The following is a 72089-nucleotide window of genomic DNA, read 5'->3' on the forward strand; positions in this document are numbered from 1 at the left end:
ATATCCAGGGAACCCCCTCCGCTCCCATGTGCCTTTGTTTTGGGCGGTGAGTGTGCCTGTGTTTGGGGCAGAGGCTGCAATTGTTTCAGCTAGCTGGTTCCATAAAGGAATTTAAATTGTTTCCGACGTGAAGGTTTCCACAAGGTTTAACCAAACTCACAGCGCTATATTGACCCCTTCCCCATAGTCTCTGAGCATCATCTATCCTCTTGTCTTGACCCATTCACTCCTACACTGTTGTGCCATGATAAAAATGTCCTCCCTGGCCTTAGAGCTGGGTGTCAAGTTAGACAGTCCCTCTAAGGGAGCGAGCCCCCTGGGCGTGAGGGTCCTGTTCACACTGTATTGTGGTAGCACCTGGAGACCAGGCCACTGTACAAACATAACGAAGATGGCCGCTGCCTTGAGACTCGTATGCTCTACGTCTACGGAGCACAGAGTAACAGTGAGCGAGATTGGTGTGGTAGGGAGCACGTATACAGAGCACGACAGCTGCCTTCTCCCGCCCCGGCGTCAGAGCAAGTCCTGTCTTACCGAAGCGGAGTTCCCATCGCTCATGTAAGTGGAGGGGACGATCTGATTTCTCTTAATGTGAAAACACTTGTATCATTTTCATTGAATAATTTAACAATTCCCAAGAAATGTCTGTCGCCTGTAAGTCATTCTGAGCAGACACCAGTAAATAGCAGCCATTCATCGTTGTGTTAGGCATCGGTAATTAAAAATTATGAGGTAATTTCAACCAAAAATGGAAAAATTCTAAGCAAAATTAAATAATTCTCTGGGATCACTAGTAAATGACACCATTGTTTTATTTATCAGTGGCTACAAATTACCAAGCAATCTGTGACTGCTCTCCCTCCCACTTTGTATCTGTATAGCTCCCTGTAATTTGTTTAATTGCTAATTTTAATGAGTAGGGTTTTTATAACATTTTAGTGTGTTGTTTTTTAGCAGTGGGTTTTATTGCATTGTGCAGAGCCTAAAGCACCTCAGTGCAGGAGCAATTTGGCAGTTAAAATTATTATTATTTATTTAAATCCAACCCTCCAGCCTCTTTAACCATTTGGCTGAATCTGTAATCACGTGAACTGTGTGGTGGAAATGCTCTGTGCTAGAATCTCAGGGCCACTGGGCTGGCACGAAGGAGACCTGGTTCTATTAGTGACTCTGTGATCTCGGGTACGTCTCTTTCCTCTCCCACCCGTCTGCCTATCTCGCCACATAAACTGTCAGCTCTTCCAAACAAGGATTGGCTCTAGCTAGCACAATGGGCCCTGATCTTGGCTGGGCCCTCAAGGTGCCACCATGATAGCAGTATCTTGCAGCCTAAATAGGGCACCACTTTGAAAGGCGAAGAGTCAGCGCTGCAAAGCGCCACAAAGCCAGCATTTGGCGCTGGTTTTGCAGCACTGCAAGGAACACGTGCAGTAGTACCGTGCTGCTAGCATTGATCATTATAGTTGCCTTCTAACCAGTCCTGCGGCCCATCTTCAAGTTCTCCAGCTTAATGGTGCCTTCCAGGTACCGAGTTCTTATTTTAGAGCACCCACAGGTGTGCTTGGAGCTCCACAGGAACACGGAGAAGTTAGGCCCCTGCCCACCTACACCCGGAGGGCAGGAGCGAGGACAGACATGGGTCACAGACATGATTTATGCAGCTGCTCAGCTTAAGCAGGTGGCCATCTTGATGGTTTAAAGGCGTTGTCCGTACTGTTCTTAAAAAGGACGTGTATTGTTTTGTGTTTGTGTGTGAGAGAGAGGTGCCAAGCGGGTGTATTTAGAAAAGCGACTGGGACAGATCCTGTGCTGTATTTCTCAGGAGGTGGAGCCCAGCAGCGGGTAGCTCTATTCCACCTTTACAGCTCTGGGGTTCTCTGCTCTCCCTGGGGCACTGAAAGTTACAACAGTCCCAGGAGCTGCTCTCACTTACACTGGCTTCCCCACAGCTTCAGTCCAGGCTGGCCAGAGCACTCTGCCCTTCCGAGTCCCTCTCCTGGCATGCTGGGGCTGCACAGAGGGGAGTTTCCCAGGGGGCCACCTTAGTCCCTCTGTGATGCCTCGATGGGGGTACCGAGGAGACAAGCTAGGTAGATACAAGATAGCATAGTGGGAGGAGGCAGGGGAATAGGGACAGTTAGCTCTGTGCTGCTGCATTCTTTTTATTTTCAGCTCTGGAGGTTTTAGGGTTGTTGTGAATCAGATAAGGGTTCTGGAAAAAGTGCCCAGACCGGAGTGTCTCCCCACATCTACACAGAGAGGGTCTCTCACCTCCCTGCTCTGTGATGTGATGATGCATTTTGTGCATTCAGCCAAAAATCGCGCTGGCTTTTTTTCCTGCCGCGTTGCATCACAAGCGCCAGTCTGTGCTAATTTGCTATGCACCATCACTCCAGGGGCACGGCTGCTTTCTACATTTCTCCCTGTAAGTGACACACGAGCCTCTGCCCACTGGCCCAGGGTGAGGGAATCTCCGTGCAGAAACTCTCTTCGCCACCCACCTCCTCTGCTCCTCGGAGATGTAATGAGTCTGAGCTCTTCTTATGAATAACAAAGAGGGGAGGGAAATGGGCTCTTCTGGTCATTGCTGCTGTCCTTCCACTGAAAGATCTGCAAATGCAAGCACCACCTTGCTTGTGCCTGATTATTTCCCAGGGTTGACCGTGCCGTAAAGAGCAGATCCTTTTATTGTCTCCATTTAGCGGTTTCTCTGTGGGATGCAGGAATTGAGCTGTGGGATGAAGTTGTTGCCACTTGTCCTGGGCTTAGGGTGACCAGATGTCCCAATTTTATAGGGACAGTCCTGATATTTGGGGCTTTTTCTTATATAGGCACCTATTATCCCCCACTCCCTGTCCCAATTTTTCACACTTGCTATCTGGTCAGCCTACCTGGGCTTTGCAAAAAGCCCATCTCAGGCTGTTCTGCACTTTATGGGCTATTTAACACTCACTCCCTCCCCTCCCCAAATGCAAATCTCCTTATAAAGTCCATTTACCAGGCAATTGGCCTCAGACTGTGATAGCCCCCACTTTATGATCTGACCAAATCAGACACCAGATGGAACAAGGAAATCATTTGTTTTTATGAAGAGGTTTTAACGAGAACGTCTCCCTTCCCTCAAGTCCTAGGAAATAACTGGTTGACAAGTTTAATCCTCTCCTGGCATCAGGCCTGTCTACTTCCAGTGAAACTGCTGTTTCTCAGGTACCTTTCCAGGCTGGGAAGCACCCGGCTGCAAACGGCTCACCTCCTGTGCACAGGAAACTCCATGTGCACCGTCCTGCTCTGGCAGCGCTGCTAATGGACGAGAAAGGACAGGAGCCCCCAGAGGCCCTGATGCATGTAGGTGGATGTGTCCCCAGTTAGCTGGGGAAACGTCAGAAAGGGAAACTGCCTGGATTTGTTTATGGGAAAATGTTTTTTTAAAAAGCAGCAAAGGAATGAGGGTGGCCGTAGTATTGTCAGTCCCTGAGCGTTCCAAAATCATGAATCTGGCCTCCCAGTGTCCGGGAATTTTAAAAAATAATAATTTCTGGCTCTTTATTTGCCTTCATTGCTTCAAACTTTTCTCTGCAACCAGGCTGGCTAGAAACGTCCTCTTTCTTTCAATCAAAACAGAGATGCTCACTCGCAGCCGTGAGTGGGGCCTTATGAAAAATGCCCGATATCTCAGGAGCGGCAAGAGAATTGGCAATGCTGCCTGGGACCCCATCCCTGGGTTAGGGAGAGCTCCGAATGACCTCATCACCTCAGGAAGCCAGTCCCTGCCCTGGGCTACAGAGAGAGCAGAGGAACCTCATTACCTGAGCCAGCCTTCCTTCAGCCCACGGCCAGACCCCACTGCCCCCGGGAGTCCATGCTTTGGAACTGGAGGAAGGGGGCAGTTGCTCCCCAGACCTTGGTTTGTCCCCCACCCTCCTGACTTCTTGCCTCCCAAGCCCCCGACTCTGCAGGATATGACATAATCCCATATAACGTTCTATAGGCTGATGCAACTTTACCCTCCCCACCCCCGAAGCTTTCTGCAATGTCGCCCCTGCATGCAGGGTTATTCAGAGTTCATGACAGCAGTTAAAAGCAGCAGATGCTTGTTTAGCAGGGGCAGGGACCACAACTCCTTACTCAGACAGCCTAAGCGCTCAGTTCCAATGGGAGTTTATATGGCCAGCATCTGCCCTCTGCTGGTGAGATCCTGAAGAGCATGGCTTATTCCCAAATTTCTGGCACAGAGTAACAGAGAGAAACCATATTTGATCCCCCGGTGGCCCCTCCCTGGTGGCCAGAACCGGATTGTTCCCTATAGACTGTTCCTTGAGGCCTTAGCCAGCCTAGTTTTAAATGTCCTAGCAATCGGGCCCCCCTCAGCTTCCTGTCAGAGAGACTATTCCTCAGCCTAATACATCCTGCTCACAGGCATGTGTTTGTAATGCTTGGCATTAATTTTCCTTTGCTTAATTTCATCCCATTTAGAGCTGGTAAAACTATTCACTGTGAACAATTTATCCAGCAGGCATAGCTGGTACTTTCTGTTATTGAGCTGTCAGGGAAGAGGCCCCGCCCTTTTGAATTAATCTTTTTCCATTGTTCAGTGAATACAATTTATGACCATATTTGAGCTCTGGGTTGTTTGTGAATGGTTTGTAGCAAGTGACTGGTCAACTATTTGATGTTCAGAATGGTCGAGTAAAGCTTTGGGATGGGTCACGTGGCAATGTTTCTGTTTCCTGATTGGATAGCCTCATCTCCGTAAACTTCTTCCACTTCACCCCCAAACAAATGTAAATTAATCCTCACACAAAATTTGGCTTCTCGATTAAATGAATCTGTGTCACGAGCTGCAAGTTCTCTCTTCTCGAACAAGATTTCACTCGAATAAAGAATAAACCAATGCAAGCAGGTGGAATGCAAACCCGCTTTCTAATTCTGTCTGTTCTCCTTGGTGTTGACACAGTGTGAAGCCAGCCTTGGAATGCCTTCCCTCTCCCCAGGTACCACACTAAATAATCTCCCATCCCTCTGAGGTGCATAAACACCTCAGATATTTGCAGACTGTTATCATGGCTTTCACCCAACACACACTTAGTTGTTGCCTAGTCAAGCTTGACAGATTCAGCTCTTTTAATCTTTCCTTAGAAATCAGTCCCTCAGGCCCTTTAATCTGTTGTCTCCCCCTCCCCTGCCTTCAGTTGCCTCCAATTTGTTGACATATTCTCGATGCTGGGTTGCCCAATTGAACACGATGTTACAGGTGCAATCTCACTAGTGTCACGTAGGGGCTTCTGGGAGGGATGATCACCTTTCAGCTCTATGATCTGATGCTTCTTCAGTTGCAGCCCAAAAATTACATCGGTGTCTCTTTTTGCATATTTGTTCTGTGTGGATTCCAGGGCTCACAAATTGCACTGAAGCCTTTTGTACGCTTTGCCTAATGATGACAAACATACTGGAATACTCACAATCACTCACTTGAGGACGGCTTTGCCAAAACCTTCCGATTCCAAGGAGTTTTTGTAGGAAGTGTGCAAAGGGGGGAGGAGTTAGACATGGCGGGTTCTCACCGTTTTTAATTAGAATTGTTCCTGTCTTGCAAGCGAGATTGGAGGTTATTATTTATGGATACGAGTCGGCTCAAAAAAATTCCAAGCACCATCTGTTTGAGAGAGAACAGGAAGAATTTCAATATGCTTTAGACCTTGAAGAGTAATGTTTGTATAACAGGCTCATAAAATCAATTTCTAATAGTTACAGGTACCCCCTTAGGAATTTAAATAGTCTGTTAACAAAGTTAGTCCATCTGCCAAGCAAGTACATTAAGTGTACACATAGTATTGTGTATATATACACACGTGCATGAGCTTGTGTGCCCCCCCACACACTGTACAGCACACACGTGTGCGTGCACTGTGTAGACACATGCACAGTGCATGCACTCACTCAGGTTATGTATATAAAATAATCCCTCAGCCAGAGGTGTCTATTCAGATCCAGACAGGAGCATCACGTGTCAAACCCGAGGACCCTGAGTGCCCCTCACTAACCTGCCCTGAAATACTGAGTGGTGTGGCCAGTGTACTCGTCCCAACACACGGCCCATGTCCCTTTCCAGTTCTCCTCCTGCCGGGCCTCCCCTCTTCTAAATGGCCTCCCACCCAAGCTGCCTAGCTGTCCATCCTGCGGCCACTTAAAGACGGATGGGGCCATGACCACGGCGGATGGTTTCACTCTCCACACTCCACTGCGAGCTCCTTCCCTTTAGGCTCAATGCTGAGAAGTCCATGCCCCCTCCCTTCACCCCCAGCCTCTGCTGCAGGCCCAGCTGTGTAGAAGGCGGGTCAGCACCTGGTACCCGGGCAAGGTGGGTGCTGCTGAGGGGGCAGGCACAGGATAAAGGGGGTTTACTTGGTGGGTGGGAAGTAGACCCACGTAGAACTCACTACAGGCCAGAGTCGTTAACCAGCCTCTCTGTCAGCGGCTACAGACTTTCCCTCGTCCCCAGCACAACTGTCCACTACACAGACCCCGAAAACTTAGCCAGTCCCCAGGAAGCATCCATGGGCTGTAACTAGGAAGAAAGGAAAAATCTAGGCAGAGTATCAGTCTTCCAACTATGTTCCCCAGTGAGGGGCGGCAACAAACTGCCGCCTCTGCAGTATGTGCTTGTTTCCCTGGGGCAGGGCGGAGTCCGGTCCTCTGCCCGCGCATGAATTTGTGTCTCCACAGAAGAGGATTCTCCCCAGTGCCTGAAAGGGGTTGATTTTCCACCGGATGTTGGGGGAATAATCTTGGCCCAAGAAGGTGGCAAGTACCGAGGTGGAAATTGACGTTCAGGTGTGGGAGGTTGGGATAGTCTGACCCACAGCTGGACTTGGCCTTTTCGTCCAGGGGGCTGTATTTTGCTAGTTCTTCGCGGAGCCTCACTAAGAGATCGTGGGAGCGTCTGTCGCCATTCTGGGGGTTGAGGTCATGTGTTTGCAGCTCGTAGTGCCTGGCGCGGCAGAGGGTCGGGCCCCCTTTCCGGAACTCATGGAATGTGATCGTGTCATGGTGGAAAAGAGACTGGTTGGAGTCAGAGATTTTGGGGTTTGTCTCAAAGGATCGAGGAGGAGAAGCCATGTGAGATCCAGCTACTGAAGGTTTGTCTACGCTGCAATCAGAGCTGTGACTGCCGCATGTGTCGGCATACCCGCGCAAGCTTTGAGCTAGCTAGCTCCAACAACAATAGCAGGCAGCGTGGCCACCTGCCATTCAATTAAGGTCGCCAGATGGGCCTTGAAAAGTCGCTAGATGGTACAAAAAATTGCTAACCTCCTGAGAGCCACTATTACGGCTGCTCTCGGTGCTAGCTCGGCATGGCCTGCCCCACTTCCAGCTCCTCCCCTGCTGGCCAGGGCCTGGCAGCAGCGGCTGTGGGACGAAACTTCTTCCTCAACTACTTTGCAGTGGGCTGGTGGCTGCGGATGGTGGCGTGTGTCCCTATCAGAGTGGGCCTTTGATCACAGCACGATTGGGGTGGAGTCTGGGACTGAGGCTCCGGTGCTCTCCACATGGTGTCTTCATGGGGCTAATGGGTCTTCAAAGCCACTCTATGTTTCCGTGGTTTGTAAGAGCCCCCAAGGGGCACTCCAGTCATACACCCCTTACCTCCCCTACACCGGGGGTCAGGCAGGGGAGGGCGTACTGTAGAATCAGCTAGGCAGGATTCCCCTATGCCAGGGAACTCTCCAGCTGCCTGCTGAGGGCAGCTTGAAGTGTCCCTTGTGCTGTTTGAGCAGGGCTGAGCCTGTGGCCCCATGGTTCATGGTGTCGTTAACAATCCCTTTGTGCTAAAGTTTGTCCTTGTAGAAAATCTGAAGTCCCAGCTCCTCCACGTAGCTCCTTCGCTCCGGCGTGTGTGATCTGGTGCCAGGCTTTCCACACTTCCGCCCTGGCAGAGAGTATATTCTGCATAAGCTATAGAGGGACATTGGATTTCTGACCCCGTCTCCCCCCCGGGAACAGGTGGTTTCCATGTAAGTATCTTCCATGAGAGTCTGTCAGGGTAGCTACGTCTGTCAGTTGAGCGCCGCAGGTTTGTGACTTTTGGCAGAGAGAGGCCCTGGGAAGTGAGCCATTTGTGTTTTCTTGGGCCCTTTTATCCTGTTCGTTCTCGAGCCGCGTCCTGTTTTCACTGGTTGTAAGGCAGGTGCTGCTACCTGGCTGAGGGCTACTTCTACATGTGCAGACTTATGGATGCCTGTTGCAGATGCTGTTTCCTCTTCCCTTCCTCCCATTCTGGTTTGTTCCTTTCCAGGTGCTTCTGCCTTTAGCCCTGGTCTACACTGGGGGAAGGGGAGGGGGGGAGATCGATCTAAGTTACGCAACTTCAGCTATGTGAATAACGTAGCTGAAGTCGACGTACTTAGATCAACTTACTGTGGTGTCTTCACTGCGGTGAGTCGACTGGTGCCGCTCCCCTGTCAACTCTGCTTGCGTCTCTCGCGGCGCTGGAGTACAGAAGTCGATGGGAGAGGGCTCAGGGGTCGATTTATCGCTTCTAGACTAGACGCGATAAATCAATCCCCGCTGGATCGATCGCTGTCCGCCGATCCGGCGGGTAGTGTAGACATACCCTTAGTTGCCGGAGTCCTGATTTTAGCGGTTCATTTCAGCTAAACACGAGAGTATTGATCTCCGATTTCTGTTCTGATATTAGAAACTTCTGCTCATTATTTTGTAATTCTTATCCTGCCACCCAGGAGATGGCTACTGAGTCAAGGGAGGAGAAGTGCTGTGTTTCTAGAAGACGTTAATTTCCCTGAATCACGGCTGTGTTGTTGCATGAAGAGAGAGAGATACCGAGGGGTTTGCTTTCCATTCCTCCTCGTTCCTCTATAATTATTTGTGGTGTTTTCCTTTCTGACTGTGTTATTCCAGTAATTGCAGACGGTCTCGTTCCAGACATTTATTCTTTCTGCGAACATCAACATGTTGGTTTTTGTTCTAGTGCCCCAGTCTGTGGCTAAAATCTGGGAATGATACTTCAGGGTCTCTGAGAATATTTCCCTTTTGGGCTCCCTGTGTCCCGAGGGCACTGCCTTTGCGAGCTGTGATTTGGCGTTCTTGGCCATGTGTTACTGCTGCCGGGGATGGCGATTGGTGGGTTTCATATTTGTATTTATTGCTGTGTTTTGCGCTTTATTTTATTGTTCTCCATGTCCGGCGAAAGGGCGAGAGGCTGGCGATTTACGTGACGGAGGGACTGTTTGGGTTGTGGACAAACCCACAACACCCTTTGCGCAGAAGCTGTGGTATGTGTTGGAGAGCGTCTCGGCGGGGTTGTTGGGAACAAAGTCAGAAGTCAACAGCTAGCTGGCTGCCCTTACACCCAGGGATTGGAGCAGGGACCTGGCTAAGGTGTGCAGGGGTCTGAGACAGCTCTGGCAAGGAATGATACTAAGGCTCTTCCAGGTCTGTTTGCAGCTGCTGGAGTTTGCTGAAGGCTGGAGCCGGTGGGGGCAGGCTGTGCAGCCAGGGCTCCATTGTGCTAGGTTCGAACGTACAACAGAGCCAGGGTAGTGGACATACAGAGAGGAGGAGCCCCTCCTTACCCCAGAGAGCTCTGGTCTAGGACAGGAGAAAGGAAGTGTGCAAACACATCCATGGCTCCGACATAGCCCGCATGTACGGCATGCAGCCGCACCCTGAAGGGGGATGCTTTTAGTCTCTTCCTCTTGGAAGGCATTGCTTGGTTTATTATCAGTGAGTTTTACAGCCTCCCCCGAAGCGTGCTAGGCGCTGTACGGCACAAAGAACGAGACGAGGGCCGCGCTGTGAGGCGCAGACAGTCGAACTCACCTGGCTTTAAATCCTGACTCGATGACGAGTAAAGTGAGCAAGTGGCACAGCTCCTCTTGGCCCTTTTCTCTGCCCCCCCTCCCCAACTGTCCTGGTATTAGCTCAGAGCTGCTTCTCCTCCCACCCCCCTTGCCATTGCTGAAGTGAAGGACTGTAACCTCCCCTCCCAGGCGTGCACCCTTTAGCCCCCTCACCAATCCCCCATAAACAGCCTCTCCTGCACCCCAGCTCCACCCCTGGCTTCTGGTGATGTGAAAGGCTGAACAACTCCCTGCCCCTCCTGACTAACACAAAGCAAAGGGCTGCTGGCCTCAGCCCCCGTAAAGCTGTCAGACGCTGGCATGGAGACGCAGAGCAAACGCATGCAGTGTCGCTTGGGGATTTCTGGCCCCTTCTTTTGACACCGGCCCAGCGCTGCGTCTCCGTGCAAGAACATCTGTTTCTTTTTCTTGCCGTGTCCGAAGGCAGCAGGCTGTGAGGAGAGGAGACGGCCGTCTCTGAGGCAGCGCGGCCGGCCCTGCGGATCACAGGGCCCTGCTCTCGTTGCTCTCTAGGCAGACGGCCCCCCCCGGGATCCATTTCGAGGGAGGCAGCAGAGCTGGCGGGAAGCCTGCCCTCCCCCCCCCAGCTGAGCTCATCTCCTTGGGTTTCATTTCAAAGCACTCTTGCAGCTGCCCGGCCCTTGGAAACATGATGGCGACGGTGCCACAGGGGGAGTGGTGGGGACTGTGATGCAGGGGCCTGGAATGCTTTGACTTTTTCCTTTTACTCCCCTTCAATGTGGATCGCAGCCCATCCCCTCCTCCCCTGCCCAGGCTGCCTTACCCTACAGACTCACCTGAGGCCTGGCTCTTGGCTAGGTAAGCAGAGCTGTGCATGGGCCCATCTCTCTGGATTTGAACATGCTCCGTTATTCAGCGACAACTACGAAGTAATATTTGCACTACGGACAATTCTTAAGGAGCTAAACAATGGGAAATGCCTCCCAAGCCCCAGCCTCTGCCTGGGGACAGGAAAAATGGGGAACCCTGCATGGACCGGGTTATAGATCTCTGGGGACTGTGAGAAAGACCCCGGGGCAGGGTGGTCCCCCCTGGGAAGACAGAGAGCAAGCAGAGGAGATCTGGGTTTTATGGGTCCTCCTACAATGCACCAAGGGGCTGTTGGGGGTAGTGTGCAAAACTGGCACAGACTCTCCACTTGCCCTGCCCCGATCGTGGTGCCACATGGTGCACGTCTTCTGCCATGCCCTGTGTTACAGCAGCTCGAGGGCTGCTTAGTAGTGCCCACCAGGCATCAAAGGCACAGCCTGGGATCAGCATAGCAGACTTGCAGCCTGACCGTGCCTCCTCTTCGGTAACTACATGCACGTTCCTCTTATGTCAACGGCAAGGAGGGTATGTGATGTCCAATCCCTTGAACCACGGCGGTTGCAGGCTACTGAAGGATCCTCCTCACTCAGGAGTGATCCTTGGTGGGCCATTAACTCAGCTTTTGTACCCAAAGTGCCTGGGTGGTGAGGCACAAAGAGGGGACAAGACACCAGAGGATCATTAGTAACTAAGGGCTGCTATGTTCACCTAGATGTTCATCCCCAGCTAAACGTCCCTTGATGGTTTGGGGGCAAGAAAAGCTAGAACATAAGAATGGCCATACTGGGTCAGACCAATGGTCCATCTAGCCCAGTATCCTGTCTTCCGACAGTGGCCAATGCCAGGTGCCTCAGAGGGAATGAACAGAACAGGGAATCATCAAGTGATCCTTCCCCTGTCGCCCATTCCCAGCTTCTGGCAAACAGAGGCTAGGGACACCATCCCTGCCCATCCTGGCTAATAGCCATTGAAAACAGACAAGACGTGTTTGCGTGTCCTCGGACTCTTCTGCCCAGTATTTTAATTGGGTCCAGTGAAACAGGCAAGTCATGTGGGGCCACCAATAGCTTCCGTCCGTTCTTTCCAGCTGTTCTCAATTGCGCTATTTCCTCGTTCTCTTTCACCGCCCCGATCACAGGCGTTGTTTTCCTTAGCTGCTTCCAAGAATGAGGCGCCCACTGTTTGTGCATGTAGAATCTTACTTTTAAATCCACGATCCTGGAGAGTTGCCAAGACGTGCTTGGTGTTGTCAAATATTTTGGCAACTCATGTCTCTAATTTAGTCTCAAACATCTTCACTAGGGAAACGGCATCAGCTGAGCTGCGAGTCGACTCCCTGCATGGCTGCTGAGTGAGCTGCTTCCCAGACATTCGCAGGGGAGGCACAGCCAGAACGACTTGGCTCTAGCGGGCTGAGTTAGCGCGAATATCAGGTGCGCTCTGCGGAAAAAGGAGCAAACATGTTCACGAGGGCGTCGGTCCAGTCCTGAGGGAGGCGTGACCTCCCTTTGTCCCTGCCTGTCCCCTTAACCCCAGCCCTTGGGTGTCTTTGAAAAGAAAAGACGTCACGTAACTTTTATTACATCCGAAAGAAAATATCCCCTGCGGGAAATCTCAAGAACTGTCTTCTTGGCAATATGTCTTTACAGGATCCGTCTTCCTCTTCTACTCTAGTCAATGTCCCTTTCAGCTATTTGTCACTCTGTGGTCCTGGCACATGGGATATGCACAGCCATGGCCCCATTGACAGTCTCAAGAGCCTGAGAACTCGCCTGAAAGCCTGATCTCGGGCCAAGAGCCCAAGGTTAGGCAAATATGTATATAGCTTGCAAACAGCCCACATATGTTGGCTTGAGTGCAGCTTTAAGAATCAGGTGTGCGATCCTTTTAAAGAATCCGTTTTTGCCGACATTCAGCCAACGCACCGTCCTAGATCAATGCCAGGCTGGGAGAATGTTTGTTTGCTAACTGGTCAGTCGGAGCCTGCTAGAAAAAGGAGAGTCTGTGGGTTGGTAAAAGACTGAAGGGAGCTAATTAATGGCCACCTAAGCAAGAGTGCCAAAAGTAAGTATCAAACTAGAGAGCAGATGTTTTCACTAGAAAATCTTTTCTCGTCTTGGATGCTGTAATGATTAATCAAACAGTGCCTCCAACAGTAGGTGGTGCTGTACCTTTAAGTTAGTACCAAACTAGAGCCCTTTTGGCATGAATGACTGCTGGTCCTGTATGGGGGTTCTGGAGCTATTTCATAGCTTGGATGACCTCTTAATAGAGTGTATGTATCTCAGGGACGCCAGCCTTCTCATTCATAATTGCCCAGCCCCATCATCACTCCCATGGGCTAGCTCCTAACCCATACAGCACCTACAGCAATTGCTCTCATGGAAAAATCATCTCAGGACAGTGTTTTATATATATTAGCTTCTTTTAATGCATCTAGAAACCAGGAGGGGCAGCCAGCTCTTCGGAGACCACTGCTGGCTCACACGCCACAGTGTGGTGTAGTAAGATGAAGTTCTTGGTGGGGGTTTCCCAGCCGCCTGCATGTGTTGCGGTGACCTGTAGTGTCATCAATATATTTTATCGCAGACAGTATTTATAATAGCTGACAGTGGCTTCAGGGTGGCTGCAGCACCTTGCTCTTAGAGAAGATTGTTGGTCATGCATCTATGACAGGAACTTGGGAAGACTTACCAAACCCTGAACTCTGACTCTCTCTGAATAAGGAGGCAGAGTACCTGGCAGTGTTTGTGCATGGCAATGCTGGGACACAATAAGGGTCTGTCCCACAGGAGTGCTGGCAAGAAACTGATTTGAGACCTGGTCCCAGTCGTATGATCTAGGCCAGGCTTCCAAAGCCAAATACCCTTATCACATGACTGGAATCTGTTTCCACTGATTCTGTTTACTGTTGCAAGACATTCTATATTAGGTGATAGGTGAAGATTTCAACCAGGAAAATGATGAGTCTGAATCTCTCATCTACTACAGCAGATATAACCTTCCCTTTGAAAATGAATTAGAGGAAACTTCTTATGTGGCATGCACAGACAAGGCACCATTAAATGTCCAGAGGGCCTGCAAAATTTCCTGAAAGCCTGATCTCTAGCAGGAAGAAATGGTGTTGGGTTTTTAAAATCTGTTTAAGATGTGGTCTACTCTGAAAAGGGCTCTGTCATAATGCTGTGGTGGGGTTCTATTGATTAAGTCTTAATGATTCCAGCTCAGAAGTGCTCATTTTACAAGTCTAAATGCTCTTTTCTAATTGTCAGCTGTGCAAATTCAACCTGGGATCTGAAAGTCAAGCTGGGTTATTTCCTTCTCAAACAGCTAATGGAAGTAAAACGTAGAATAACTGACTTTGTCACTAAAATCCACAAATATGGTCTGATGGGGGATCTATTAAGTAAAAAGGTACCATATGTGTACACTCACTTTTCAGAGTAGAGCTGCACTTTAAGAGAGAAAGGGAACTGATTTTAAGCCAAGTCTCACACACCTGCTTAGCAGCAATTGCGGGTTCACTTTCTTTATAAGAAAACATCCCAGCAGTAGGGAGGACTGGGTCTTGGAATTCATTCTGAATCCAGGTTGGGAAGGCGAGGATCTTCTATTGGTGAAGAAAAGCACCATCACATTCAAACGTGTATTGAGAAAACACTTTCAGAGGATCGTAGATTTTTAAGGACAGAAGCTCCCCATCTAGTCTGACCTCCCACATAACACAGTCTGGAGAACTTCACTCAGCAATTCCTGTATCACGTCCACAGCTTCTAGCTGAGCTAGAGCAGATCTCTTAGAAAGACATCCAGGCTTGATTTAAAGACTTTAGGTGATGAATCTACCACATCCCTTAGCAAGTTGTTGCAATGGCTCATTACTTTTGCTGTTAAGAATCTGCACTTTATTGTGACTAAGGTGTAGACGGAGGAGGACAGAGCAGCAGGAAACTGGGGATCAGATGTGACTGTAGCTCAGTGACAAAAGGCAGCGCGGTCTGGGAGCTAAGGGGTTCGCCTGTGAGTTGGGAGATCCAGGTTCTGCTCCCACACCTGTCACTGACTTACTGTGTGAGCTTGGGAAAGTCTGCTTCCCCCTCCCGTCATTTTTCTGTCTTGCCTATTGTAAGTTCTTCAGGGCAGGAACCATCTCTCCCTCTGTGGCTAATACAGCATCTAGTATAATACATTATTTTGGGGCCTTCTGGTGCTACTATCACACCTATAATTAATAATAATAATGAATAAACAGAAGGGAGAACCAAAGGTGCTAGTCAGTCACACCCAGCTGCTTGCATGATTTCTCAAAGGTTATGAAGGAGATTAAAATAGCAAATGTTTTGCTTTCTGGCAGTGCTGCCCTGGCTTTAGTGCTATTGGTACATGAGATAGCTTGATCAAAGCAAGCCGGAGATGTCTCCACATGCTACAGTCACACCTCTGGTTGCAATTTAGACATACCGTTAGATGCTGAGTACTGCCAACCCTGAGCATTCAAAAATCATGTGGTTAAAAAAAAAATCTTACATTTTTAAAGCCAAATAATAAATGTTGGGTCCTTTTTTATTTGCCTTCTGGTTTCCAGGCTTTTAGGGCTCACGCTTTCCTTTGCCAGCACAAGGGCGAGAAACTAATTTCTTAAAAACAAAACAAAACACAAACTGAGATTCTCCCATAGGCACATGACTCCAGGAGTTGGGGCTTCTAGAAGGACACCTAATGTCATGCGAGTTGGCAACACTGCTTTCTGGTTTCCTGGACACACACACAGCCACTCAGCCTTCTCCGCCGGGGTGACGTCTTTCAGCCCAAACCCACAAAAGAACAAATGCAAAGTCTGCGTGTGAGAGAGAGCACAATGACTCACTGCCGCATTCTGCATATGAGCGGAGCACAACATGAGAGCTGCTCTGCACGCAGCAGGCAGGTGCAGCTCCGTTTGCAGGGGCTGCACAGAAGAGCAGGAGGCCAGCTCCTTTCAGCGACAAAATTGCACACACCACACGGTTCTGCAGAATTGCCTAAAGAAATCACAGACTGCTTTACTATCAATGTTATTTTTACTTTATGTTTGCACATGTGCAGCTCCGTGCAAATATTTTAGTCATCTACTAATTCTGTGCCCTTCTGCCTTCCTTTTGATGAGCTCATTGCACGTCGCGGTACTCCTCACTTCCTCGCTGTGCATTAGACGTTCCCCTCCCCCCCCCAGGTGGGGAACTGCCAGAGGTCGCCCAAGTGGGCAGCAGAGCTGGGAACAGAATTCAGGATTTCCTGACCTTTAGTGCTGTGTCTTTGCCACAAATCCATCTCCCCACCGCCACTACTGCCGGTAACTTTGAGTGTGAGGGATAGGCATCGGGGAGAAATGCCGGAAGTTTGTTGTTGGGGTTTTTAAGTGGGTCACGTGGGAATTGTTAGCAGAGTTGACGACATTTGAAAAAACACTTCCGGAGACAATCTTCCCAATGAATCGGGTGTCTGGCGGGCGGCCCCCACTGGTGAGAGACTGGCCCTTCAGTTTCAGTCTCGGGCACCGGAGGGCATTATCTGGGACCTCAGTGCCTGGACCTTGGTTGTTAAGCCTGGGTCAGGCCCAAGGCTCAGCTGGAGTGAGCCCTCCTGATTGCTCAGGGTTAATGGTGTGTTGATCATCAGCCTGTTTGTTTGTTTAATGTACTTTCTGGTGGGATTAGCACCAGGTGCAATTCAGTTGAAATCCGCCAAGAGCAGAAGCCTCGAGGATTTTCCCCGGACACCTGAAGTGAGAACTGAACGGTAAAACCACGTTGGCTGGTTCTTATTGGAAGTGTATGTGGAAAAACTGGAGGGGAATAGTGTGGAGAATGATGGGAGAACGTATCATTTGTTTAGGTAGCGCACGTAGGCACCAGCAGGGGAAGGCTTTCTCTGAAAGGGGGCTCAGGAAATAACATTGAAGCAAAGAATGATGGTCTTTCTCTGGGACACTGAGAGCCTTAAATCCTCCATTAATAACTCACATAGTTATTACCTTGTCTGGAAAGGGCCTTGCACACATGCATGGCTGTATGAAGGATTATCAATAGTTTGTGGTTAAATGAAATATTATCATCCGATGATGTGGAGGGCAGATGGGGGATTGTTTGTTCAGGGGGATTGACTTTCTGTTCACTTTTGGGAAGAGCACATTTGCGTCTATGTCTTCTAGCACCTGGGCCTTAAGGAAGGGCTCTGGTAAACTGAAGCAATAAATAGGATAAGCATCGGAGTGGGGTCTGATCTCTCCGAGGCCCGTGGCAGAGCAGCAAAGTGAGGAAGAAACAGTAGAATAACTGGCATAGGCATAAGCCAGGGGTGGCCAACCTGTGGCTCCGGAGCCACATGCGGCTCTTCAGAAGTTAATATGTGGCTCCTTGTATAGACACTGACTCTGGGGCTGGAGCTACAGGCGACAACTTTCCAATGTGCTGGGGGGTGCTCACTGCTCAAACCCCTGGCTCTGCCACAGGCCCTACCCCCACTACACCCCTTCCTGCCCCCTCCCTGAGCCTGCCATGACCTTGCTCTCCCCCCTAGCCCCCCACCCCCCCGCAGAGCCTCCTGCACACCACGAAACAGCTGATTGGGAGGTGCGGGGAGGGAGCGGGGAGCTGTTGGTGGGCAGGAGGCGCTGGGAGCGGGGTGGGGAGGAGCTGATGGGGAGGGCTGCTGACGTATATACTGTGGCTCTTTGGAAAAGTACATTGGTAAATACTGGCTCCTTCTCAGACTCAGGTTGGCCACCCCTGGCATAAGCATTTGCAATAGGAGGAGCAGCAATTATAGTAGCAATAGTATTATCCCCATATATACACCAGCGTGCTGCTTGGACACGCGTGCATGAAATAGTCTTGGTTAAAATATCCCTCCTGACGCTAATTGCAGCTCTCCTGGCATGTTCCGTAGGGTCCGTATCTCCCCTCTCCTACACATTGGGAGTGACAGCATGGGCAATTGTGGTCGGCTGATGGAATGTTCTATTAGGGCTGCAAATGTTCCATCATCAGCCCTGTGGTCTCAGCCATGCCAAAAGTCTGCAGATCTAACACTTATCTCTGCCGTCAGCGGAATGGTAGGACTTGTGGTTGGGTAGGACTTGGGGCAACTCTGCAAGGATTCTGCGATAGCAACTGTTGACTTGTTCCCTGCAAGGATTGTAACTATGACAGAAGAAGACGCTGCGGTTACAGCAGATTTTCCTGTGCAGCTGGAGCAGAGCTTTTGGAGCTGTTTTGTGGTATGCCTGACAGGCTGCTCTGACAGCACTGATGTATGGGGTCTTTGAAAGTGGGTCCAAAGCCAAGTTATAGGCATGTTGTTAAGATGCTTGCCACAACTTAGCCTAGCCTTGCTTTTAGTGCGCACAACTTTTCTGTCAGCATTCTTGTCGAGTCTGCGTCTTGCTAGGCTCACTTTTGGGAAGAGGCACGTTTGTATCTATGTCTTCTAGCACCTGGGCCTTAAGGAAGGGCTCTGGTAAACTGAAACAATAAATAAGATAAGCATCGGAGTGGGGTCTGATTTGTCCGAGGCCCATGACAAAGTGAGGAAGAAACAGTAGAATAACTGGCATAGGCATAAACCAGGGGTGGCCAACCTGTGTCTTGCTAGGCTCTCTGTGAAAGAGAGCGCTGCTATTCGTGCATGGAATCGCGTGTGTTAGGATGCGTGTACCGGGAACCAGCACAGACTCTGGATTTGGGAGGAATAACTTTCCCTTGCCCCTGCAAGAGATGGACTCGTCTTGCTAATAATCCTGGGCCATGCTGTTACTGCAAGAATGCAAGGCTTGTTGCCTTCACCCTGGAGCTCTTGGGTTCCAGGGGATCAAGACCGTTGCAAAGAGAGGTAAAAATCAGGGCCATACCATGGGCTTGCTGCTAGGGTGACCAGATGTCCTGATTTTATAGGGACATTCCCGATTTTTGGGTCTCTCTCTTATATAGGCTCCTATTACCCCCCACCCCTGTCCCGATTTTTCACACTTGCTGTCTGGTCACCCTACTTGCTGCTGAGAGTCAGCAGAGGTTTGAGGGGTGGGGGGAGGGCGGTAAGCACAGATGTGGTGATGATGCAGGGCCTGGCAATGGCATTGGTGGTATTCTAAATGTGTTACTGTAGCTGGAGCCCAGAGAGGTCGCCTAATGGGTTCGAAAAGGTTTTATAGCTTTCAGCTTTCGGGGGCTAAGGGGGCGAGGTGATATCTTCTACCGAACCAGCTTCTTCTGTTGCGAGAGACCCGCGATCGAGTGACACAGAGCTCTTCTTTGGGTCCGTGTAAGCTTGAAAGCTGGTCTCTCTCACCAACGGAAGTTAGTCCAATAAAAGAGATGACCTCACCCACCTTGTCTCTCTAATATCCTGGGACTGACACGGCTACAACAACACTGCATACAACCTCTGGGGGCTGCAATTTTCAAGGCCTGGTCCCTGCTGGAGGCTGAATTGGAGAAATTGAGTAAAATCCGTTCAGGTGGGGTTTTTAGTGAAAAGGTGGGGGTGGAGGAATCACTTTTGCCATTCTATTTTTCCCCCCCAAACAGCTCTAGTGGTTCACCTGTTTGAGGCAAAAGCTGAAAATAGTCTTTAGATCAGACACGTATCTTTTGCCGGCCTAGTGAAAATCCATTTTGTATTAGTTAGAAAGATTTAAGATTTTAAAAAACATACTTTGGTCATGGGCACTTTAATTTTTTCCTACACCGTAATGGCAGGGTTAACCCCTCCCCCCGGGCCATTAACAATTTCCCAGCATTCTGTTCTGTTTATGTAAGAAAGTGGAGTGGATTTTCTCACTTAATGTACAAGAGCATGTGGAATGCATTCAGTGAGGGTAGGGATGGAATGAGGCAAACGAGGGAAGGAACCCTGCTTCATTCTATATATGATTACATCCACACGCAAAAGAAAAACACATTAAAAGAACATTAAGGTTGCAAAGTCAACTCTAAAAAGTTAGGACATGCCAGAAATAAGGTTGCCTGGGCAACCTTAATTTGGCCTCCTGATGCACATGGGCTATGATACAGACTTGAGTTACATCATCACATACTATTTTTTTTTCCACATGACCCATTCAGTGATTGGAAAGTTATTCAATGTTCCTTTTTATCCTCCACATCCAAGATCTGGTTCCAGGCTTCCTTTACTGCATGCCATCCAAACCCTGCTCTGAATACAAAATTATTAATTTCCTCCTAGGGGTTTCTATGGTGCTCTCATCATTGTGTCTGAGGGCCTCACAAACATCAGTGTTTGTGAGCTTCACAACAACCCTGTGAGAAGAGGTGTCATAACTATAAAGGGAAGGGTAACAGCCCTCCTGTGTACAATACTATAAAATCCCTCCTGGCCAGAGACACCAAAATCCTTTTACCTGTAAAGGGTTAAGAAGCTCAGGTAACCTGGCTGACACCTGACCCAAAGGACCAATAAGGGGACAAGATACTTCCATATCTTGGTGGGGGGAAGGCTTTTGTTTGTGCTCTTTGTTTTGGGGGTTGTTCGCTCTTGGGACTAAGAGGGACCAGACATCAATCCATGCTCTCCAAATCTTCTGAACAAGTCTCTCATATTTCAAACTTGTAAGTAACAGCCAGGCAAGGCGTGTTAGTTTTATCTTTGTTTTCTCAACTTGTAAATGTTCCTTTTGCTAGAGAGTTTACCTCTGTTTGCTGTAACTTTGAACCTAAGGCTAGAGGGGATTCCTCTGGGCTCTTTGAATCTGATTACCCTGTAAAGTTATTTTCCATCCTGATTTTACAGAGATGATTTTTACCTTTCTTTCTTTAATTAAAAGCCTTCTTTTTAAGAATCTGATTGATTTTTCCTTGTTTTAAGATCCAAGGGGATTGGATCTGGACTCACCAGGAATTGGTGGGGGGAAAGGGGTGGGGGGAATGATTAATTCCTCCTTGTTTTAAGATCCAAGGGGTTTGGATCAGTGTTCACCAGGGAATTGGTGGAGGAGTCTCTCAAGGCTACCCAGGGAGGGAAAGGTTTTGGGGGGGAAGACAGTTTCCCAAATAACTCATAAATCATTTGGGTGGTGGCAGCAAAAGCAAATCTAAGCTGGTAGTTAAGCTTAGAGGTTTTCATGCAGGTCCCCTCCTCTGTACCCTAAGGTTCAGAGTGGGGAAGGAACCTTGACAAGAGGTGCTGTTGTTTTCATCCCCATTTTAAACCTGGGGAGCTGAGTCACAGAGAGATGAAGGCCAACATTGTCCAGCAGTTTTGGATGCCCAGACTGACACTTGACTTTTGTTGTCAGACTACTTAGTGTTTTTGTAGCACTTTATATGTTCCAAGCAGAGCTCCAACTACTTCAGTTGCAGTTGTGAGCACTCTGCACTGCTGCAAACCTGGCCCCAGGTGTCTCATGTTGGGCACCCGAAAAATGAGGAACGTGCAATTAGTGGCCACCTGTGCAAAGTCTGATGCAGGTGAGTCACACAGGAGCTCTGGGGCAGAGGCAGGGGCAGCATCCAGTCTCAAGGGACACTTTAAACTGCCTTAGCAGGCCCTCTTTTGTCTTCCTGCAATCCCTTGCCTCATTCACTATACACCTTTCAGCTTCCGCAGCAAATGAGGCAGTGGTCCTGCAGATAACAGCCTCTTTTCCAACACAACCTTGATGCACTCCTAGAACACTGTTTATCCTGTGCCTTGAAATGAGGTGGGGTCCTGTGGAAAACATAGCATATGCCCACACAATTAAAAACTGTATCATAATGCTTATGCATAGGCAAACTTGGCCAAATTTGGATGCATTTTCATTGGGACTGCAAAAGGCACATCCCTGATTGTTTAGTCTGCAGAAGAGAAGAGTGAGGGGGGATTTGATAGCTGCTTTCAACTACCTGAAAGGGGGTTCCAAAGAGGATGGATCTAGACAGTTTTCAGTGGTGGCAGATGACAGAACAAGAAGTAATGGTCTCAAGTTGCAGTGAGGGAGGTTTAGGTTGGATATTAGGAAACACTATTTCACTAGGAGGGTGGTGAAGCACTGGAATGGGTTACCTAGGGAGGTGGTGGAATCTCCTTCCTTAGAGATTTTTAAGGTCAGGCTTGACAAAGCCGTGGCTGGGATGATTTAGTTGGGGATTGGTCCTGCTTTGAGCAGGGGGTTGGACTAGATGAACTCCTGAGGTACCTCCCAACCCTGATATTCTATGATTCTATGATACCAGGGAAACCCACTGTTACATTTCAAAGCACTGAGGTCGTACAACAAAACAGTTGTAAGAATATTGTTAACACGGACAAAACAATGTCTTTTCCTGACCCCCTTCTGAGAAAAGGCTGACTTGTTTTAGCTGAAACCTCCCAAAGAAATTCAGCGTGGCACGAACCATTTCAGTACAAAGGGATAAAGTCTGGCAAAGTTAGGAGACCCTGGAAAAAATGCTTCTTATAATGGGCAGTGCCAAGCAACCTTAACTATAAGTGGTGCTACCAGCCTCGCCTATATACAATTGCAAAATTCCCTCTTATTCTGACTGTGCAATGCCCAGCACAATGGAGCCCCAATCTCAGTGGTGGCCTCTGGACCCTGCCATAATACAAATAATAAATGGAAGGTGTATCTGGAAAGAGGCAAGGCTCCTTCAATTTCCTGCTGGCAGGGACAAGAAGCTATGCCTTGGTCAGGCCGTGTGAGGCCAGAGCTACGCTGTGAGTGTAGGCCAGTGAATGAACCTGCTGTGGGCTAACCTTATTTCTCTGAACTGGGGCTCTTCGTACCATCTGCCGTGCATCCCATTCTGCATGCCTGGGCTGTTCATACTACAGCCAGCTGCACACGGCGAAACCACCTCTGCAGCCCTCTACCTTATCAAAAGGGCACGGCTAATAATTTCCAAGCATTTTTGCATCCCCTCTTTCTCCCCCCCTCCTCTTTTTGAAATTAAAGGGCACCCCAGCAAACCCGCAATTCCTGGTTCCAGTGGATGAGTGCACTTGCAGATTTGCCCTTTACAAAATGGAGCCTTTATTGTGTGGTGAAAGTTTGCAAAGAGGCTTGTGGTAGATGGGCAAGGCGGCTGTCAAGCGGATAGAAAACCCTCTGCCCCATACAATTGTCACTGCTCACATAATATTTCACTCTATACCTTTTCTCGCCTAGCTGTGTTCCTGACTTCTCTTTAAATTGTCTGCCTCATTTACAGCTGCAACATGTGGAGTTGGCCCCCAGTGGAAAGAATGCGGCTGTCATGAGACCTGTGGGAGACAAGAGTCACTCGATTGCTCTCACTCAGTCTGAGATGGGTGGCATTGCTAGTCTAGCGGCAGGTGTTGTCAGGGAACCTCTGTCAGTAGGCGCGGCCAACAAGGAATCCTCCGAGGCGCAGAGAATGTAGCTCAGCAGCACTTTCAAAGACTGGGTTGCAAATAATCAATGTCTTAGTTGCTACAAGAAATAATGACTCCCTTGCCTCCCCAAGTCAGAGTGGCAACTAGGACTGTCCCTCTGACATACTGGATAGCCACACTTGGCTGCTGGAAAGACTCACCACACTTCCGTATAAGACTTCCCAGCAGCTGAATAACTCTGCGTGACCAGTGGCCTCTAGTGTCATTATTTGTGTTTTGCTGACTTGCTATTTGCCTCTCCCCGTTCACCTCCTTCATTGTAGCCACGCAGAAGACTAACAGAGCTGCCATGTGTGCCATGATCACCCTCACTAAATGGAGCCTCTACTTACAGTCACCAACGTGTGTCACGTCCACCATGCCTAGACCCCCCAGCTCTGCATTACTCAGTCCGCAGAAGATGTGGTCACACCATTTTCCTGACCCCATGCTAGAATCCATAGCTATGTTTCTCTTACAAAGGATGAAATAACCTGGACGCTGTTGCTCTCTGGAAACCATTTAGCACAGGACATGGCTATTCATTTAAATAGATGACAGAAATTTGAACTAAGCTGCATATAAATCTTCTGGCCAGCTCTTTGGGTTTCACTCTCTGTTGTTTACACGTTACAAAAATAATCACAATTTATTGATTTCTGAAGCCCTGAATATTTTGGTTGGAACCTGCTTCTCTCTTACCGCGTGTCGATGGCAGATGGTTCTACTGTTCCACGAGTATCACCTTTCAGAGCTACTGCAAGTGAGACACAGATGTTGTTAGGTCTCAGGTAAAGCCATCAAAGGTGGAGGTTCAATCAAGTTTGACATCATCTTCCACTGAAATCAACCTGAAGGCAAATGGCTTGGTTTTGATTAGCAGCCTGCGGGGCTGCGCCTAACCTATATTGGGGCTGCTGCTGTTACTTTACCTGAATTGCAGAAATCACAGATGGTAATTATAACGATAAGTGCTTACAGATTTCCTAACAACAAAGATAATTTGTTTGCTCCATGCCTTGTTAGAAGGGGAATTTTGTTCTGGTAACTGGGTGGCTTGTGAATCAGCCATTGGCCTTTCACCTCTCTGTCCCCAGCTTGACTGCAGCCCCAAACACACAGTGATTAGACACTGATCCGACAAGAAGGGTCTTGTGAAGGCTTTAGGTAGGAGTCTACTGTTCTCCGCTCCCCCCTACAGTCTTTCTTTGGCCAAAAGTGACATGGAGCCGAAGACAATTATGGAAATGCTGCAGAAGTCCTGGCCTCTTTGGAAGAGAGGAGCCCCCCCATAGAAGAAGACTCCGGGTAGGCCACCTAGACCTTGTACACTGCAGACTTTTGCTGGAATAGCTATGTCGGTCATGGATGTGAAGAGGTGTGATCCCTGACAGCATGGATGTGCTGGAAAAGTCACGGATTTGCAAAAACAGATTTGTTGATCGGCAAAACCATGGTTTGTTTTGCTTGGGGTGGAGAGAGAGCCTGGAATGGCTCTACCCATGAAAGTCCAGCTATGCCAGTGTGCCGCTAGAAGCACGTTGGCTGGGAGCACGTATACTGGTACAGCTAAACCAGCAAAGCATTCCTAGTGTAGACCTGGCCTTAGATTATAAACCCCTTGAAAGTAGCAGACCATCCTGTCTCTTCTTTGTTTCCATGCAGTGCTAAGCCCATGGCCCGCTCTTAATAAATAATATGTGTTAATCATGTTTATGGCGGTTGGAAAGCATCCTGCATGGAGGAACCCATTGTTCAACTGACTCGTTCAGAGATCATTTCTGGTTTTGAACTAGTGGTCTTCCAGGTGCCATTCAGACACAGCGCCTGTCACGACTGCCTTTCTTGCTAGGGAAGCAGGGCATCTCTGGTCTTTGGGGACACGTGCACCGCAGCCGGGGCTGTGACTTGCAGCTCGTGTAGACGTACCTGCACTAGCTGCAATCTAGCTAAGTCACTAAAAATAGCAGTGAGGGTCAGAGGTGCTGGAACGACCTTTATAGTGGGGGTGCTGAAAGCCATCGAACAAAACTGCAAACCCTGTATCTGATGGAAGCCAGGCATCCGTTTGCTATTATTACTTCAAGCCAGGGGGTGCTGCTGTAACCCCAGCACTCCTAAATCCAGCACCCAGGGAATGGCAGTGAGGTCGCCCAAGCGAGTACGTACCCAGGAGGTTCAGGTGAGCTTGGGCAGCCCAGGCTGAAGCCTGTGAGCTAGTTAGCTAGAATGCAGCTAGCGTGGCTCTGTCTACCTGAGCTGCCAGCGTAGCTGTACCCTGTGGCCGCACGTGAGCCCAGCAGTGGCTGGGGGCTGTAGCCTCAAGTGAAAAGTGCTTTGTGACATCCCAGAGGCTGGATATGTAGCCCCAGGAAGGCAGGGGAATTTTCAGCACACTGTCCCCAAGCAGCCGGAGCTTTGAAAATTCCAACGCTTTTCAGAGCAACCAATCCCGAGTGCTCATCGTCCTAACTGCGTCCCGAGTGCAAATCCCACGGAGTGGCTTGCTCATGGTCGCACGGGAAAGCCGTGGCAGAGCCCAGCTGAGTGACTTAATGGCTTCTTCTGCATTAGCATTTCTTCAGTGGAAAAAATTTGGCCCCCGTGTGGGGAGGGGCTAATAAGTGCTAATGTCTGTTAGATGCTTACCTGGACTATTGCTCAGTCTCTTGCCTTAAGAAATGCTTGGCAAATGCATCGTGTTTTGCTTCCAGTTAGAGGGGGAAAGCAAGGGGAACTGAGCTCAGAGGCGGAGGACAGCTGACTTGTCAAAGCCCTGGAGATTAGTCTGCAGGGAGCGCTGCACCTCTGGGAAGATGGACTAAATTACCAGTCAGGCCTTTTCCATGCCTGATTTCTGTGGGCAAAACCCAGCTTTTACTCAGTCCTTACTCAAGCCCAAACTAATGAAGTCAGTGAGAGTATGGGCATGAAGGCGGGGCCCTGTGTTCTGGAGATTCCTGTCGCAGATTAATGGCTTGTAAAATGCAGTGGTAGCAAACCTAGGCTCCTTCCTGCTCCACTGCTAAACCACCCACCCAACTTTCTTCCGGTCTGCTGTCTCCTGGAGCACAAGTGAGTGAGCTGGCAGGATGGCTCAGTGTCTGTCACTGCTGAAATCTGGGCATCTTCTCCCTTTGCTCAGGCGGTGAATGCTGGGAAGGCAGCTTCTCTTCCTGACTGACGGCGACCCAGTGCTCGAATTGTTAGCAGAAGGAGAAAAGGCCTGTCATAAACAGGCTGCTATTGATCTCAGACAACTGGACACTTTCCCTGTCAGCTGTGCCTGCTCTCCTACATTGGATATAGGTAAATTAGAACAGCTGGAGGCAGGAGTTTGGAGTCCCCAGCTGCTTGTGGAATATATCCTGCCATACCTTCTCAGGCTAGAAATCCTGCCGTATCTGCACTGGCCATGGCTTGGCTTAGGCTCGAAGGGCAGCATTTCACCCATTGTATGGGCCCAGAGATAACGGCCATGATGTTCTGGGCCTTGTTTTAATCACAAGGACACAGTTTGTTGGGGGCCCGCTTTCGTTTCCAGCTGCTCCTTCTGACTGCCAAGTGAGTTTGACTAACAAAGGAATTGCCTCTCTCCAGCAGGGATTGGTGCACAAGGGCTTATGGTAAATGAGCTAATGAGATTAATGCACATAACAGCTCATTCTGTTACCCTCTCCTGCCCAGTATACGAGAATCCTCCCAATTTACAGTTTCCTGTTACAGCATTACCATTAATAGAAGAATCGGTCGGATCGAGGGGTGCGTGCACACACATGCGTTAGATAATTATATAGCACGTAAGTCTGAAATTCATCCATATTTCCCTGCTAAGCCAGTTTTGGTCATAAGAATTCACGGGCCCGTAACATCTTGAGATGTTCCAGTAGGCGACTTTGCTCTTGCTGGTATTAGTTGCTTTAGCGATTCACAAGTTGTGACTGTAACTAGAGATCATAGAGTATCAGGGTTGGAAGGGACCTCAGGAGGTCATCTAGTCCAACCCCCTGCTCAAAGCAGGACCAATCCCCAACTAAATCCCCAAATGGCCCCCCTCAAGGATTGAACTCACAACCCTGGGTTTAGCAGGCCAATGCTCAAACCACTGAGCTATCCCTCCCCCCGATACCAGGATGTAGAAGTACCAGCATGCAGGGTGAGTCTTTATTGGCTTTTGGTAGCCTATGTTTCTGGAAGAGTAGGAATATCATCAGCAGGTTTGGAGACCTGGTGATTTTCAGTCTGACAACTGTAACAACACTCATGTCCATCCAAGGAGTGGCCGTGATATGATCTTTCAGTATTTGCCTGTTCCATGTTCCTATACCTATTGTCCTGTTTCTCTGTACTGAAGAACCACTGGTCAGCTATGGTTTATTTCCCATGGCAATATTTTTGTTATTAGTTTGCCTCTCAGTTTCTGCCTGGGATTCACTGCTGCATCTTCCGGCTGTTTATAGGGAACAGTACTGAGCAAAGATGTTGGCTCATCCGTAGTTGGGCAGGTGACGTACACTTGTCCAATCTCCGGCAGATGCTGGGATCTCACCCATCAGCACTGACTTTTTCTAGTGGGTGCATCGTGTTTTGGACTGTTTTGCTTTTTCTATTTCTGCCCCATGACTGTTGGCTTTGATACCTGAAGACACAGCTGTGCAGGTGTGTCCATTGTCACCGTGCACTGGTAAAACCAAGGGAATGTTAGTGTTACACGTGCTCCAAATGGCATTTTTAAAGACAGCTGTAATTCCATCATTTCAAATCCAATTTTTATCCACATTTGCCAAGGCCTTGCTTCTCGAAGGGCACCCTGGAGAGGCCAGATTTGGAAGTTGACAGTTCAGACGTTTTCAAATGATCAATAAGAGTGCAAAGTGTCGTCACTTTTTTTTAGATCCAAAACTACTCAACAGTATCAGGCCAAACGGAGAAATTTTCAGAAAGGCCTGAGCGAGTGAGACCAGGGTTACAGTAGAAATAGTCTTGCAGCCTTAATTATGGGGTATAGTGGAAATAGTTTTGCAACCTTAATTGAGGGTTTCCCAGTGTACAAATAGAATTGAGCCAAGAGCCAGGGGAGGGTGGGGATGGAGGATACAGTAGCTGGCAGGCCCTTGCTAATAGGCAAAGAGAAGCCTTTAAAGACCATGGGCTAGATCCTCAGCTGCTGTAAATGGGCACACCTCCACTGACCTCAGTGCAGCTACACCCATTTCACCAGCTAATGATCTGGCTCCATATGTGTGAATCTGAGGCTTTTACTTCATTTCTGCTTCAGAGACAAACCTCGGGGGCCTTCATAGAGCCCTCAAGTCTGTCATCACTGCCTACAGCAGAAGCTCCTCTTTCAAACCGTGAGAGTGCCCTGTTTGTGGTAGCTGTAGAAGTGTACGGCCAGGCGTCTGAGATTTCGTATGCATGCAACTGAGATACAGGGACTGGGCGAGCTTGTAATTTCCTGCTCTGATAAGCCTGGCAAACACCAGCACAAAGGGTCATTTTCTTGGTGTAGACATGCTGTTTGCCCTACTTTATCTTTGATTGAAAATTATTATTCTTTGTGTTCAGATTGGCTTCCCCCTCTGGGACTGAGTCACTCTGGTTAGATCCAGAGATCAGTGACTCAGAGCTGGGTCTGGCAAGCTGCCCCTCCTCTGCTCCAAGAAAACGATTCTCCGTTATGAATGGTAATACGATAAACTCGAGCACTGCTCTCAGGGGATAAACGGCACAGATGAAAACTGCCGACCTACAGAGAGACCAGTTTAAAGAATACAGATTGTGAAAAAATGACACAGCATTAGCCATGGACAGTAATGGGATGGATTAATTATTGAACAGGAATTGGATTGGAGAGAACAAACCTACCTCCTCTGAAAATCTTCTATCCTTCCTCTTTCAATCCAGTGAAAAAGGTGAATTTCTTTCTACAGTTAGACCTGGGGATGGAGCAGTGAATACTGCACGGAGTTAGTGTGACTTAAAAGCCTCCCTTTGGGGCTATAATCGAGTTCTGAACCATCTCAAAGGAGTTCCCACTCAAATCTCTCTCCTCTGCACAACAGTCCAGTGTCCAAAATGCAAAGCCCTGAGTATGAAGGCCAGGCTGCATTGTACAACACAGATCTTAGACCGGGGCATCTGCCTGCTGGAGTTCCTTTCTCACTGGATGAGTGTCCACCAAAAAGTCACATCCAGGGGCTCAAGGTGGGGCTCAGATGCCTGGGTGAACAATGCTTGTAAAAGAGTTGCTTTTGCACTTCTATATCTGGATGGTACAGATAACAGCCATACACATGGGGGCATGCAAGATTCTGAGGAAGAGCTCCAGATGTCACCGGGGCATGCTGAGACGTTTTGAGATCCAGAAGGACTCTGGGGAGGGGTTCATCATCTTCTCATGACAGAGAGCTACTGTTCCCAGTCCAGGAATGACCACAGAAAGTGACTGTAACATCTCTCTGAGCCCACGGATCAGTCCTGGGATCCACAGTGACATTGGGAAAGTGTTAAATGTTGCAGTGACCTGGAAAAGGCTTCCCTTTCTCTCTCTTGTGTTGCAGTAAGCCCTTGGGATGTGTGTTACTAGAAAATTCTGTGTCAAGATAGTTTTAATTTAAGCCTTCCCCAAAGAGAGCAGAATTGTACAGGAGCTCTGGATTTACCCCAAGGTGCCCTTCCCAGAGTCATTACAGAATAAAACACAAGAGAAATGGGTTGCTTCTCTGGCTTGGAAGGAGTTGGGCTGCTTGGACAGGCTGAGTCCTTCCAGGATCCTGCTTTGGCCCATTGGAAAGGTGGTGTTTATACACATCTCTATTTCCATCAAGCCTTGGCAGAAGCTCGGACTACAAATCTGAATATCCAAGATGGACTACATTCCCAGTCTGCCCTGCACCCCTGGTTCTTGAAGACAGCCTGGCTCCGACCCATTTAAACCCCGTCCCTGGGTGGCCTTATTCATTCTCATGGCTTCAGTTCCCATCCCTGTACTAAATATATCCCAAATCCACCTCTCCCCATCCATTCCATCACTGGATCTGACATCTCCAATGGGATGTTGTGTTGCCAAATGGAAGATGGTGAAAATGGAATTCCTTTTCTCTCCCCCCCCTTCTCTTTCATTATTGGTAATTCCACCAGCCTTCCTTGTCCCAGGCTTGCAAAATTGGCATCATTGACTTCCTTCTCTCCCTTCCCTCCCACATATGAAAGCCATTACTAAACCCTGTCACTTCTTTTCCTACCGCCAGAATTCATCCATCCCTGTTGTTAAAATCCTGGCCTGTCCCCTAGTCCTCTCTCTCCTCTACTGCAACCTCCTTCTGCCTGGACTCCCTGGTTCTTAGATTAGACCTCTGAAGTCCAGCATGGTGCAGACCATCTTCTTTGCCCATCACTGAAGCCACGTTACCCTTCCCAGTTTGAGTCTCTGATTTCAATCGGCTCTGAATCAGGCCTTTGGGGAACAGCCCAGATGTAGTGTGCAGGGCCACAGATCACCGACAGAAGACTCAAACTGTCAGTGAGACTGAAGTTCACCACCTACATGCACAAACTGAGGTACAATACAACACAGAAGTACTCTGTGACCAGTGTATGGTGACTGATGGACTTAAAATAGGACCTGGTGCAGAATTTCGAAGTTCTGTTTTGCCATTCTTTCCAAGGTTGATGCAACGCTTGGTTCTTTACCTGAGTGGACCATACTCCTTTGCCTTCCTGGTGGTGGTAACTTTTTGGTATCCTTCCTACTGTCAAGCCAAGTGATAATCATAGGGTTTAAGGCCAGAAGGGACCCCACCAGATCATCTAGTCTGACTTACTGTATATCACAGGCCACCAACACCACCCTGCACCTGCACACTAACCCAATCACTGAAATTAGACCGAAACTCTACAGCATCCAAGAGACTAAACTATTATGTGCCATAGACACAGAATAGGAGAGACCGAGGCACACCAAGGCCACTGCAATGGCAGGAAATTAAGTCAGATGTTCCCAGATGAACCTGGCAAGAGACCTGGACCCCACACTGCAGAGGCAGATGAAAAAACCCCAAGACTGCTGTCAATTTGACCTGGGGGAAAATTCCTTCCTGACCCCACATATGGCGATCAATTAGATCCTGAACATGTGAGCAAGAACCAGCCAGCCAAGCACCCGAGAGAGAATGCTCGGTCAGAGCCCTGGCTCACCCTGTCCAGTGTCTCATCTCCAGCTGTGGCCATCCCTGAAGCTTCGGAGAAAGGAGAGAAGACCAAAACCAAAAAACTCCGCAACAATGCCAGAATATATTGGGGAGTGTGACAGGGTGCTGGGCCAGAACTGCTGCCTCAACTCTCTGTCACACCAGCTCCAATAAAGGGAAGTAAATTGGAGCTGGCTAGAAAAAATGTGCGCCTAATTGGTGAATGGAAGACAGCTGCCTGCCCAGTTAGCCCGGGGCTAGATAAAAGGTTGGGAGGGAGGGAGGAAGCCAGGGGAGCAAGGGAGCGGAAGCAGAGCGATAGCTCATCCCTCCTGGGTGCAGATACTAGAACCCACGCTGTGTATGGTGAAAAGGTGGTGGGAGCAGAACCTGTAAATAAATGACACCAGTGGTTACTGAACTCGAGGGTCTCCGAGTGACTTTGTCAGCACAGCAGGGGCAGGAGCCAAGAAGGCCCTGCAGCGCCCTGCTAGAGGGAGGAAACATCCCTTCCTGGCCCCTGAAGGTGACTGGCTGAAGCCCTGAAGCATGAGATTTTAGGAACATGAGCCAGAAGGGATCCTCAGCACTGACCGTCATCCCTCCCCCCCATCACAAGCAATACTGTCATACAATTGTCCTGCTTTCTCTTCAAACAAATTAAGTCATTTCCCCCCTCACAATACCTACTGGGAGACTGCTCCAAAACCTCACTCCTCCGACGGTTCGAAACCTTCTTCTAATTTCCAACCTGAATTGGTTCATAGACCATTTATCCCCGTTTGTTCTTGGGCCAACACTGTCCTTTAGCTTAAATAGCTCTTCACCCTCCCAGGTGTTTATCCCCTGATGTATTTATGGAGAGCAATCCTAGCCCCTCTCAGCCTTCATTCAATAGATGGAGAGAGGAACAGATACTATAGGGATGGGCACATTAGAGAGATGGTAGATTGGGGTTTGTTCTCACTCTGCTCAGCTCTGAGCAATGCGTATGAAAGGTGGCTGTCTATCTTAGCAGCGAGGGTGAGATTATCAGGGGCTCAGCATCCATGGGGCAGGACCAGACTTTTGTGAAGCTCAGACCTCATTTAGGCACCAAAATAGGGGCAAGTGTTGTATTTTCCCCCCAAAGTGCTCTGGACCCAGCAGCCACGATTGTGCCACGGACGGCCAGATTTTTAAAAGGGCTCAGCTCTCAAGGGTCCGATTGCTTTTGAAAATGTGGCCACTTATTTTGGTCCCCAAATAGGAGTTGCAGCCTCTAGACAAATCTGACCCCAATGATGGGTGCTGAACTCTTCTGGAAGTTTTGGCCTTGGTTCCAGAAGATGCACCCCTGTCCATTCCCCTTTACTGCCTGTCTCTCTGGGTAGGAAGCAGAAATGAAATGACAATTTAATATACAGCCAGTTAACCCTTGATAGTGTTGCATTTGTGTAGCGCTAAAGAAATATAAAGAATCGTTCAATGCATCTTGACAGTTACTGTTTTAATGTTCTTATCAGGTTTATTTCTTCTTTTATCAAGGTTTTTGCATTGTGCAGGAAAGATTCCTCTCCCTCTTTTCCTAGTTTATCTATAATTCAGTACGTTCTTACACTTAGGTTATAATTGACTTTTCCATGCTGCAGTAACTCAAACAATAACTATTAATATTCAGCAGTCTATAGTGATAAAGATTTCCATTTACTTTTTTACCTAACTCTGTGAATATACTGCACACCATCTCGCACAGTTAATATTAAATTCATTTATATTTATTCTCTATTTTCCAATATAATAATCTTACTCTTTTAAGTGTTGTATTTTTTTTATTTTTTTTGGATATGTGACTAATCTTAGCTGGCCAATCATGTGAATACAAGCCAGCAGCATTTTCAAGTACAAACACACTTGGATTTCTGCCTCGTGCTCCATCTCTTGGGCTAGGTGGGGTCAGCGGTGCCATTTTGTTGGCTGGCCTTGTGATACGTTTGATTTTTGTGAGGCTCTCAGAGGGCTCTGCGTTTGGAGCACAATAAATATGTATTGTATCTGATCATGTTTTGGTCTGATCCAATAGGATCTTTGCACCAACCCATTGCCCGGTGCCTCCCATTGAAGAGGCTGCTGGATTTGTTTCCTGTAGTGTTGCCAACATCTCTTGTTGGAAACAGCATCCGTAGGAATCTGAAGAAATTTCATCCAATGATGGATAGAGGTTCACGTTCCAGCAGGTAGGGCTGAGCATGTGGAATGTTCATTCTCCATGGCTTGGGATTTTGGTAGCCCAGTTTGGGAAACCATCCCTTCCTATCATGCCATTGGGGGAGGTTTGTGGTGACTGCCCCTGGGTGCAGAGGACACTGCAGGAAGGTGGAAAGCCCAGCATTTGATTGGCGAGCCAAGGGGCCTCCAGTGAAAGGACAGAGAAGAGGCAGCCGAAGGGGAACGGGCAGCGGTGGCTCAGTGTTGATTGGGAATAAATAGTGAAACTAGAAAACAAATGCAGGGACCCTATCCCTGTTCCCCAAAGCCTGCCATCTAAATGTTAGACACGACAAAATTGAGTAGAGCAGACAGTAGGGAGGGTATAGGATGAGTGTTACGGCAATCGGAACCAGGAAACGGGTTCCTTCCCCTATTTCAAATGGACCAAGAACTGGGGCAGGTTCAGATGGGACTATTTGGAGACTTGGGATTCAAAATTCAACGGGATTCAGATCGATGTTCTGTGTTTGCCCCGTCTCCTAGGAGTTTAATAATGGGCAATGAACAGATTCTCAGAGAATCGCTCCGTCTGAAGGACTTTTTGTACCAGAATAAAGAATATAATGCAAGGCACAGACATTGTTCCTGTACTGCCAGTATAACAACCGGTAATGGAAACTTCAGAAATCACATGACCTCACTAGCTCTGACACTAGGGGCAGAATATAATCAGGGGTTGAGTGGGGGAGATGGGAAAACTGGCTCTCATCAGTTGGCTCACAAAGAGAAACTGGGACTGGTTTCCCTTCTGTCGCTCCAATAGACTCTGGAAACCCACCTTCCAGCTGCAGTTACTGTGAACTGAAATGGAGCCCCGAGTGGGAACACCTGGCTCTGAGCACCAGCAGCTCGGAGATGGCAAAGGGCCATTTATTTGCGAGAGCTCAAAGTAAATAGCTGATGACACGAGCATGGGACTGCTGCTCTGAGCCTATCAGGAGAGACTGTCTGGCCTCCATTTATCTCCCTAATGGAAGCTGAAACCGGCGATGCATCGGAGCTGGGATCAGTTGTGAAAGCGTGGTATTAACTGCAGTTGTGTTGAGCTGTTGTGACTGAACTCTTCCCTGTAATTATGAAAAATGTCCCGCACATGAGGAAAGCGGCAGGTTCGCTCTCTGCTGCTGCTGCTCCGAAACAATGACTTTCCCAGACAGCTCTTCTCAAGAGCGGTGGGGGAGCCTTCGTGATTTCATAGCCAGCCACCCACAAAGCTGGCTTGCTCCCACTGGTGCCTTTGCTGCGGCATTCCTCCACTTCACGGCTAGTTAAGGGCTAGCTGGGTTAAACGAGCAGCCCATTAATCTTGGCCCTGCTGAGGTCAGAGTCGTGGGACACACACACTGCACTGCAGATGATTTATCGCCGTCCTGGGCGTGTGCCCCTTTTCTTCAGAGCCGCAGCCAGAGTTACCCGGAGCTGGCTAGTCACTTGCCAAAGGCTGGGTGGATGGATGAGCAAAGAAGCTGCCAAGCAATCCAGCATCCATTTTACAAAGGAGACACCTTCTGCTGCTGCCTCCCCTGTAAATTACTCGTCTGGATGCATTGTAGGGTGACCAGATGTCCCGATTTTATAGGGACAGTCCTGATTTTTGGGTCTTTTTCTTATATAGGCTCTTATTACCCCCCACCCTCATCCCGATTTTTCACATTTGCTGTCTGGTCACCCTAGCACATTGATGACAAGTGCAGAACTTCTTGGAGACACAGAATTACCATAGGATGAACATGTAATAGACTACATAGGCACCAGGCTTCAGGGAGAAAGGACAGGCATGGCACAGGCCTGGGAGTCAGGACTCCTGGGTTCTCTTCCCAGCTCCTCCACCCAGTCGCTGTGTGACCGTGACCAAGTTGCTGCTGCTGCTCTGTGCCTCAGTTTCCCCATTTGTAATATGGGGATAATTCCCTTCCTCACAGGGGTGTTTGTGCGACTAAATTCATTGAACTTTGTGCAGCACATTGAGGGCCTGGCATGGAATTACGATGCAAAGAATTATGGTGATTATAATTAATGATAATTCAGAAAGATCAGACTGGAAGCTGCAGCCATTCTGGGCCCTTCTAAGGGCACGTCTTCACTACCCGCCGAATCGGCGGGTAGCAATCGATCTATTGGGGATCGACTTATCGCGTCTAGTGAAGACGCGATAAAATCGATCCCCGATGGCTCTGCTGTCCACTCCGGAAATCCACCGCGGCAAGAGGCGGAAGCGGAGTCGACGGCGGCACAGCGGCGGTCGACTCGCCGCCGTCCTCAGAGCCAGGTACGTTGACCTAAAATACGCCACTTCAGCTACGCTATTCACGTAGCTGAAGTTGCGTATCTTAGGTCAACCCCCTCCTGTAGTGTAGACCTAGCCTGAGAAGCAAGGATTCCTGTGAAGATCTCTGCAGACTGCCTTGGTGTGAAGCACACAGACTATGGCTGGACGGAGCGCCAGTCTTGCTGCAGCCGGTGGCCTTTGCTTATCAGCCACAGGAACTCAGTCCTGTTTCTCTGGTTTGTGTAACGATGTGTTTCCCTCCTTTTAATGTTCATTTTGGCCTCTGATCAGAAGTGCGCACTATCTGCGTCTTATTAGGCTGCCTGCTGCTATCTGCCCCGGGAGCAATCTCGGGGTGAATGAATAAACACAACAGCATTTAGCAGATCTGAAAGGAGATTTAATGATAATTTCTTCCTTGTAAATTGTACATGTTCGTGTTTTCAGCACGCTGGAGGCAATTAACGTGGAGCAGAGCTGGCAGAATGAGAGGGGAGATGCTCAAGGAGCCATCACTATGGAACGGTAATAACAATTTAGATTCTATTTAGATACAAGTGGCTACACGTCGGATTTCTATATTGAATCAGTCGACACAGACAAACGCTTTAATGTGGAAGCATTTGTATGAGCCGGGGCCTGGGAGGCGGGAGACCGTCTTTTAGAGCCAGGTGGGACAAATGATGTTGAGTTCAGCATGAATTCAAGACACCCAGTGCCAGCCAATGCGGGGACACCGGGAGACTTGCCTGGAACGAGTGGCTATCACTGCAGCCTGTGCACTCTGGGATGGCTTAGGCACAGCATCGGTTGGGAAGGTATTTTTAGAGCCCGGCTGGTATTCAGATCCTTCTTTTACAGAGTGGTGCTTTCCTCTGTAACGTGCATGTGGGAGATCCCGTCAAAGATAAAGCTGCAAGTAGCCGGCCCCAGCCAAGCTCCTCCCGCAGCTGTATAAATACGTGAACGTTCCCTCCCCGCTCCCAGTTGGCAAGAGGGATCGGTGACACTGGAGAATGCTTTGCTGTCATTAGTTAATTGAGCCGCTGATGTTAAGAAAAGGTTATGTAGTTCTCCTGATAGTTTTTCTTTTAAGACTCTGACACAGATTTGTTGCAAGAGTGGTAATAAAGCCCCAGCTGGGGAGTTTGAGCAAATCTTCCCTGACGGCGGTTTTTTTCCCCAAGCTGCTGTGGTGTGGCTCCAGCGCCGAGCTCGGAGCTGCTCTTTGTGTCTGCTTCCCTGTAACTGATATCTCGCTCGGGAGTGCTGGGGGACCACCAGCCACGCCGGCCCTCCGTGGCCTCAAACTTGCGAGGAGAAAGCAGTGGCAGGGGACCTGAAAGAAACGTGAGGGCTGGCCCTTCTGCGCAGGTCACCAGTCAAAGTTCACGGCATCCCTGGCCAGTCCATCTACATGGACTATTCTCTTGCACCACACCCATCGACAGAGCCTGAGTCCAAGAGGGCTAGACGAAAACAACAGTTCTACCCTCTGAGCTAGGGGAATGGACTTTAGCTTAATCAGAACCAGCACCTCACTGCTTCTCTGTTCCCAATGCTGCCTGGCATGCATGCCAAATCACACCAGATTGGAGGGTGGTTATTCATGTGGTCTCTGAACACTGACAACTAAGCTGAGACCAGGACACTTCCTTTACTTGTGACCTAAATGTGCTTTTAACCCAGATCTCTAGAGGTTAAAGCTTAATGAACCATTCCACTGAGCTCCAATGACCACATAGGTCTTCCTTTGCACCTCTGCTTCCTTCCAAACAGCGAGTCACAGACAGGTCACATTCACGTAACTGCCCCGGCTCTAAAGACGAAGTTATTCCACTCCAGAGGGCACAGAAATGCAGTTCCAATTCCCCTCCTGGGGGGGAGCTGCACTTGGAGCAAAAGACACAAGAGTCCAGTTTAGTGTCATTTTCCACGGGCTGCGTGACAATCTAGAGCAGGTTCTCATGGTATGGGTTCTCTGGAGTAGCACAGCAACGTTGCTTTGTTATTCATCTATCGTTCTAGATAATCCAGTGGGTTTCAGTCCCAAAGTAGGACCCCTGGCAGGCCCCAGCGAGGAGGCTGTCAGCGGAGCGGTCAATGGTTTAGGTAGGTTTTCTAGAAGGAGATTTTGGGCACATGGAATGACCTGGGCAGCACTCTGCAGATTAGGAGGGTTATTGCCAGATCTGAAGGTCTCAAATTCCTTGGCTTGCTGGTATGAGTTTCCTATTCAGAGCATCCAGGATGTTAGCTGGGCTGCCCACTCTCTCGCTTTGGATTGTTAGCGCATCAAGGCGTGTTCATGCAGGATTTTTAGAGCAGGTCTGAGATTGTTGGCACAAGGAGGAGACACTCACCTGCAGTTTGGAGAAAGATGGCAGGACACAGCGGCCGTTAACAATTAACTCTCCCTTGAACCATCTGTGCAGTTTCTGATCTTTAGTGAGGAAGCAGGGTCCAGTGGAAAAAGCACAACTGGGCATCGGGAGATTGATTACTCCTGTATCCTCTATGACTGTAATATCTGAGCATCTCCCAAGTGTTTATGGATGTATGCTCACACTCCACTTGTGAAACAGCAGGGAGTATTATTAACCTCCCGTGACGGGGTGTATAAACCCACTAACTGGACAGGAGGGAGGCAAGGAGCAAGTCTGGGCTAAGGAGGCCCTGCCCCTCCGCCCATGCCGAGAATGCTCGGATTGGCGGCAGGGTTTAAAAGGCAGACAGCTCAGTCGGGGGCTGGCAGGCGAGGGAGAAGGCCGTGCTCCAGGAGTTCCAGGGAAGGACGTGAGCCGAGGCTGCACCAAGCCAGGGATAGCTGGTGGCCAACTGGGATGCAGAATGGGTTAGGAAGTGACCCTGGGAAGCTGACTGGAGGCTGGTGCAAGACACCACTGGGTGAGCGAAGCCGAACCAGCCTACCAGGGTGCTGGGTCAGAACCTGGTGGAGTGGAAAGGCCCTGGTTCCCCTACCGTGCCCCAGGACTGTACCCACTGGACAGGGCTGTCGCTGGGGACGGACCATTGGGTGCGACTGTCGCTGTGGGCTCTAATTGCTAGCTGGGAGAACCTGCGCCAGCTGACACCTGGGTCAGGTCGGGCATGTAAAGCCTGCTACGGTAACCCAGTACAACCGGCCATGGGTTGGGTGCTCAGTGACTAAACTGGGAACCATTCACAGAGTGGGAGGCGAGGGGTATGCCACATACCCACTGGAATGAAAAACAATATCCGCAAAGGAAGAACTCCGTCTGGCGCTGCAGCTGGTTCTTGGCTGATCAAAGGCAAGGGGAGAAAACGGAACCAAATCCACGGTGGAGAAAATGTCAAGGCACTTGGCATAGCAACTCAGCCCTGCCCTCTGGCATCTCCTGCCTCTGTACTGGCTTCTAAACGTCTTGGTCTCCAAGTCTTTGGGCTTAGTCGGTACCGCTCAGAAGGGGCCTTGGTCCTAAGGCACACCTCTGCCTCATTTTTCCTGCCTGGGCGTATGTGCCGAAGGTTTGGGTCTGATTGTCACCCCCTTCAAACTTGTAAGGACAATGTGCACCGGGATGTTAAACCAATGACCCTAGACAGTCCACCATCACCGACAGAGGGCTGGAGAAGTTTGACATTGACATAGTCGCGCTCTCTGGAACCAGACTAGCTGACGCAGGTTCTCTGTGCAAGAGTCATCTCACCTTTTTCTGGGATGGAAAAAGCAAACAAGACTGCCGGGAACACAGGGTAGGCTTTGCCGTCAAAAACTCATTAACACCCATGGTCGAATGTCCCATTGCAACATCAATAAGGATCATATCTCTCAGACTATCTACCACTGCTAGCTTTGCCAACATCATTAGTACATATGCCCCAACAATTTATTCTGTCTCTGAGGAGAAGGGCTTGTTTCATCAGCATCATCAATAAGCTGTCAGCTCGTGAGCATCTCTATCTGCTTGGAGACTTCAACACTAGAGTCAGCTCCAATCAGAAAATGTGGCTGCTATGCATTGGCCATCATGGAGTGGGGGGAAATGAATGACAATGGGCAAAGACTACTGGAGCTCTGCACCCACTGAGGGCTGTGCATTACCAACACCTACTTCAAAGGGGTGACCTCCGGAAGGTCTCGTGGACACACCCCAAATCTGGACACTGTCACCAACTGGATTTCATTGTCACCTGTAGAAAACACCTCCTACGGGATGATCTCCACACTCAAGTATCAGAGGGGTAGCCGTGTTAGTCTGAATCTGTAAAAAGCAACAGAGGGTCCTGTGGCACCTTTAAGACTAACAGAAGTATTGGGAGCATAAGCTTTCGTGGGTAAGAACCTCACTTCTTGACTTGCATCTGAAGAAGTGAGGTTCTTACTCACGAAAGCTTATGCTCCCAATACTTCTGTTAGTCTTAAAGGTGCCACAGGACTCTCTGTTGCTCCACACTCAGTTCACAGTGCAGACTGTGACATGGACCCTGTGCTTGTATGCTGTGAAATAAGGCTTTCACTGTGGAAATTCCTTCACACCAACCAAAGCTGTTGCTTGAGCATTAATATCAACAACACAAGAGACTAAGGAAGGTGTCTCCAATTCACGCTGACTCTCAGGGAAGCTGTCACAACAAGCACCTCCCCTGAATGCTGACGCATCATGGAACGCAGAATGAATATCCATACGGCAGCTTTTGGTCAAGAGACTGTACAAGACAAAGACTGGTTTGCAGCATGCTCTGATGACATGCAAAATGCACAGCGTATCTCCAACGCAACATGAACCCCTCTCCTGAGACAGGTCCTAACCTCAGGGTGGCTCAGGGTGCATGGCAATGAACAGCCAGGCAAGGTGCTCAATCATGCTGGTTTGCTCTGTGCGAGAAGACATAAACCTCCTTTGAGAATGGAGATCTACGAGGTACATAGGCTGCAATCAAGAAAGCGATAGATCCTTCAACCAAGAAGACTGCCCCACTCATATGCACCGATGCCAGAAGCAAACACATGCAGCGATGGGTGAAAATGAGCTTGAAGAGGTAATCACCTCTCTAGCGTCAGGAAAGGCTACAGGAAAAGAGGGAATTTCAGCTGAAGCACTAAACCAAGGAGGACAGGTTGTGTTTAAACGCCTGCACGTCTTGTTTTCCTGCTGGAGGGAAGGAGGTTTACCACAAGACATGAAGGATACCAACCTCATAACGTTGTATAAAAACAAATGAGATCAGAGTGAGAGCAACAACTACAAAGGGAACTTTGCTTTGCGGCTCAGCTCCCCCCGTCCCCCCAAGGAAGAGGAGTCATGCAAATGGATTCCTCCCATCAGCTGAGTTAACAGCTCAGAGCACATTGCAGGAAGGGAATAACAACCCCTACTAAGAAGGAACACTATCTTTGTGCTGTTTGAACTCTTGGGGGCCAGGTTTATTAGGCACAAGCAGGAGGTCTCAAGTGCTTAGCCTAGGTTAGCCCTACAGGACATACAGAACTTGCTTGCAATAGAAGTGTCTATTACCTTTTAAACTTAAGACTGTAACTCACTGGTGTGTGTTTACCTGCTTTAACTGTGTACATAATGCTTATTTCCTTTTCCTATTAATACATCGGTATATAGTTTATTATAGGATTAGCTATAAGTCTTGTCTCTGGTGTGATATCTAAGGTGTGATTAACCTGGAGTAAGTGACTGGTCCTTTAGCAGTAAGAGTAATACTGAATACTGTTGTGATTCTTGGTGTAAGGGATCAGAGGGGTAGCCGTGTTAGTCTGAATCTGTAAAAAGCAACAGAGGGTCCTGTGGCACCTTTAAGACTAACAGAAGTATTGGGAGCATAAGCTTTCGTGGGTAAGAACCTCACTTCTTCAGATGCAAGTAATGGAAATCTCCAGAGGCAGGTATAAATCAGTATGGAGATAACGAGGTTAGTTCGATCAGGGAGGGTGAGGTGCTCTGCTAGCAGTAGAGGTGTGAACACCAAGGGAGGAGAAACTGCTTCTGTAGTTGGATAGCCATTCACAGTCTTTGTTTAATCCTGATCTGATGGTGTCAAATTTGCAAATGAACTGGTGTAAGGGGACATCTTGGTGTAAGGGGCCATCTATCAGAAAGGCAGGTTTACCTGGGTGGCGAGACAGATCAGAGTATCCAAGGGGACTGTCTGTGTCTCCATGTTTATACTGTTATAGCGCCTGAGGAGTTTACATCTGATAAGTGGTTGGTGAAATCAATGTATAGGATTCGCAACCAATGTGGGGTTTGTGCCCTGCTTCATCACAGTCTGCCCTGAGGTTGGTACTCTTGCTCTTGAGTCACTGCAAGACAGCCTGGCAACATCTAAGAGCAAAAAGAAATGTCAAACACCTGCTGATAAGAGAACTTCTTTTCACCTCCGATGGCGTGCTTGTCACGCATAGTGAAGAGGTGCTCCAGCAACTTTGCAGTAGCTTTGCACTAGCTTGTGATGATTTTGGATTAACCATCAGTCTAAAGAAGACAATGATTATAGTACAAGGTGTGCTGACTGCACCACAAGTTGTGCACAGTGTCTGCTATCTAGGGTCAACTGTCTCAGATAGCTTATCTCTAGATGTTGGGCTTAATTCACTCCTCAGAAAGGCAGCCACCACATTTGGCCAAGTGACCAAGCACATGTGGGGTAATAGAAAATGCTGACATTGAACACTAAAGATACAGGTCTACCAGATGTGCATTTGGTGCACACTGCTGTATGGTGATGAGACCTGGACTACCTACAGCAGCATGACCATGAGAGAAGGCTAAACACCTTCTGCTCTTGCTGTCTTTGTCATAGTCTAAATATTGAGTGTGAAGCCAAAGTTCCTGCCACTGAAGTACCTGAGAAAGCGATCACTAGTCACTGCTAATCACTGGTCACTGTTCTCAAACTCAGACATCTCTCTTGGCTTGGTCACCTGCACCGGGTGGGCAATGGGCACATTCCATAGGCTCTCTTGTATGGATAACTTGTGGATGTTCCAAGGCCACTGGTCTGACGTGGGCTCAGGTTCAAGGACATTTGAAGATGGACTTGAAAACTTTTAACATCAACACCACAAACTGGGAAGATGCAGCTAGCAACGTGCTACATTGGAGGGCTGGACTGCACCAGGGAGTCAGAGGCTGAAGAGAAGTGGTTGAGAGAGAGGAAAGCTAAGGGAAGGGCAGGTCTACACTATGGGGGAAAGTCGATCTAAGTTACGCAATTTGAGTTACATTAGTAGTGTAACTCAAGTTGACGTAGCTTAGATCTACTTACCGCGGGGTCCACACTATGCTATGTCGATGGGAGATGCTCTCCCGTTGACTCCCCTTACTCTTCTCATTCCGTTGGAGTACCGGAGTCGACTGGAGAGCGATCTGCAATTGATTTAGTGGGTCTTCACTAGACCCGCTAAATCGACCCCCGGTGGATTGATTGCCACAGCGGCGATCCACTGGTAAGTGTAGACAAGCCCAGCAGGCATCAAGTGCTAGTAATGTGCTGGCTTCTGGCCCTGTGCCTTATCCCTGCATTATCTGTGGCTGGGACTGTTGCTTCACAAATGGACTTTTTAGCCACTTGTGATGCTGCAGCATGAGACACAGCAACTGAACTGCTTTGGCGCTTACTTCATGGTCTTTTGAGATGGACAGTTGCCATTCATTTAGCATATTGGGAACTGAGGCACGGGGAAATTAAATGACCAAGGTATCAGTCTACGTCGCAGCCAGGAACTGTGCCCAGGTCTCCTGAGGTTTGGTCCAGTGCCTTTATCACAAGTCCTGGCTGTGACCCAGACTCACGGATGTGAATCTGAGCACTCCTTCACCCTCTCCTACTTACTGCCATCCTCCCATCATCCCTTTCCCCCTTCTTTGTGTCCATTACCATTCTCCCTTCCCTAGAGTCAAGTCGTTAATCCATCCCTGCAGACTCCCCCACTGTAGGTTGCTAATCGCAGATCCTGAATGCCGGAATGAACGGTGTGATGCAGTGGACGCCCATGAATCTGTAACGAGGCTCCGCTTCAGATTAATTGGTCATTAGGCCAGAATACCAGCGCGTTACCAGGAAACAACTTGTCATCAGTACTGCTCTGACTTTTTATTTGTCTCATTTTAAATGTCTCCGTTCTCCCTCTTTCTCTTTAGCAGGAGAAAGGAGAGACCTCCATGCCAAAGAGATCAGGGACGGGTTCTGTGACTCCTCTGTTCCCATCTCTGAAGACCAGCCAGAGAGTTCCTGGTTTAGGCTGGAGGGGAGGCTCAGGAAATTCTTCCAGGCCTCTGCAAATCTAACATGTGTGCTAATCTAGCCAAACGTGAGGTCCTCCATCTAGGAATAAAGAACATCAGCCATACATACAGGCTGGGGAACAGTGACTCTGAAAAGTGCTGGTGTCGTGCTAGATAACCAGTTGAACACTAGCGTCTTGTGCAGTGTTGTGGCCAAAAGGGCTAACACAATCCTTGGGTAGGGGAATATTAGGCAGGAGTAAGGAGGTAATATTACCTCTCTCTATAGCACTGGGGGAATGGTGAGGGGCACCTCTGGAATACTGTGTCCAATTTTGGTGTCCACACTTCTGAAAAGGATATTAAAAAATTGGAGAGGGTTCAGAAAAGGGCTCTAAGAATGATTTGTGGTATGGAAAACAGGCCTTACAGTGAGAAATTTAAGGAGCTCAATCAATTTAATTTATCAAAGAGGAAGTTAAGAGGTGACCTGATCGCAGGCTGCACTGGGAGAAGATATCTGATATCAAGGTTCGCTAGCCTGGCAGACAAAGGTCTAACAGGATGCAGTGGCTGGAAGTTGAAGCTCAAAAAAACCAGATTGGGAATGGGGCACAAATGTTTAACGGTGAAGGTAATTAACGATTGGAACAGAATACCGAGGGATGTGGTGGATTCTCCATTGCTTGTAAGTTTTCAATCAAAACTGGGTGTCTTTCTAAAAAATGTGCTCTGGAAAGCCACAAGTAACTTGGCTAGATGTAGGACTCACTAGGTGGAATTCTCTAGCCTGCGTCATGCAGGTCAGACTAGAGTCAGGCAATCATACTGGCCCCTCCTGGCCTTAAACTGCATGAATCAAATGAGAGAAATTCAGAGCTGTTTCACACGGATCATTTAGAGATCGCTCCTGTCGAAGGAGCGGAGTTTACGGCATGCAGCTGACCAGTGTTCTTCCTCCTCGTGCTCCTGCTCCTGTACCTGTTCCTGCCACGGAGGAGGGCAAATCTGATAAGGGTCAAAGTTAGCTCCACACATGGAATTTCTGAAGTGCGCCTTGTTTGAAGCCAGACCTGTTCCCTGTCCTTGGGAGCCACAAGCGAACCCGTCTCGGCTCACAGGAAATAGCAGCAAATCTGTAAAACATGTTATCAACAAAGTCAGATCACAGCTGGCCCCTTCAGAGGCTTTGCGCTGTAGATGATTCTGTGGTGGGGAGCTCAGTGAATTACCCAGACTAAAGGACAGTCTCTCTCTCCGAATCAGGTAAGGGCTTCTGGCTATGGGGCACCCTCATGGAGGAGGGAAAGATGTCCTGTCAGAGTCCTGCCTCTGCGAACACAACACTAGATGTGGCTGTTTGCACCAGCCTTTCCCGAACAGGGCCCGTGCCACTTGGCCTATCCCTCCTCCTCTCCCGAGAGAAAGAAACGGTGGTATTAAGTCCCAGGACACCCCGAAGCCTAGGTGCTTGGCCCCACTCCCTCCCATTGAAGTCGAGGGGTTTTTACCTGAGCATGGTACCAGCCTGGCAACTATGTACTGGCATTGGCATAATAATAATTAATGGAGATATCCCATCTCCTAGAACTGGAAGCGACCTTGAAAGGTCATCGAGTCCAGCCCCCTGCCTTCACTAGCAGGACCAAGTACTGATTTTGCCCCAGATCCCCAAGTGACCCCCTCAAGGATTGAACTCATAACCCTGGGTTTAGCAGGCCAATGCTCAAACCACTGAGCTATCCCTCCCCCCGTGGTATTGGACATTATAAATAGAGTTACTCCATATTGTATCATTGGCATGGCAGAGGGCATTACAACTGGAATTATCTCCAAACTGTATTATAGGCATGGTATGAGCATGGCAGTGACATACATAAGAGCTGCCGCACTGGGTCAGACCATGATCCATCTTGCCCACTACCCTGTCTCCGACAGTTGCCTGTACCAGAGCTTCAGGGGGAATGCACAGAACAGGACAATTATGCAGTGATCCATCCCATCCTCCGCTCCCATCTTCTGATAGCTTCTGGTTTAGGGACACCCAGAGCATGGGTTTGCATCCCCGGCCATCTTGGCTAATAACCATTGATGGCCCTATCCTCCGTGAACTTATCTAAATCTTTTTTGAACCCAGTTATACTTTTGGGCATCACAACATCCCAAGGCAGTGAGTTCCACAGGTTAGTTGTGTGTTAGGTGATAAAGTACTTCCTCGTGTTTGTATTAAACCTGCTGCCTATTAATTTCACCAGGTGACCCCTAGTCTTTGTAGTGTGTGAAAGGGTAAATAACATTTCCCTATTCACTTTTTCCACACCATTCATGATTTTATAGACGTCTATCATATCTCCCCCTTAGTCTCTTTTCTAAGATGAACCATCCCGATCATTTCAGACTCTCCTTGTATGGGAGCCATTCCATACCCTTGATCATCCTTGTTTCCCTTCTCTGAACCTTTTCCAGTTCCACTCTATCCTTTTCACGGTGGGGCGACCAGAACTGGACACAGTACTCAAAGTGTGGGTGCACCATGATATTTCTGATGGATCTGCACTGGCATGGTTTTGGGCATTACAAATGGGATTAGCCCTCTGGCATCCTTGGGTCGATCCTGGGTGCTTACAAACCATTTTCGCCTCTCCGCTTTCCAGATTTTACTGAAAAGCTCCAACTTTCCCCTCCGTTTCCAAACGCCCAGTAACATCTCAGCCCCTCTGCTTGGAGCTCCCGGAAGGCACAGGAAAAGGGGAGGCTTGTGATAAACAGATGGGAAATAGGGGAAAGAGTCAAACCAAGTGAGGAATGAGAATGAGAAGAGAATGAAGTGCAGATTCCTGACTGTTGGGGAGAGAAGATTATTACATTAAGAGAGACTCCGAACTCCCAATTCTCAGGGCACGAAACCTGCACAATTTAAAGTAGTCAAAACAAACCCTTTGCCGCTATTTATACTTTAGCTGCCTCCAGGCGGCAAAAACTTGACTCTATCGTCCAAGTCTAATAGATTCCAGGTGTTTTCCAATAAACTACCCTCCGCCAGTGAGAAGTCTGAGTAAGCTCACAGCACCTTTCAGTTCCCCCCTCTCTCGCACTGTCCGGGGGGAGCTCACCCCAGGAGGCTGACAACCCTGAGCAAAACCCAAGTCGCCTCCCCTGCAGGATGACATGTGCACAGGATTGCGCCAGGCCCTATTTCCTTCCTTCCAGCCTCCTAGAGAAACCCCAGCGAGCCATTCACTCTAGTCAGATTGCATAGCTGAAAAGTGACTGAACTGAAACGTTGGCAGCAAATCAGAGACTCCTCTTAGGGGGAGCTTTTCTAATTAACGAGGGGCACATTGCAGTTACATGATTTAACTCTTAGGAAACGGCCTCGCTCCCAAGTGGATAACACCTGTGAGCAGACTGGTTTGGGGGGGCTGCGAGGGTCACAGAGGGGGCAGTAGTGCAGGAGGTCAGGGAAGGTTTCCAGCAGGAGAGTGGGGCAAATTTGGACTCTTCTCTGGAGTAAATCCCAACCTGCCCTGCCCTGCCTCCCCAGTGCCTGGCTTCTCAGGTACCGGCTCTTGACCCAACTCTTGGGCTGGGACCCAGCGGAGGGAAATCAGATTGGCGGGGAGTGGAGACAGACCACAGAGGGTGAATCCCCCCGATGACTGAACCTGGTGATATTCTAAACAAAAAGAGCTCTCAACCATGCTCATAGTTGTTTCTGTTACCCGAAATTGGGTCAGCTAGTAAGCTTAGGGAGGACTAATGACCCACCAGCGTTTGGCAGAAAGCAGCATGTTTATTATTCTGATAGCTAAGCTCAAAAGAAGTGGGGGGAGGGTGTCACACACTCACTCGCATACTCACGCTCCCAGGACAGGCACAGCGATGTCAGGATCCTTCAAGGTAAGTGTCCCACAGCACAGTGATGGATGGTGCAATGAAGGTCAGTCTTCCCGAGGCACGATGGAATGTAACACGGCGAACCACTGGCCAGGCGGTCCGGGCGAAGGGCCTTCAGGGGAGGTACAAGCTTGTGAGTGCACTTTTGAGCACATGGCCCCTTCCCCTTTTAAGGACCTGCTCTTCATGGCCTGCGACTAGAGATGACTTGGCCGCATCTGGTTGGTCACACTCCACCTCGGGCAGTGTCCATGCAGTGTGCACTGCACTGCCTAATTAGAGTCCCAGATACCTTGTCTACCTGGAAGCTCTTCTGATCTTCCGGCTGTTCAACCAGCCCATTCATCCCACCAGCATTCCAGGAAGGAGGGGTAGGGGGAAAGCCACTTCACAGGTATTCAGAGAGGGAGAGGAGACAAAAGTGTGGGGGGGAATGTAACAGACCTTTTGAGCATACAGGTTATACATAGCATGCAGATCACTGGTGCTCCTACAACAGTTTCCGTCGCTTCACACTGGCTCAAAGCCATTTTAGGCTTCAGAGTGACGTTCCTGGATTCCTCTTGTATAGTTGGAAGGATTCGATTTTTATCAGTAATTGTCGGTAAACGTCGATTTCACCGAACACACAAAACTCGTCAGAAAAAAATATTACCTGAGGGGATCTAATGTGCTAATCTCAGGACTATTTCCTAGGACACAGCAGCAGCGGGAGAGTGCTAATGCTAACGCCGCAGCAATAGAGTGCCAAGGCAACGTGGGATTTCCAAAAGAAATGCTACACCAGGGCCAGTGTGAATGGCTCATCAGACCCGGGGCTCATGATTACTACTCTGGAGTATTTGTATGGTAGCCCTGTCGTGCCTGGCACTTTCCAGACATGGAGCTATGCCTCCTGCTCCAAGGGGGTTATAGCTAAATTAGACAGAATCTCAATGAACAGAAGAACGAAGTGAGGTTTGAAGAGGCCCCTAACGTCAGCGAAAGCAGATGCTGATAGGTTAACAGAACAGAAGTCTTTAGACTTGAAGGCTCTGTAAGAGAACCCCCAGCTCTCCGAGCACCCGCTGGGCTCCAGATCCGTAGCCTTGGGGCTGCAGAGGCGCAAGTCTGTGGCAAGGTGCAGAGTGACTAGAAGGGAGCCGGTGCAGCCTCGTGGCCAACCGCAGATGGGAAAAGGCAGCCCTGTGTCGTGCTGCGGTGCCACCTTAGAACCCAGACGCCACAGCACGCTTCCTGCTCTGGCCCCTCCCCATCATGTACCAGCTGCATGTACCAGGTGCTTGTTAAACCCAACTGTTGTCTCTGGTCTGAAATTAGTTTGGAGCAGGGACCGTGTCTTACAATGTGTCTGTACCGTGCCCAATGCAATGGGGCCCTGATCCCGACTGGGGCCTCTGGGTGCTGCTGTCGCAATACAAATGTATGTTCATGATCTCTGTTGAGCCTGCACTGACCTGATCACGTCCGCATCCCTGGCAGGCACAGGGAGAGCACAGCTCAACAAAAAGGAGATGTAGATCCGAGTGTCATGCCCATCTAACCACTAGACCACACTCCCCTGCCAGAGCTAGGAATAGGCCCCTTGTCTCCGACAGTCTACTGCTATCTAGCAGATAGTTTATGTAGCCTAGTGTATGTCAAGAGCCTTCCAGGAGCTAGATAGACAAGTTGCACTGGGGTTCTTGACCATCCAGGGTTCAAACTCTGCTGACAACCCGTTCAGCGTTTCCTTATGGTTGCAGTTGATGGAATTATTTGTTCCTACATTTCTCTGTAATCCTTGGTGTATTTAATTCACAGCGTGAGAACATTTCCATAAAACCAGGTTATTGTTATTTAAAAACATAATCTGTCGATCGTGGCAAGCCAGGCAGCAACGCCCAGGTGTTCCACTTTTTGGTGGTGTGTCACACCTGCTGGTGGCTGGGGTCGTGCACTGGGCGGTTTGCAGGTTGAGAGGCGCGTCTTGGAGCAGAGGAGTGGGGCATCGAGCCAGGCTGCGGAGTGCATAGCAAAAAGCTCGTCCTCAAAAATAATAATTGCTGACAATCGTCAATGACGCGTATATCCATGAGGATTTTCAATTCTGAGCCATAGTTGTGCCTGTCTGTATGCGGGTGGGGCATATCCCGGTGGTAGAATAAACTGATGTTGCCATAGAATTTAGGAGGTGTTATTGTTGAGTTTGATCCCATTATGCCACGGAGTACGTGGGACCCTGGGCTGATCAGGGAAAATTTCCTTCCTGACCTCTGCAGTGATTGGATTAGCCTCATTGTCTCACATCTGTTTTTACTTGCATTTCAGTAGGGTCCGGAGCTCCAGGCATGGACTGGGGCCCCATTATGCTCTACAGACACAGAACAAAAAGATGGGTCCTGCCCCCAAAGAGCTTGCACAGTAAATGGAATCAAATTGCATTGATAGAGATCGCTCGGCTAGCTGGTATCTTGCTTGGCACCGGTTTGAGGAAGCTTGCAATGCTGGGCTCTTGGTTAGGGCATCAGCCGGGCATTTGGATGGGCTCCTTGTGCAGCAGGGTATTACCTGACAGGTAAAGGTGACAGAACAGGATTCTGGGTGGGGAAGGCGCCCATAGTTCATGCTGAATCCTCCCTCCTGATTTTGCTACTGTGACGTTATTGATATAATCTGGGACCATATAGATCATTGTTGCAACCAAGGTCCTGTAGTGGCACCCAAATCTCGTATAAAGGGGGTCAAATGGGGTGTCTAAGACAAGGTTATGGATTACTGGTTATAATTATGCTGTCTATATGTGTGTATCAGTGTTATAGTTGAAGTTATGAATATTGGCTCTATACTGTCTGTATTGCAAACTTATGCTATGCTTCTGGGTGACATCCCAGACAAGCTGGTGTTAGCTCTGCCTAGCCTGCTTGATGGCCCATTAAGAACCATCAGCTATACAATGGACTCATTGAGAAAAGGCAAATATGCCTTGAGACTCAGCAAAGTATGCAGGGACTGGCCCATGTGACTCCAGACTCCATTTTGTTGTAATTTTCCACAGTAAGAACAAAGGGGTGTTCTTACACCTGGAAAAGACTATATAAGGCTGATGTCTCATCTCCATTTGGTCTTCAATCCTGCTTCATACCTCTGGAGGAACTTTGCTACAAGCTGAAGCTTTGAACAAAGGACTGAGGACCCATCCCAGCGGGGGATGTATTCCAGAGACTTGATTTGAACCTGCAGTTTATTCTATCGCTGCTGCAAGCCTGAACCAAGAACTTTGCCATTTCTGTATGTAATTGATTCCGTTTAACCAATTCTAACTCTCATCTCTATCTTTTTCCTTTTATGAATAAACCTTTAGATTTTAGATTCTAAAGGATTGGCAACAGCGTGATTTGTGGGTAAGATCTGATTTGTATATTGACCTGGGTCTGGGGCTTGGTCCTTTGGGATCAGGAGAACCCTTTTCTTTTACTTGGGTATTGGTTTTCATAACCATTTGTCCCCATAACGAGTGGCACTGGTGGTAATACTGGGAAACTGGAGTGTCTAAGGAGCTTGCTTGTGAGACTTGCGGTTAGCCAGTGGGGTGAGACCGAAGTCCTCCTAGTCTGGCTGGTTTGGTTTGCCTTAGAGGTGGAAAAAACCCCAGCCTTGGGCTGTAACTGCCCTGTTTGAGCAATTTGTCCTGAGTTGGCACTCTCAGTTGGGTCCCGCCAGAACCGCATCGTCACAGCTACATCCCCATGACTGGGGAGGAATAGAAAGTGGGCGGAAAGAGAGAGAGGTGACTGAACGGCATGTCGCTGGCACCCAGCAGCCTGCTGAAAGTTTTATTACAGAGATAATAAAGTTCAGGTAGAAATTGTGCACAGCTGGCAGGAACTGGACTGCAAAGGAAGCTGCTAATAAGTTTTCCTTTTTCCCTGCTTACCCAGAATTTCATCTGAGCAAGGAAACCACCCCAGCTCCTCGGAGAGCAATTTCCAAGAATTCATTGCTGTTCTTCATGCTTGCTTTCTCTTTCATCCAGCTAAAGATACATAATTGCATGAAACCAGCCCTGATATTAACTCTTAATACAAAGCTCAACACAGGCCTGCTAGCATGGAGTGTGAAGGCAGGAACGTGAGCAGGGAAACCCCACGGTCCCGATTCTCCTTTCCTCCATCTCTGGGCTCGGTGCAGGAGTCGGGGTATGGAGGGGAAGGCAGAAGTGGTCCCTGAGTCCCGTGGCTTTGGGGTTGCAGAGGTGTGAGTCTGGGGCACGGTGCGGCGTGAGTAGAAGCGGGCGAGTGCGGCCTGGGGGGGCAGATGCAGATGGGAGAAGAATAAACGGATGTTGCTGTAGAATGCAAGGGTTGTTACTGTAGACTTTGATCCCATTATGCCACCATGCCATGTAGACCTACAGCTCTAGGTTGGATATTAGGAAACACTTTTTCACTAGGAGGGTGGTGAAGCACTGGAATGGGTTACCTAGGGACGTGGTGGAATCTCCATCCTTAGAGGTTTTTAAAGCCGGGCTTGACAAAGCCCTGGCTGGGATGATTTAGTTGGTGTTGGTCCTGCTTTGAGCAGGGGGTTGGACTAGATGACCTCCTGAGGTCCCTTCCAACCCTGATATTCTATGATTCTATGTGAAAGGTCCATTCTCCAGGCTCTGTTTCCAGTCGGGAATCCCCCTACCCTAAAGGGTATCTCCAGCCCCAGCTCTGTCCACTCGATGGCCCAGTCATTGCAGTGGAGTGATGTGAAGAGGCCGCAGTGGAGTTGAGAATCAGGCCCTGTCTTCCCCAGTGGCTGTCCGACAGCTTTACAAATACTGGGATTCTGTGTGATTTTGTGTCTCCAAACCAGCGAGGTTGCAAACTTTTGAGCTCTGCTGCACTAGAAATTCTTCTGGAGCCCCCAAAGGAGCCTGGCCCCACCCCTACCCCCCCAGCAGTGGATGAGCCACGTCTGCACCCACTTATCCCCCAGTACAGCAGGAGACACGTCCCCCTTGTTAGTCCCAGCATGCGCTGCCAGCTGAATGCACAGGCCTGGGGCCCCCAATGTGGGCACACGGGGCAGCCTCCTCCGGCTGCTCCCTGCACAACACCTCTGTTCTCCACACCCCTTACATCACCTCAGCCTGCTCCCCTCCCACTGTCCTTAACCTCAGCCCAGGCCATCTCCCCACTCACCCTTAGCCCAGCTTACTGCTGTTGGAAATTCCTCCGCAATCTGGTTTTCTGTTGCATTCCTTGTACGGTGGCTGAAGCAGGAAAAGTCTTTGCCAGAAATAGCTGCTGTTCAGTGACTACACTTTATAGACTGGCCTATTTTTAACCCCTTCGTTAATTTGCCGGGGGCGGGGGGGAAGGACACCAGATGGCACAGTCCTGTATGGTGCCATACCCCTTTGAGTGCCAGTGTCCCCCTGGAGCATTACCGCTTCAACAGGGACACGTTTGCTGTGCGTACTCGGTACTTTCCATTCAGCAGCGCTGTGGTGGTTAATTACACACAGACCGAGTCACTCAGCCACTCCTGCAGTCTCACATTGTGGGTTTAGGCCTATGTGTGTAGGCAGATGATCAAACAGAGGTACACATAGGCAGACGTATGTACATATACACGCACACTCTGTGTCCAGGTTCTCTCTTACCCAGCCACACATACTCCATGTCTGGGATCACACACACACACACACACATACACACACACACACACACACACACACACACAAAATGTCCAGGTTCTCTCTTACCCAGCCACACATACTCCATGTCTGGGATCACACACACACACACACACACACACACACACACACACACACACACACACACACACACACACACACACACACACACAATGTCCAGGGTCTCTCTTACCCAGCCACACATACTCCATGTCTGGGATCACACACACACACACACACACACAATGTCCAGGGTCTCTCTTACCCAGACACACATGCACATCTACACTGCGTCCAGGATCTCACACAGACACACACACGCACTGTCTGGCTCCTTCTCTCTTACACATACAGACTGTGTCCAGGATCTTGCTTACCCAGACACATATGCACACATATCCTGTGACTGGGGTCTTGCTCTCACACGTGTACTCTATCTGGGATCTCCCACACATAAAGACACACTGTGTCCAGGATCATATACAAACTGTGTCCGAGATCTCACACAGAGACACAGGTACACACACACTGTGTTTGGGATCTCTCTCTCTCTCGCTCTGTCTCACACACACACACACTCACACTCACACTCACACACAGCGATGTCCCGTAGAGCTGTCCGAGGCGTACACAAAACAGCTCCACATTATCTCCGGAGCAGCCTCTGCTGCTTGCAGTAGTTTGAAAAATCATGTGGCAGAGCACCAGTGATGGGGCCAGTGCTTGGCAGGAGCTGCGCCCAGGATGACAGTGCACATGCTCAATCTTGTCTCCTTTCACATGGAATTCCTGTGACACAATTAAACCATCTCGTTAGATGCTATTATTTACTTAAAAGGCACTCTTGTGCCGGACGCTGGGGCCCGGCAGCTCAGCCTCTCACACATCATTTGTGTTCTCTCAACAGCTTTGAAGTAGAACAGTTCCAGCAGCACTTCCACCCTTTGGCGGCTCCCGCCTGCCTGGGTGGAGACTATGGAAAGAGAGTTTAGGGGATAGGCTTGATGGGGCAGGGCAGCTTGAGTCTAGTCTTAGCCCAAGTCCTTATCCTGGAGAGCTTTTCCCAATGCTGTCATCACACATGAGCCAGAGGAGGGGTGGTGCCAGGTGTGACGCTGCACCCCGTATTCTTCACAGTGATATTATTATGTAGGATTATGGCATCATTATGATGCATTTTTTAAAATTAAATTAATAGAGATATCCTATCTCCTAGAACTGGAAGGGACCTTGAAAGGTCATTGAGTCCAGTCCAGTCCAGTTCCCTGCCTTCACTAGCAGGACCAAGTACTGATTTTGCCCCAGATCCCTAAGTGGCCCCCTCAAGGATTGAGCTCACAACCCTGGGTTTAGCAGGCCAGTGCTCAAACCACTGAGCTATCCCTCCCCCCCATTTTGTACAAGATAAGTAATGTGAGATGTCATTGGAAAAGTGATGATTTGCTGACTATGGTTATCCTCTTTGTATGCATGTATCATTTTTGTATCTGAAATTATGAATATTGACTAGGGATCTGTAATTCAAATGGGCTTACTTTGGAAAACCCCCACAGCCAGCCTTTCAGGTATAACAATGAAGAAGCCAGATGGGGCTGATGGCCCACCAACAAAGACAATGGACTGTGGAATAGCTTAACCTTCCTGTGGGTGTTCTGGCCATCCTGTAAGCAATGGCTGCTATAACACTGCAAGGTCATGTGACCAGACCACATGTCTCTGGACTCCATCTTGGGACGTCAGTATTTTTCCACACACCGGACTGGGAACCAAGTTTTGAAACAAAGGGTTCCTGACATATGCTAAAGCTATATAAGTCTGGGAGTGACCTCATCTGTGGTTCTTCACTTCCCACACAAGAAGACTCCTGGAAAGACCCAAGCAGCAAACACCGATCTGGGGAAAGTGCTGGACCCAGGCTAAAAGGATTTCTAGCCTGTGTATGAAAGACCTGGGGATTCCAAGCTGTAAAGCAAACGCAGCTTGCCCCTTAAGAATCTGCAGCCTGCTTGTATCATCTCTCAAGGTGAGAATCTGCTAGTTCATATCCTATCTTTCTGGTATCTTAGAGTTAGTTTGTGTTTTAGTTACTAGGTAATCTGCTTTGATCTGTTTCCTATCACTTATAATCACTTAAAATCTATCTTTTGTAGTTAATAAACTTATTTTATGTTTTAATTCAAACCAGTGAGGTTTGACTGGAGTGCTTGGGGGAAATCTCTGCTTGGTTACCACAAGTGTGCATTGTTCTCGTCACACTGAGGCGGACTGGGTATTAAACCCATATACTGGCCAGATTTGACCAGGGCAGGATGGTACTGCTCTGGGGTCCTAGGCTGGGAAGCTGGTGGTTAGATATCCTGCGTGTAACTGCAGCTGAGTGTGTCCCTACCTGTGTGAATGCTGGTGAAAGTGCAGGCTGGAGGGCATTGCAGCTTGTCACAGCAGCACAGTGTGAGAGGACTGGTGGGTCAGAGGGCTCAGTGGTACCCCAGTTCCAGGTGGCACCCCCAAGGGGAACCCGTGACACCAGGTAGCCCACTCCGGCTTGGCTTGTCACTCCTAGAAGGGATTGTGGCCCAGATCCACAGGGACTTGTGTGTTGAAGTCCCAGTGAAGAGCTGGACATTGGAGACCATCTTATAGAGCAGCAAGGACTGAGCTGCGAGACATGAGCTCTTCACTCGTTGATCTGATGTACTCGATTTGTAAATGCCCAACCTGAATTCGGGGCATGCTACACCCATTACCAATGGGCCAGCACGTCTTCAAAATCCACGGTCCCATTCCCACAGCCTCACCCTGCATGCTACCCTTCAGCCCGCCTCCAGCCCGCTGGGGAAGCCTGAGACTGGGATACCAACAAATCAGAGCTCTGTTGGACTGAAAGGAACGAGATGATTCCAGAGCTATGGGCCCCTCCTGCATGTTGCCCCTTCCCATCTCAATCGGGACGGTGAGCTGAAGTGCCACTGACAACTGCTGCTGCCACAGCATCCCACCCGTCGAGAGGCAGGGAGCCAGGTCCCAAACCACATGCCAGGCTTTTCTAGGAGGAAACCAGCCCCTTACATTCCAGCTGGAAATTGACTGGAGGCCAGAGCCAGATCTCAGAGCATAGCCGCACCATGCCCTGGGAGAAGCACATGTGACCGCAGACTAGGACTGCAATGTCTCATGCCTTCCAGGAACGGGGACATGAGCCATTAGTCACAAGCTACAGTTACAGTTACAGGGCCCCTCTGCTGAGCCGCTCCGGGCTCAGGTGCTAGGAGCTTGCATCAAGGTGCCGCACAATTACCAATGACTCATGCTACCAGCTGGCTCAAACCAGGACATAACGGGTTGGAGCTGCCCTTACGTTGAGGGAAATCCTCAGAGAAACTCTAGGAGCAGACAAAGGTGGGGAGAAAGCAGAGGCCAATGAATATATTTTGTTGGTGTTATTTAAGTTACCAGTAAAGCTACATTCCAGGAAAGGAGTAGATTTGGTTTGGATACGGTCTGCTCTGTGTATGCTCTATTCAGAGGCAGTTGGAACATCTCAGACTGCAGTTGGCTTTGGGATAAGGGCATTCCCCAGTGAGGCTATTTTTGGGGTGCCATTCCCCTCTCCTTCTTTCCCCCCACAAATCCTAATCTCCCTTCTCTCCCACCAAATATGATCAATGTCTCCACTGTCCTTCTATCCTGTCCCCTTTCCTTTCCATCTCTGCCCCTCTCCTTCGCATGGTGTATGTGCGCATCAGGCCTTGCCTTCCCTTCTCCCTACACGGGGGTGTTGGGAGGAGGCCTAGCAGACAGGACATGTCCCAACTCAGGACAGCACGGGACGCCCAGAGCTTCTCTGTTTCAGACGAGGCCCAGCTAGCAGGAGTTTCTGTCCATGTGTTTAGACCTCACTATCCTGAAAATTAGGGGCCTTCTTAGCCACTGGCCCCAAAACAGATTTGGCCAGATAATATTCATCAGATCATTTATTTGGAAAGTGTCATGTTATTCACACAGTTTAAATGACTTGCCCAGCTCCCCCCCAGAAGCCACGTCTGTGCAGATACAACCAGGAGGTTTGCCAGGCCAGGCAGACTTCCCCACTGTGAAAGTCCCTTGAAGGACTCTGCACTCGTGGCAGGGATCTCGAGCAGGTATTCCCGAGGCGCTCGCCACAGGCTGCAGGGATTATTCTGATTCTTATTTAATTGTATTATAGCAGCAGCTACAGGCCCCAGCCAAGACTGTGGTCCCATTGTGGTAGGGGCTGTACTACATATACCTAGTCAGAGACTGATCCTGTCCTGAAGGTCTTACAATCCACATAGAAAAGGCGGATAATGGGTGGGAGGGAAAGGAGAGGCACAGAGAGGGGATGTGACTTGCCCACCGTCACACAGCAGGTTAGCAGCAAAGCTGGGAATAGAATCCACATTTCATCTGGAGGCACGTGCCATGCGCTGCAGGGGTCTCCGGTGGGTTCTCTGGAGGCACTTTCCATGCACTACACAGATCTCTGGTGGATGCTTTTGGAGTCACTGGCCATGTGCCACAGAGATCTCGGCAGGTTCTCTGGATGGAGAACTTGTCCCACCACAAAGATCACCAACAGGTTTTCTGAAATCACTCCAAACCGGATGGAGCATCTCACAAAGTCCTGGGTTTCCGTCAGCTGCTGCTTCTCAGCTGCTGCATCTGCCAAATAGTTTGGGGAGAGGAGCCAAGTCAGGCAGTTGGGAGATAAATCTAAACGCTCTTTGGCTGCACTGGGCCTTTGCTCTTGATTAATGGAACTCAGAGTTTCTTCTTGCATTGTGTTCCTTCCTGAGTGCTGGTGAATCTGGGTTTACAGCCCTGGTCTAGTGTTTCTCTTAATTATACACTTTGGGTATGTTTGCGCACATACACAATTGCTTGTGGATGTGCTGTGTGTGTGTGTGTATGTGTGTGCACTGTGTATATGTGTTAGGCTTGACCATGTGCTCCCATACTCATAGTTTATCTCTAGAGGTGTCACCTTAACAGTCCCTTGTAATGAAATGTTAAGAGGTGCTCGCAGTTATCCTAACAATAGTTTGCTTTGGGATTGCTTTATTCTTAGCCAAAATAGTCACATTACAATTCAAGTTGCTACAGTAAGTCTAATGAATATTAGAAAAAAAAATCCAGAGAATATTAAATAGGACAACCCCTAATTGTTAAGAAGTGGAGAAATGAGACGTTCAGGTGGTTATTTTATTATATCCACGAAGCACCAAAAATGCCCTGGATGCTTGAAAAGGCACAAAATACAATGCCGACCCGCTAGGAAACCCAGAGGGAGGTAATATATGTAAAGATTTGAATCTTCTTTCTTTTCATATACATGTGAGAATTAACAGTATATATTCCAAAAACACCTTCATTCTGACCCCCCAAACATAGTCACCAAGAAACATAGTAGTTAATTGTGAGTTAAGGACAGTTTTAAAAGATTTAAAATGCTTGTTTCAACACATAACGTATAATACATCTACAGTAACGATGCCTTGCATCAGACTATAAAAAATACCCTTCAAGGTGCATTACACGTGCATCTTCTAACTGTAGAATGTTACCGTTTTAAATATTGAATTACATCAAGAACATTTTTTGTATTTAATAGTGATCCTAGTACATAACCAAGATACATCTTCCTACAGTACTTCCTCTATTATACTAAGTATATAATTCCTAAAATAACACATTAGACTTGTATTAATTATTGTACTTATGTAAGTAACTTCCTGTACCATGTCAGAATTATTAGACCCATTGTTGAGCAACTGTATTACTATAACAGGAAAAAAGAAAAAGGGGGAGTGAGAGTTAAGATTGTCATTGGTAATTCTGATTTTCCTATGTCTAGCTTTGTGCTGGAAAATGTCTGAACTATAAGGAAATTAGAATCTTTATGTTCATTATATTAACTTCTCGTTTCCAGGCTTAAATGGTTGGGGTTCTTTATTTCTTCTTCTCTTGGAAATGTTCTTTATATTTATTTATTCTTTCTGTTTATGTAATTTCCTCTAGCAGCCTTACCCTTAAATTAATTAAGTTTTTGTCTAGGAATTTCCTTATTTTTTTAAAAAATAATAGAAATATAAGGTATATTAAGAGCATAAATTAGGCTTGTGCAGGTCAGCATGGGCTCTAGCACATCAAACATTTTGCTCTGAAGGATCCAAGTTCTCCTCTGGCTCCAAGATCCTTCTCCACTTCCCAGATGAAGTTGGGTGTCTCTTGTGTGCAAACCCTCTCCACATACCCAGCCCAGCTGTGGCTTCTAAGGTTCGCAGAGACTAGAATAGAGCTTGGGAACTCATCAGCCCCAGCTATTGGTAGGGGATGCAGAACCAGCACCCTACCCTTCATTTCAGCTGGAGAAGTCAGTGGCTGGTGGGTGGGAGGGAGAGAAGAGGGAGCTGCATTCTGTTCATGATGGTTTGGACACACATGTTTTTTCAGTTCATACAGTCATATGGCGGTAACACGGTGTGTTCTGAATCGCTTTCAGCAGAGAAGGATTTGTGTGCACAAAGCACTGAATGATGGGAACAGCTGAGTGGTGCCTGCCCATCTCTCCTTCCAGCTCGCACATCCCAAGCCAAAGCAAATGTGAGATTCTGGGGCCATTCTGCCTGCCAGCGGCTGGAGTCCATGCAATGTTTGAAAGCTCATCCTGGACTGACACTGATTTAAGCCCTGGTCTACACTGGGGGTGGGGGGGTGGGGGGGAATCGATCTAAGTTACGCAACTTCAGCTACGTGAATAACGTAGCTGAAGTCGACATACTTAGACCTTCTCGCCGCACTACGGTGAGTCGACTGCTGCCACTCCCCCGTTGACTCTGCCTGCGCCTCTCGCAGCGCTGGAGTACAGGAGTCGACGGGAGAGCACTTGGGGGTCGATTTATTGCGTCTAGACTAGATGGGCTGGATCTGCCGAGTTAGCCATGCTCCATACATGTCCATGAGGCCCTGCCTCAGTCAGCTGGAAGGCGTGTGTGGACTAGGGACCCCAGACTTGTTTCTTTCTGGGTGGCTGAAGGGCGCTTGGAGCAAGGGTAGAACTGCCTCTGTTCAATACAACGCGTGCTTCTCTGGTGAAGTGCCGTGTTTGTAAGAGGCACTCGTGGAGGGAAGCTCCACTGTGGAAGTCAGCTCCTGAAGGCCCCTGCAGAGGGGGCTGGGGCTGGGGCCAGGTCACGGTATTGGTGGGGCAGGAGGAACTGCTGCTACCTGGACCTTGACTCTTCCCTCACCCACAGCAGAGGGGGTGCACTGGGACATAGAGGATATTCTGCAGCCTTAGGTTTGCAAGAGCAGCCACAGAGTGACTTTGGAGGCCGGGGTGTGAAGGATTCTTTCCCTAACTCCCTGCTGAGCAGAGCTCGGAGCTCAATGCTGAGGCCGCGAGCTGCTGCCTGGCTCCTGGGACTGACTGCACAGTGCTGTAGGGTGTTCCGGCAGATCCTGTGCTGGACACCAAGGTCATCTGGCTGACCCCTGAAGCCAGAGTCTCCTAGGTGCTGGGAGCCGTCCAGGGGAAGATGCAGGACAGAGTGGGGGTTGTGGGAGCGTGTCCAGAAGCTGGGTGTGAGCACATGTACGGGGATAATGGGAGCACTCGGAAAGTCGGCTGAGGGGTTTTAACAGTTCACCTTTCCTCCTAAGCGAATCCTATTTTACTGCTCTCTGTGAATGCTCTCTAGGCCTCTGGGGCTGAGGAGCCCAGAACCGAGCATTACATCCCAGGTGGGGTCTCCCCAGGACAATCTCCTCCCTGCTCTGCGACTGAGGGGCCAGAACTGAGTACCTGTGGGGGAAGGGTTCTCCCCGGAGCTGTACAAAGAGGGGCAGCCCCTCCGTGCTCAGTACTGTGACAGAATACACCCCTGGATTCACACCCTGCACACTGTTGTGATAATCTTTGTCCAAGGTATGCCTTGTGAGGTATCATTGGAAAACTCGTAATTTGCTGGTCAGTATTCTCCTGGTCAAATATGTGTGGCAACACTGTATGTGAAGTTATAAAATCCCCCTGTATGATGTTATTAACACATGTTCTGAACCCCACTGCCCTGACTAAACAGAAGTCGGCAAACAACAGAAGTCCTAAACAAAGAAATGTGTGCTTGCCTTAAGTTGCATTTAAGCAGTAAATAGAGTCATCTAGCAGGAAGGGAAACAAAGGAAGCTCAAACAGGTGAAAAAAGACAGCAGGGAACATCCTTCCACATAGACTCTGTCTCCTGTTCTCAGCTGGAAATGTTTTTCAAGAGGGAAACTGAAACTATAAAAAGGCGGGACAAACACACCAATGTACCTGAAAAGACAAAAGGACACAACAGTTGGACTCTAGGGGGAGAGGTCTTGACCTGAACGTTTGGTCAGTAATCTGCTGGCAGGGCCAGCTCCAGGCACCAGCCGACCAAGCACGTGCTTGGGGTGGCACCTTGTAAGGGGCGGCCAATCTTGGGGTGGCGGGGCGGCGCTTGGGTTTTTTGTTTTGTTTATTTGTTTTGTTTCGGCGGGGCGGCGCTCTGGGGTATTTTTTTTTTTTTGTTCGGTGGGGCGGCGCTCGGGGGTTTTTGTTGTTGTTTTTGGTTCGGCGGGGCGGCGCTCGGGGGTATTTTTTTTTTTTTGGTTCTTCGGGGCAGTGCTTGGGGGGTTGTTTTTGGTTCGGTGGGGCGGTGCTGGAGAGGGGGGGTTGTTTTTGGTTCGGCGGGGCGTTTTTTTGTTTTTTGTTTTTTTTGCTTGGGGCGGCAAAAAAGTTAGAGCCGGCCCTGTCTGCTGGAGCATGCGGTAAGAAAGTTTGCTTTGCAACTAAGATTGTTTCTTAAGTAGACACTAGTAGGCATTTTATCTTTGGTTTTCTTGTAACCATTTCTGACTTGTATGCCTCATTACTTGTACTCACTTCAAAGCTCTCTCTTTGTAGTTAATAAACTTGTTTTATTGTTTTATCTAATCCAGTGTGTTTAAGTTGAAGTGTCTGGTTAACTCTATTTGAGGTAATAAGCTGGAATAATGGACTAAATATATAATGGACTTAATATATTTGTACTGCCCAGGAGAAAGTACAGGACATGCTGGAAGGCTGTTTGTGAGTGACCCAGGTGAGAGCTACTTCAGCAAGGCATTGTAAGGCACCCAGGGGTAACACAGCCCTCTGTATTGTGCCCCGGTATGTCAGAGATTCGCAGCCCCGAATTGCAGTCAAGCTTTTCACCCTCATATTACCTACGAGGTCCTGTTGGATCCACTGCCGGCTCCCCAGGCCTCACCCTCCCGTGGAGCGTCTGAGTTTCGGGTTATTTTACCCCGCAGATGGATTAGCTGCAGTTGGCCAGGTTGAATTTCATTTTTTCAATACTTCTCCCCTCGCTAGGCCCCTTTGCATTACTCCTCTGTCTGTGCTGGTGTCTGTAACACCTCTCCGTGTAATGTCATCTGAACATTTAATTAATGTGCTGTTTGTTCCCTCTTCTAGATAATGACTTGAAGGTGTGAGATCAAGCCAAACCTCACACAGACCCTTGCGGCTCCAAGCAGCTCTTTCCCGCTCAACATGTTATTGTTGCCTTTTGCTTACAGTCCTTCAGCTTGTTTTCCACCCGTGTTTGAATCCATCGGCTCCTATCCGAACCAGTTTGAATCCATTTTTTCAAGTAAGATGTCATGAAACAGAGACACCATTAAAGGCTTCACTAGAAATCAGGGTTTATGATGATACATTAGTGTCCCAATCTACTAGGTTTGTTCCCTCCCCCAAAAGTGACCAGCTTTGTCTGACAAGATTTGCTCTCCATAAACCAAGAGCCACGGGTGGGTGGGTGGGTGAGTTGGAGGGCAGCTGGCATGTTAGGGGTACCAGCGGCCATAGTGCCATAGACTCTGATCTTATGACCTCGCAAGCTATACAGGTTTGAGGCGGATTAGAAATGTGGGAGACTCCAAGGAAATCAAAGGTACTGTGGACCTGGTGTTGGAGACTCAGTAGAACCCTTTTTCTCTCTAAGTCAGTCCTTACCCTAGTTCTTTTGTACAGTGTCAGTTTCGCAGTGGTGCTAGGATCCTCTTTCAGGGACGTGAAACCGGGGCCCTGCCTGTTTGTGGTCATTAAACGTCCTTTTAGCAAGAGGCGATGTTAGCACAGGTGTCCAGTGTGAATAATGACCTCCTGCCTCTCTGAATTCCTCTTGAAGTTTAAACTGGAAACACAAGTCTTCGCTTCCTACCCTAAACAGCGGCGTGGCTCTTACGTAGCTGCCAGGTTCCTCCCCAGAGGTGGCTGCATTTCAGTGCTGGGTGAGTGATCTCTGGGATTCGAATCAGTTTGTAAGGCCCTTTCCGAGCTATATAAAACTAAAGATAATCGGCACTGCATCTCCTGCAGACTCGGAGAAGCGGGGGCCATGTGCGCGTTGCAGGCAGCTGGCATTATAGGGCTGGATCCTGGCTTCGGCTGACTCTGGGCCTTTTTTTGCCCGTTGCATGCACAGTGGCGGAGGGGGTGACAGCCATGTGTGCCACATACCGTGTTTTCTCCAGCACTGGCCTGGAAAGCAGACGCAGACACTCTCCATGCTGAGCTTGTGCTTTACAAATGGGTAACCAGGAGGGGTGGCTCAGACAGCCTTGAGATAGGAGTGATTAGAAGGGGGCCTATGTATGTGATCTCTAACCCTATGTCTGGTTGATTACACAGAGCGAAAGCACAGCCTCTCCCTCCCTCCTGCCTCCCATGGAGGGAAGGGCTGCTAGTCCAGTTTGCGGGGCTGTGGAACGGAGCCCTCTTCCCCTGGGAATTCCATGACCGTGGCTCTTAGCCAGCCGTGTGAAGCAATGGTTTTAAAGATCTCTCATGGAGCTAGGCCAGAGCACCTGCCTCACCAGGGAGCGAAAAGCAGGGTTGGAGGAGGAGGAAAAGCAGCCAGTCAGATCAGGGAAGCTGAGCGCTAAAGGGGACCCTGGGCTAACAAAGGGAGAGAACGTTAGCCAGGCCCAGTGAGGAGAGGGACCAGGAGATCACTAGGTTTGCAGCACGGCTCAGAAGGCAAAGGCTAAGGCTACGGATGGGGTGCAGAGAGCTAGAAGAAGGCTCTGTGACTGTGTTACTGTGTCTATAACTATGCTCCACAAAGGCCCTCAGGATAGTGGGTATGGGGTTGCTGCTGCACACGAGCAGAGACTGCCAGGAGAATAAAGGCCTGTAAGGCTCCCAGCTGGGCTTTAAGGGAGCGGGGACCATAATCTCAGCAGGGAAGAGCACGGAGGGACACTATACGCTCAGGAACAGCTCGGCGCAATGGAGCAAATGCCTCCCGCTTGCTTGGACCGTTTCCAAAACCTGCCCCCTTTGCTGTGCCATTCCCCGTCACTCTTGTCTAGAACCGTTTAGCCATCCAAGGATGCAGGGAGGCAAACGCTTCTCTTCAGTCACATGTGTGCTGCAGGTGAATAGGTGTGTGGTAGGAGAGGGAAGGCCCCATTCCAGTTTCCATTCTGCCCCTATGCCAACTCTGGTTTAGACTTACACAATAGCATCTCTAGCTCCATGGAGTTTCTTTTGCCTGCTCTCATGTACTATACAGCCTTCTTTATTGTTATACTTGATCTGTATATTGTTTGTTCTTCTTTATTGTTATACTTGATCTGTATTATCTTTCACAAGGACCACTTACCATGTACTTGTCATATAGAATAAGTTTATGGACTCTATTTCCTGGCCAACACAGAGTACTTTGTACATAGTACTTAATGAAGTTACATGGGCGGATGTACGGTTGGGGGGGGGGCGGGAATCACATGCTATGATAATTGAGAAACGGTCTGTGGCTGTGTAATTTCAATAATGCCGACACGTGCCGGGGCAGAGTTAAGGTTAGGGACATAACCATAATTTGATCCTTTCCTGACTTTTGAGAGCTTGGATTGTGCCCTGAAAACTGTACACCTACCATAATCACAAGTAACACCTAAGATCACTTTAACTGAAAGAAGTTAGCAAAAAAATGTTTTTTTCTCTTTTACCATCTTGTCACCTTTTGGCTGGGACTTTGGGAGGAGCCTAAAGGAGTTAGAAGCCTGTCCTTTGAAAATCCCAATTTGTCCAGTTGACTGCACTTTGTGTATAGTCTGTTTCACTGTTGCCCCGTCTCGTCAGTTAGGCCCTGGTTCAGGAAGGGCTGTTAAGCATGTTCTTAAGGTTAAGTACGGATTAAAGTCCTGTTCTGAATCAGGGGCTTAGTCTCTCCCTTGCTGAAAAAGATCATTATGAACATCATCGGGAGAGTGAAAAGCCATTGTAATTTTTCATTCAAAGCCATTTAAAAAAAGAAAATTCAAGCCTTGCTATTTAAAAGAGGCTTGATCAGAAACTGAATTTTTGTAATTTGTCACTTTCAGACCATTTAAGCTGACAGTCAGTGTGCCTTTATCATTCTCTTAATGTGATGGGTTTTAATGCAATTAATAAGTATCCTACAGCAAATGTACTCTCTACCAACTTACTCCTGGTCAGTCTGTTCCACTGGCACCTTGCAGACTGTAGCGAAGATGGATGGTGTCTGAATGGGTTTGGTCCCTACTACTTGTCTCTCTCCAGCAAGGCACAATTTATCGTGCAGGCACAAGACTAGTTTGCTGCTCTCCAAAAGCAGCAGAGGGGGTAGAGAGATGAAGAAAGCAGGGGTGTGGGAGGAAGAGAGCTCTGCCCCGATAACAAAGGAAAGGCCGCTGGGACCGTTTTCTGAGGTTGCTTTTACGTAAGTCATTTTGATTCAAATTGCTTGGAAAGCAAAGAAAATATCACCAAAAAGGGCCTTTTCTGGTATAATTTATCCATGCTCCCAGACCACCTCCATTGTGGGAGAGAGAGCAAGCTTCCCTCCCCCCTTCCCTGAGTCCCCTAAATGCAACGCTGACACTTGAGGGGTATTCTTTTCCAGCCCTCCCTGCGCCGCTCTCCACGCTGCATGTAAATGGAGTCTTTTCTATCTCCTTAATAGGAACTACGCTGCATTGCTTATTGTCTATTAACTCAAGAGGCGAACACATCAGCCGGCGAAATCAGAAACGTTTACCATGAAAAGGAAGAGCTGAAATCCCATTTTCTACCCACTGCTTGCTGGGAAATGGTCTGTCAGTGCCAGCCAGGACTCTCAGCGCAATGGCTGAATTCATTAGGAAGCACACTTCAGAGTCAGCACTTTTTGCTGGTGCTGAACGCTCTTCTGGAAAGAAAAAGCATTTCAAAAGCAAAGGGGTCAAGGCCTGTTCAAGAAACCCACTGATTTCCTCCTGCTTTCTATTGGCAGCCTCCAATTCCAGTGCCTCTGGACCAGACACATACTTCCCCTTTCACAAGGGGCACCTCTGGGAAAGCAGCAGCTGGGAAATCAGAAGTCCCAGCACCATCCAGAGACCACACAGAAGCCCCCCTCTCCCCCGTTCAAACATGCCACTTTAGTTCTGGGGATTTAAGTTTCCATTAGTGTCTGTTTGGTAGCCCTTCTCCTTTACGCCGGCATTTCCACGGTTGCTTAACTTCACTGCATTTCATTAGCGCTGAGGTTTCCATCGCTATTAGTCAGTCTCTGTTATCACCAAAGTGATTTGTATGGTTGTTAGGCTGGGTGGCTTGTTACTCATTGGGTTTTTCTGGGCCTTTCCACAGCCCTCCCATGAGAAATGTGCCAGCCGTCAGCTCTGAGTGCCCTCGGCCCTCCCCCGCAACAAGCGTTGTGTTCGGCGATCCCTCTGGGGACCTTGCAGGAACCTCCGGATGGCTGACAACTTGTTTCAGCACTCGGATTGCTGGATACCAGGGTGACAGGCCTGTGAAGAAGGGGGTTCTCAGGGCAGTTCAGTCACTGATAGCTGATGTCAGAGTCTCCTCTCGCCAGTCTCCTAGCTTCCCAGTTCACCAGAATATGGTGGAAAGTTCCAGTCCTTTCCACCACTTCCCTTCAACTTCCACAGCAGAACCGGCCGCGTCCTCCTCCCTTTCAGGGTACTGCCGCCTGTGTCTCTTGTCCCAAATCCCCCTTTCATGATGCCCCATTTTGCTTTCTTCCACTGTCCTTTCCTTCCCCTTCCTCCAGGTCAGGCCTCCTCTTGCAACTCCCTCCCTTCTCCACATTCCCATCCCCCTTCTCCTGCATGAGACCTTTCACTTTCAGGCCTGAAGCACAAATATCCCCCTGCTGCCGCTGCTGTCTCCTGTGCATTTGGCAGGTGTGGGAGAGGCCTCCGTCGAGTTCCCTGACAGGGAGCATGTCCTATCATGTGTTGTGTACAGGGCTGACGCCCTCCGTACACATGAGCATCATCTGCAAGACCAGGATCTTTGGTTCTCCTAAGGTAAGTCCAAGACCTTGAAACTGCCGCTTCTTCCTCTCGCCAGTGGGACTCCCAGGGCTCAGAGACGACAGGTGCTGTACTAAGTGCTGGTGCGGCTTATCTGGATGCTGGGTCAGATGGGCCAGACCCTGTTTGTCACTGGGATCCAAGCCTGGCCGATTTTCTCCTCCTGGTGCCTTCCAGCCCTGGGCCAAGTCACTTGCTCATCTCCATTTTCTCTCTTTGCCAGAGTTTTATGAGGCACAATGCCAGTCTAACCAGACAGAGGGAAAACACTGCAGAAAAGGTTAGCGAACAGGGTGCGGGGTTCAGGCTGCAGGGCCGGCCGACCTGTCCTGTCATGCTTTATGTAGACAGAGCCTGCTCCATGGACAGTGGAGGTTCTGTTTTGTATCACAGGTTTCAAACGTCCTTGGAGAGAGCAGTGATTTATGTGAAGTCTCTTGTTCGAGGGAAATAAACCTTCGACCAGACCCGACTGAAATCCATACTGTTTAATTTTCTGTGGAATCAGGATTTTACCCCTATCTGAGGATTTCGCTTCTTTCCAAGAAAAACAACAACCCTCTTTCTCATAAACAGCCACTTTCTCTCTCCCATTTCTAAAGAGAGAGCAGCTGGGAAACGGTCTCCTCTTTCTCGACGGGGCCACGTGCTGCGCTCCGTGTTCTTCCATTGGCCCAAACTAGGAGGCCTTTGGTTCACAAATCACTGATCTTTCTACCAATGCCGAAGTCAGAACGTCTGCTGGGAAAGTCAATAGTAATTAATTAGCTTCAAACTTGGAGATAGAGAAGAGGGAGACTCCCTCTCCCCCCCTTTAATGAGAATAAAAGGTGTTTTAGTTTGGTAGAGACATGCCGGGATCCCCTGTGACACCCCAGTTCCTTTGTAATGTGAGCAGGGGCAAAGAATTTAAACCAGAACTAAAACTCAGAAACCGTTGCTCAGTGCAGTTGCTGTATGACGCCTAAAGGGGCAGCACCTGAGGTCACCCCTGGAATAAAGTGCATGGTAGAAATGCCCAGCTTGCCTCTGGACATGTCCAGATAAGCAGCAGAAAGGAGGAGCTGGCAAGTTAATCACCCGCGAAGCTGCTGGAAGTCCGGCCAGGTCATAAAAAGTGCAGGTACAGCCACAAGCCAGGTGACATGGAGCTTGTTCAGAGCTGGAGGGAGAGAGGCTGATAAATGTGCTGGGTGGAAGTTAGGCAAGGAGGGCTCCTGTTCGGACAGAGAGGTTAGTGTTGAATAGAAGAAGCTGGAAGCAGGAGAAGACGAGAGGACGGGCTACCATGAGAGGAAGGGAGTTGGCCTAGAGTCAAAGCTGCCAATCTGACACATCCAGGGCACCCTATCTATCAGCCAAGGCCTAAATTAACAGCACAGCTGTCAATTCAGGAGGTGAAAGCACAAGCTTTGCACTGAGAAGGCGAATGAAGGATTAAAGCCACAGTTTAGCAGAAGCAGTGTGTTTGCTTGGAGAGCCATGGTTCAGTGTGGAAAGGGGAACCATCAGAGGGATTATAGCTTGAGGGTGGGGGAATTGGATGGGGACTTGGTGAATTCCTGGAGGCCTTGGCTGAAATGGGGGGGGGGGGAAACCCAATGAGAAGGCAAGGAGCAGACAGCAAAGGGAAGTGAAACAGAACCAGAGAAACCCTGACACTGGGAGAAACGGGATTCAGGAAGAGGATAAGTCACCCAACCCAGGAGGCTGCAAGGACATGAAGATGCCAGGCTGGGAGACTGTAAAATGAGAGGGGAGAACTGCATAAATTGTCTGATACATGTTCCCTAAACGTTAGGTGTTCCAGTCCATTCCATACTGGGGTAATACCAGGAAGGAGGGTAAAACGTTAGTGGGCGACAAAAGGAGGGAGTGGTATTTATAGGAGAAAAAATGCCCAATGGACTGTCCTATGGAGGCACTGGTCATGGCTCCGTGGTGAAGATGATTATTTTATTTGTATTATCGTAGTGCCTAGGAACCCGACTTGTGGACCAGGACCCCATTATGAAATGGTTTGTATGAATACAATGCACCCTCCCCATGTAAGGTGTGAACAAACACTGGATTTGCTAGTAAACCTGTTAATTAATTAAAATGGGCCCTTAGGGAATTTTTCTGAGTCTCACCTTTTCTTGTTTCTCTAGTTAATAGCCAGCTTGTTGCTAACCCTGTGAACTTTCCATATAGTTAAAACTCATTCAAAACTTAGGCATAGGCTACTTCTGGAGGGGGGGAGGGGAAGCTTGCTTTTGATGAAAAACATGGCCTTTTTTCGAAATGAAAATGTGCACAGAAAATAGTTGTTTCTTTTGAAAATGTTCTGGTTTTCCCAAAAAAAACCCCACCCTGAAACTTACAAATGTCCTGCTATGTCTTTAAATCTGAATCGAATCTAAGGTATTTGTAAAGTTCCTCTCACCATGATATCCAAGTATCAACATCTGGATGATCGCTATGGAGTCCAGTGGGCCAGATGCAGCCTGCAGCTGTCTGGAGTTCTAGGATACATGGCTCTCTCTGTATGGTAGTTCATGGGAGGGATGATATAGGGTGGCAGGCCTGAGATATTCGGTATGATAGGGACATTTTTTCTGTCTGTTTCACCTCTCCTTGATTCTGGAGTAATTGCTGAATGTGGTTCTAGAGACTCGTCCTACTGCTGATGTTAGGTTCCATTTAACCAGTAGCATTGTCCTTTTTTTATTTCACCTCTTTTCCTGAAATTCCTCTTGCTGTGGTGCTGGCATCAGCATGTTCCATGAAGCAGGAAAAGAGCAGCTCTGGAAGAGATGAAATATCCCGAGGAAGCTTGTGAGTTAATCCTGAAAGGACTTTCTGATTGGTGACGTTCTTATCCCTTTCAGCTCTAGTCAGAGACGCTGGTCCCAGTAGCCCTAGAAGGGGAGCAGAGGGAGGGAATTACCAGGCTCCACACAAGGGAAATGATATAATTGGAGCTGTTTGGATTTAGAAATTAAAATAATTTGGGTTTGCTCGGCAAGGTTCACACAACGTCAGCCTCCATCAGGCCGATGAGAAGCAGAGGTGTCTGGGGAGTGAGAGCTCTGACGGCTCTCCCAAATAACACCCCCTCTGATGGAGCACTCTGCTTTTATTTCCATTCTTCATTCCCGGTTTGTTGTTTGATGGGAGGTTGTTTCCTCGTGTGCACTTCCCTAAAGCATGGTGAAGAGGCTGCGCCAGGGGGCTGTTCCAGGACAAACTGCTTTCTCTTCGCAGCCTCACAGGCTTAGACTTAAACCTTCTATCCCTGTTGTGCACCCCTCTAGCCCTCTGAGTGCAGCCAGTGCGACTCAGCACCCATTGGGGGGAACCTGTTCCTTGCTAGGATTTGAACTCTAAACCCTCAGATCAAAAGCGGCAGCTGTTGCCTTGACCTAGAAGAGAATGTCCAGTCACTAGTGAGTGAGAATTCCATACAGTACCTCCCCTGCACTAACTATCAGCATGGACCAGACCGACCCAGCACTGCACAGAGCCGCTAATGCTCAGAGAATGACCTAATACTCAGGAAGCTTATACGGTATCCGATGGCTGGGAGGGAGGGACCAGATGCATTGCAAGCTACTATCTAATTTGCTGCCTACAGCCACCCTTAGGTCTCCTAAGTCTTTCCTACTCCCTAGGTTTCTCCGCCCATTGGGTATCTGGTTTTGGGATGTCTTTCCCCCAAGACGCTTGCATTTTTCCAGCTTAGTTACCATCCTGATTCCTTCCCCTATTGCTAACCTTCCTAGCTCCCTTTGTATTATTTCTGTTCTCACTGGCTTTTGCAACACATCATCTTCAAATGCAATTAATATGCCAGTTACCCTTTTCCTCATTATCAACATTCGTGGTGGTGACTATGACCGGGCCCGATTCTGGTCCCTGTAACAGCCACTGGACTTCTCCTCCAGCTCATTATTGTGACATTGCCATTGATCCTTCCACAGTGACACTGTCAATTAATTTTTTCCAAGCCAATTAATTTTTTCGAGCAAGGTTTTTGAGAGATCCTGAACCATGAATGCCTTGGTGAAGTCCTGCGAGCTCTAATCCGCCAGTTCCCTTCCTCCACTCACGGTGCGAATGCTATGTAAAACAGCAATCAAGTTTGACT

This window comes from Emys orbicularis, chromosome 9, assembly GCF_028017835.1.
Source record: "Emys orbicularis isolate rEmyOrb1 chromosome 9, rEmyOrb1.hap1, whole genome shotgun sequence".
Lineage (NCBI taxonomy): Eukaryota > Metazoa > Chordata > Testudines > Emydidae > Emys > Emys orbicularis.